This window comes from Hippoglossus stenolepis, chromosome 1 (assembly GCF_022539355.2).
Source record: "Hippoglossus stenolepis isolate QCI-W04-F060 chromosome 1, HSTE1.2, whole genome shotgun sequence".
Lineage (NCBI taxonomy): Eukaryota > Metazoa > Chordata > Actinopteri > Pleuronectiformes > Pleuronectidae > Hippoglossus > Hippoglossus stenolepis.
Genome location: NC_061483.1, coordinates 3,366,466 through 3,434,833, shown reverse-complemented (window position 1 = coordinate 3,434,833; position 68,368 = coordinate 3,366,466). Strand labels below are relative to the sequence as shown.

Sequence of the window (68,368 nt, the reverse complement as noted above, 5' to 3'; positions counted from 1 at the left end):
CCTCAGAAACATGACTCCTCTTCCTCTCTCTGTGAAGACATTTCCTGATAAGTCACATGTCACAGTCACAGGTTGTCATTACTTCTGTCAAGGAGGTTTTGTTTTCACCCAGTATGTTTGTGTGTTGGTTGGTTTGTTCGTTAGTGGGATTATAAAACACCACTGAACAGATTACCAGTAAACTTGGTGGAAGGATGTGTCCTATGAACCAGATCGGGGGAGTGTGTGGAATTTGGTGCAGATCCAAATAAAAATGAGTCTCTAGAGAATTTCTAAGTGGTTTCATAAGGAGCGTGTTGGTTCTTGGTGGAGGTCTGAGCTCTTTGAGTGATTCTGAGAGATTAGTCACCAACTTCAATGAAGCTGTGTCCTAATGCAGGGGCCACACTAGAGGAAACTAAATCCTCTTCAGAGCAGGTCACAGTAGAAACAGTCTCTTACTCTGTGTGTGAGGGTCCAGGTTCATTACTGAAGAGTGGAGGATGTTCCATGGACTTGTCACTCTTCAGGGACTCACAGCTGGACCCTGGAGACTCTGCTCTCAGTCTGTGGTCCTGACCTCTGCAAACACAAACATGTTTTTATTCAGAACACATCAGTCACTGGTTCATTCTCTGAGGATTCAGTTTGGAGGTTCACGTGTTTGTAGCAGGTCTCTTACTTTGTGTGTGAGGGTCCAGGTTCATTTCTGAATTTTAGAGGAGGATCCATGGACTGGTCACTCTTCAGAGACACACAGCTGAACCCTGGAGACTCTGCTCTGTCCTCCTCTTCCTCCTCATAACCACTCATCTTCAGTCTGAGAGGAAAAACACTGTAAGCGCAAAGGAATCAGGACAAACAAGTCTATCAAGAAACACACCCAAAAAAACAAGGAAGGACACACACACACACACACACACACACACACACACACACACACACACACACACACACACACTCAGGTGACTGTAACGTATGACTCTGAAAACACGTTCTGTTATTAAACACTTGATGAACAGATGTGATGAAGATCAAATGTGAAACTGTGAGTTAACTCTCTTAATTAGTCCTTTGAAGGCTCTTTGTTCCACAGCTGCTGTTCACATCTGTCTCTGGGGATCCGATCACATGAAACTACGTCTGTCACCAGGTGTGAACTGACAAACTTAGAGTGGTGTGATCAGCAGACGGATGTTAACAGCAGGTGTGAGAGTGTGACAGTAAAACTTTCATAAAGTTGTGTTCACACTCACCTGCTCACTTTTCTTCCTTCTGCTCATCCCAGTGAAAATGGAGTCTGACACTTCCCTGTTCTCAGGCTCCTCCTCTCTCTCTTTACAGTAGATATGAGAGTTGCTCACAGACCATTTAAAGCTCCAGTGTGTAAGACTCAGGTGAAAGGATCCATCTTTGGAAATTAAATATAAAATAATCCTAGTGATGTTTCCACTACTGTGTTTCATCTAAATTGTATGAATCACAGTTTTCTTTAGTCTAGAATGGGAAGATCTGTATCACGTTATAACGTGAAACTCAGCACGTTGTCCTGTGGAGTGGAGCTTCCTGAAACAGCCGCTCACAGGAGGAAACAGTGCATTTGTTGGGGACTATTTCCAGCGGCGGATGGAGCTCTATGGCACAAACACATGAGATGTGTCAGGCTGTGGATGCACACACAATATATTCATATCAACAAGAAGAAAAATATAAAATATCACCAGACTTATTCTTTTAAACGTCTTCTCCTGATAATCAGACTGAGAGAGTTTGAGTTTTGGGCTGTGAATCATCGATTAAAGTCCGTCCTTCCTCTTCTGGTTATAATACTGAAGGATTCACACTTCCTTCTTTTCTCATCTAACAGCTTTGACTTCTCTTTCTTCTACTTCCCAGCCTATGTGTATATTACTGAATATAAGGTAGTGGTCACTTCCAATTGTTGAGTCTTCCCATACTTCCCACTCACATGTCCATGCCACTTCACTTGGTATCAGTGTCAAATCCAGTGCTGAAGTGTTACCTGTGTGTACATCTATCCTTGTCCCTCTCCCGTCGTTAATACATATTAAATTACTATCATCCAATTGTTGTTCTAGTATCTCCCCATGTGTGTCCGTCTTTCTCCCCCCCCACAATGTGCTATGTGAATTAAAATCCCCACAGCAAAAGATATGATTCCTGATCTGTACTTGTATCTGCTTGAGTTTATTGATTCCTAATTTCCTGCATGAGTTATAGTGATTTATGATGTTAACTGATGTTGTGCAATAATGCATTAAACGTGATACCATAAAATGGTGTGCTTTTTGGCATTCAATAAATTTGGTTATCAAAATAAAATATTGAATATTAATATTAAAAATGTTAATATTAAATAATAATTTGAATTGATTAAAGTTACCTCGGGGCACCACCCTTCAAAGGAAGGGAAAAGATAGCCAATTTATTGATTACGTCTCATAAAAGTACTAACTACAAATTTGGAACTCTGATCAACAATTAAATTAATAACTACAACCAAAATTACCATATAGATAGTTAGCTAAGCTGAAGGATATAGAGTTCTTGACAGTGTAGAGGTTGGCAAAATTTACTTATGCAACATTAATGAAAAAACATGATGTGCTGTTCGTCGTCCAGTGAAGTCGTTTTGCTGGTTGTGGTTCTGCTGTGCGATGCAGCTCTTATGCTGAGTTGTTGGGCAGGACCTTTCGTCGCTGCCTCTTGGAAGGTTTTAGCAGTCTCCGGTCAGGCCTGCTTGAAGGTTGGTAGAGCTTGGATTGGGAGGAGGTTTCCTTTGTGAGGTGAGCTACGAGCTGCACCTCTCCTCCATAAAAGAGTGAGCTGGACAGCCACCCTTCTCCTCTGAGAGAGTTCGTGGAAAGAGATGAGTCGAAAAGAGACAGAAGAGAGGGGGGACATGGCTTATATTGGCCCAGTGACCTCACGGGTCACAGGGCCCAGAGTGACCAATAGTGGTTGAAACTTGTGTCCCCGGTCGGTTTTCACACCTCTGTGTGACGTGAGTTCTGGAGGCTCTGGTTTTCTCCAGAACAAAGGACATGCGGCCTTAGGCTTTTGACTACACATGTAGGCTGAACTGTAGTTCGCAAATACCATGTCCCAACACTGTCCTTCTTTTGTCCATATTTCTAACACAATATATTCTTCTTCTTCTCCTTCTTTCCCCTTACTGACATCTCTGAATGGAATACCCCCTATCACACATAACCACAGTATAATTGACGATTCTATAGTCCACATTTGGTTTCAACCATGTTTCTTGCACACAAACCAAGGGGCCTCACACAAACACACACACACACACACACACACACACACACACACACACTTACTTCAATACCTGCTGTCTGTTCAGCCGTTGTTTGGCCACCAGGGGACAGGAGAACAAACTGTCAATGAATATAATAATAGTAATAATAGTAATAACCAGGGATAACATCATCTATATTGCACAGCATCCTGTTATCTAATAAACATACGAAAACCTGTTTTAGTTTTTCAAAAGGAAATATTTATTGAAAATGCAAATGTACATTTGTATAATACAAATCCTCTTTAACTTTAAAATATCCAGTGTTTGATATGAACAAACACAGAAAGAAGTTTGGTCCACAGAGAAACATGCATCTATAACGCTCCACCGTGCTCTCCCTGTGTTTTCTGTCATCGATAATTGAACCAAATCAAAGTTTGGTTTGTTTCTTCTCCGCTTGGACCAAATGTTTCCACAATTTAAAAACAGCTTTGCACTATCGAACTCCAATAAATAAATAAAGTGCTCCACATACTGCTGAACATATGAAGTTTCTCCCATTCAAACGGTTTTCTTCCCTTATAATTAAAACGATTTCTCATTTCCTCTCAGCTCATTCTTCCTCTTTGAATAAATCAGAAACATGTTTCCTGATTCAAACGACTGAGTTCAGTCGTCTCCATCATTTAACTGCAAATTAACTATTTCTATGATATAATATGAACGTGCCTGAATCCTTTAGAGTCCTCGGCTACTGCGGCTAGTTTTAAATGCCACGTTAAATTTAGTTTCACCTTGCTGATGTTTGGTATCTTTCTTATTTCAGAAAATATTTTTTTCAATATATTAGACCCAAAAAACACACAAGACAAATCAGGTAAAGACTCCAGAGGTTTTAAATGACTTCAAAACAGATTTAGAAAAGTATTGATCTGCAGTCATGTTGTCGTGAACAGAAACAATCTGCTGAGTTTGTTTGTGTTCAGAATATGTGAGTGAATAAAAGAGTGGAGGAGGTGGAGGAGCGTGAGTGTGTCTGCAGACACTGAGTCAAAGGACAGAGCAGCAGCAGATCCACTGATGATGCTGTGTCACATCCACAGGAACACACAGGGAGGATGGTGGACTGGACTCTGTGTGACAGCTGATCTCAGAGCAGCTCACCTCCTCTGATTCCTCTGGAGCTCTGTCTCCACTCTGCCTCCCAGCAACAAGGCCCAGTCAGAGCCGCTCTACACACAAGCTGCTGCTGCTTCAGCCTCTGGATCCTCAGGACACAGCTCAGCCTGCGTCCACACACACTGTCCTCTTCACACTCACCTTCACTGAGACCACCCCCAACTGTTGAGAGAAGAAGACATCAGTGTTACAGAGACTCACTTCATCAGCTGTGAGTCAGTGATGCAGCACATCCAGTAGAAAGAGCAGCAGGGACTTCAGTCCTGTTCAGAGGTGGAGCAGCTTCCTCTCTGCTTCATGTTCACGTGTTGGAATGAACACGCTAAGAGCTAAGTGTGTTTCCTCTGCATGTCAAAGTGCAGAGTGGACACCTGAGAGGTGGATTTACTGCTGTTACAGGTGAAGACATGTTTCACTGTGTGAGCACGTGCACATAAAAGGGGCGGGGTTTACTGCGTATGACCAATCACAGACATGGACAGTTTGACTGACAGCAGAGCCTCATATTTCACAACGAGGATCAAACTGTTCTGTAATAAAAATCAAAGGAGAAAAATATATTACGTGACCACGATATAATAATGTGTGAACGAGATAAATAACTCGAGGCCACGAGATCTGAATCTGTTGTTTACTAACAAGACGAGTGGAAGAGAAGAAGTTTCTTGATGAGAAACGTTTGAATCCCAGGATGTGGCCTCGATAATGAGCTTTAGTTTGACACACACTGTCTCACTGTCTCTGACGACAAACACTGTCTCACTGACTCTGAGGACACACACTGTCTCTGAGAAACACACTGACTCTGAGGACACACACTGACTCTGAGGACACACACTGACTCACTGTCTCCGAGGACACACACTGACTCTGAGGACACACACTGTCTCACTGACTCTGAGGACACACACTGACTCTGAGGACACACACTGTCTCTGAGGACACACACTGACTCTGAGGACACACACTGACTCACTGACTCTGAGGACACACACTGACTCTGAGGACACACACTGTCTCTGAGAAACACACTGTCTCTGAGGACACATACTGACTCTGAGGACACACACTGTCTCTGAGGACACACACTGACTCTGAGGACACACACTGACTCTGAGGACACACACTGTCTCACTGTCTCTGAGGACACACACTGTCTCTGAGGACACACACTGTCTCTGAGGACACACACTGACTCTGAGGACACACACTGTCTCACTGACTCTGAGGACACACACTGACTCTGAGGACACACACTGTCTCACTGACTCTGAGGACACTCACTGACTTTGAGGACACACACTGACTCTGAGGACACACACTGACTCTGAGGACACACACTGTCTCTGAGGACACACACTGACTCTGAGGACACACACTGACTCTGAGGACACACACTGACTCTGAGGACACACACTGTGTCTGAGGACACACACTGTGGTGGAAACTTCTAACATTACTACTCAATAAAAACACATGGACCTATTTTCAGGAAGCTGACTGAGTGCATCTGGTGTTTTGGTGACAGGATGAGTCTGGAGAGATTGAGATGTTCTGGGTGAGTTAGAGATCAACTGAACCAACCAGACGTTGATTTAAACTTCCCTTATCCGTCCCTTTAAGGAGAGTGTGCACCACACAACAGTGTAGAGTCACTGTGGTCAGTGGGCGGAGCTTTTATACGGGTTGATCTCAACTAACCTGGAGCAGGTTAGCCGTTCATCAGAAGTTACCATGGTGATTTACCTCGTTAAGAAGTGAACGAGCTTCGTAGGACTGAAAAAACTAAACCTGAAGTTAACCTGATAACCACAAATCCTGCTTGGTAGCACAGACCCTGGATCTGTACTGTGATACTGACTGTGTTTAGTAAAATACTGATGAAAGCAGCGTGGACTGACTCCAACCATCTACTGACCTCAGAGTCTCCAGTCGACAGCCTGAACTCTGCTTTAGATCAAGCAGCTCCTTCACTCCTGAGTCCTGCAGATTGTTGTACCTCAGATCCAGTTCTCTCAGATGAGAGGGTTTGACCTCAGAGCTGAAGCCAGAGAAGAACAGCTGATCTCTGACAGAATGCAGCTCCTCAACCTGAATAAATAATAACAATAATAAACTTTATTGATACACTGCTTTTAAAAACAGAGTTTACAAAGTGCTTTGACAGCAAAGCAAGAAAAGTAAATAAAAACTTGAACCCATAAAAGCAGTAAAATGACAATAGAGATAAATGAACAAGTAAATAAAAGGTGAAAATGATAAAAACACAGTAAAAACACAACATCACATAAAAGCAAGTCTATAAAAATGGGTTTTAAGAAGTGATTTAAAAGAAGTCACTGACTCTGCCTTATCTCCTCAGGGGGCCGTTCCAAAGCCGAGGGGCCCTGATGGTAAAAGCACGGTCACGGTTTAGTTTTCAACCTGGACTTTGGAACAGCAGGATCCACCTGAGGATCTAAGGCTGCGTGCAGGAACATACAGGCTCAATAATTCTGTGATGTAGTTTGGGGCCAGATGCTTTAAAAGTGATCAGTAAAATCTTCAATTCTAAAACAGACAGGGAGCCAATGGAGAGAAGCGAGGATCAGGAGATGTCATGTTGGTGTTTAATACCAGTGAGAAGCTGCTGCGTTCTGAACTGGTTGGAAACTAATTGTTGTTTTTCTTTACCCTAAAATGAGACATTTATATTTAACTACATTATATTTACATACTTTATTTTTACATCAGGAGCAGGTCCTCTCTACAGAGGAAGCCATGTTTTTACAGTAGCCAAGACTGGACAAACTAAACCTTTTGAGTTTCTATGACAACTGAAGCTTCCACATCTTCTCTTCCATGTTTGGAAGGTGGGGCGCAGGGATGTTCAGCTGCAACATGACACTTCACCACTAGATGTCACCACATTGAACCTTTAACAATAAACCATGATGTCTGACCTCAGAGTCTCCAGTCGACATGTTGGACTCTGTAGAAAACCACACAGCTCCTTCACTCCTGAGTCCTGCAGGTTGTTGTTTAGACTCAGATCCAGTTCTCTGAGATGAGAGGGTTTGACCTCAGAGCTGAAGCCAGAGAAGAACAGCTGATCTCTGACAGTCTGCCGGACTTCAACCTGGATAAATAATAAAACTTAACTGTGAATTAAACTGAGTTCATGTGTAAAAATAACAGACACATATTCATATCAGCACAGACTCATAACATGGAAGATAAATATGAAATCAGACATGGTGGACTTAAAACGAGTCCTGATTCAGTAAAAATAGATTATTTGGACCCGGTCTCTGTCCTGCAGATCAGTTTAGGAAATCCAGAACTAAACTCAGTGTTTTAACAAGTAGCTGAATATTTAAAATGTCACAGATTAATTAATTAATGGATTCAAGTTATGTATGAATTATGTTTAATTAGAATTAAATGGGATAAATTGGGTATAAATGCTGTATTATAGATATGAGATCTACAAAGGTCAGTCAGTGAACTGACCTCAGAGTCTCCAGTCGACAGGTTGGACTCTGTAGAAAACCACACAGCTCCTTCACTCCTGAGTCCTGCAGGTTGTTGTCAGTCAGATCCAGTTCTCTCAGATGAGAGGGGTTTGACCTCAGAGCTGAAGCCAGAGAAGAACAGCTGATCTCTGACAGACTGCAGTCCTCCAACCTGAATAAATTATAACAATAATAAACTTTATTGATATAGTACTTTTTAAAAACAGAGTTTACAAAGTGCTTTGACAGCAAAACAAGAAAAGTAAATAAAGACTTGAACCCAAAAAGCAGTAAAATGACAATAGAGATAAATGAACAAGTAAATAAAATTTGAAAATGATAAAAACACAGTAAAAACACAACATCACATAAAAGCAAGTCTATAAAAATGGGTTTAAGAAGTGATTTAAAAGAAGTCACTGACTCTGCCTTATCTCCTCAGGGGGCCGTTCCAAGCCGAGGGCCCTGATGGTAAAGCATGGTCACGGTTTAGTTTTCAACCTGGACTTTGGAACAGCAGGATCCACCTGAGGATCTAAGGCTCGTGCAGGAACATACGGGCTCAATAATTATGTGATGTAGTTTGGGGCCAGATGCTTTAAAAGTGATCAGTAAAATCTTAAAATCAATTCTAAAACGGACAGGGAGCCAATGGAGAGAAGCGAGGATCAGGGAGATGTGATGTTGCCGTTTAATACCAGTGAGACATTTATATTTAACTACATTATATTTGAATAGTCTATATTTACATCAGGAGCAGGTCCTCTCTACGGAGGAAGCCATGTTTTTCACAGTAGCCCAGACTGGACAAACTAAACCTTATGACTTACAATGACAACTGAAGCTACCACAGGTTGTCTTTCATGTTTGGAAGGGGGTTGTTCAGCTGCAACGTGACACCGCTAGATGTCACTAGATTCTACACACTGAACCTTTAAAATAAAGGTAAACCAATAAAACATGATGTCTGACCTCAGAGTCTCCAGTCGACAGGTTGGACTCTGTAGAAAACCACACAGCTCCTTCACTCCTGAGTCCTGCAGCTTGTTGTTACTCAGATCCAGTTCTCTCAGATGAGAGGGGTTTGACCTCAGAGCTGAAGCCAGAGAAGAACAGCTGATCTCTGACAGAATGCAGCTCTTCAACCTGGATAAAGTATAAAACTTAACTGTCAATTAAACTGAGTTCATGTGTGAAAATAACATACAAATATTCATGTGAGCACAGACTCATAACATGGAAGATAAATATGAAATCAGACATGTTGGACTAAAAACGAGTCCTGATTCAGTAAAAATATATTATTTGGACCCGGTCTCTGTCCTGCAGATCAGTTTAGGAAATCCAGAACTAAACTCAGTGTTTTAACAAGTAGCTGAATATTTAAAATGTCACAGATTAATTAATGAATGGATTCAAGTTATGTATGAAGAGGAATTATGTTAAATTAGAATTAAATGATATAAATTGGGTATAAATACTGTATTATAGATATGAGATCTACAAACGTCAGTCAGTGAACTGACCTCAGAGTCTCCAGTTGACAGGTTGGACTCTGTAGAAAACCACACAGCTCCTTCACTCCTGAGTCCTGCAGGTTGTTATTTCTACTCAGATCCAGTTCTCTCAGATGAGAGGGGTTTGACCTCAGAGCTGAAGCCAGAGAAGAACAGCTGATCTCTGACAGACTGCAGTCCTCCAACCTGAATAAATAACAATAATAAACTTTATTGATATAGTACTTTTGAAAACAGAGTTTACAAAGTGCTTTGACAGCAAAGCAAGAAAAGTAAATAAAAACTTGAACCCATAAAAGCAGTAAAATGACAATAGAGATAACTGAACAAGTAAATAAAAGGTGAAAATGATAAAAACAGTAAAAACACAACATCACATAAAAGCAAGTCTATAAAAATGTGTTTTAGGAAGTGATTTATAAGAAGTCACTGACTCCGCCTTATCTCCTCAGGGGGCCGTTCCAAAGCCGAGGGGCCCTGATGGTAAAAGCACGGTCACGGTTTAGTTTTCAACCTGGACTTTGGAACAGCAGGATCCACCTGAGGATCTAAGGCTGCGTGCAGGAACATACGGGCTCAATAATTCTGTGATGTAGTTTGGGGCCGGATGCTTTAAAAGTGATCAGTAAAATCTTAAAATCAATTCTAAAACGGACAGGGAGCCAATGGAGAGAAGCGAGGATCAGGGAGATGTGATGTTGCTGTTTAATACCAGTGAGAATCTGCTGAGTTCTGAACTGGTTGGAGGCAGGAGAGTGACTTTTGGCTTATTCCAGAGAGGATGGTCGTCCTGTGTCAGATTCTCTATGGGAGCTTCCTCCTCACTCCTGACCTGCGCTCACTTTCCACTTTAACAATAAACATCAGCACTGATCGTCATCAGGACACGTACAGGACTGACGTTCACTTTGTGTTGGTTTGATTCTCTTGAGTTTATGAGACATATGTTTAAACCTGCGACACAACACGTGACGTGGCGCACACAGTCAGGACATCAGGGTTAAAGTGACGGAACCATCTGGAGTCATGACATCATCCATTAATAACTAAATACATGTGATTATCAGTTTGTGTGTGAAGACGGACAGAGACGAGCAGACAGACACACACATTCACACACGCTCCCAGCAGACAGAAGTTCCTCCTGCAGATTACGGCGTAACGCAGTGTTTGAACTTCTTTGTTGCAGAAAAGCGACGCCCGTTGATCCAGGAACATAAATATGAATTCAGCAGGTTTTTATAAAGATCAGTTCTAAGTGTGAGTGATTAGAAAACATCAGAGGAGCAGAGTCACTTGTTGACCAGTGGCGTAATGCGCCTCATAATAACAATTATGTTAATTAATGAATTAATATTATTATTAATTGATTTTCAGCATTGTGGTTTGTATGAAACGTTATAAGTAAAGTGCAGTGGCACAGGATGATTGTATGAGCAAGTAAATATCTGTTTTTAACATTTGCACATAAGAAAAACACTGTACATAAACACAAATGTGCAAAAAAGTTATTTTCTGGATATTTAAATTATATCGTGATTTATAGCAATATCGACTGATATGAAAAACATTTAAATGATATATTTTTTTTCCATATCGCCCAGCCCTACTCCAGTGTGTAAGATTCAGGTGAAAGGATCTATAGTTAGAAACTGAATATAAAATAATAGAGATGTTTTTACTATTTTCATCTAAATTGTACAAATTGTTGTTTTCTTTACTTTATAATGAGACATTTATATTTAAATACTTTATATTTAACTACATTATATTTAAATACTTTATATTTACATCAGGCGGGTCCTCTCTACAGAGGCAGCCATGTTTTTACAGTAGCCCAGACTGGACAAACTAAACTTTTGAGTTTCTATGACAACTGAAGCTACCACAGGTTCTCATTTGTGTTTGGAAGGGTGGGGTGAGGTGAGGGTGTTCAGCTGCAACATGACAATTCACCACTAGATGTCACTAGATTCTACACACTGAAACTTTAACAATAAAACATGATGTCTGACCTCAGAGTCTCCAGTCGACAGGTTGGACTCTGTAGAAAACCACACAGCTCCTTCACTGCTGAGTCCTGCAGGTCGTTGTAGCTCAGATCCAGTTCTCTCAGATGAGAGGGGTTTGACCTCAGAGCTGAAGCCAGAGAAGAACAGCTGATCTCTGACAGACTGCAGAGACTCAACCTGAATAAAGGATAAAACTTAACTGTAAATTAAACTGAGTTCATGTGTGAAAATAACAGACAAATATTCATGTCAGCACAGACTCATAACATGGAAGATAAATATGAAATCAGACATGTTGGACTAAAAACGAGTCCTGATTCAGTAAAAATAGATTATTTGGACCCGGTCTCTGTCCTGCAGATCAGTTTAGGAAATCCAGAACTAAACTCAGATGTGTTTTAACAAGTAGCTGAATATTTAAAATGTCACAGATTAATTAATGAATGGATTCAAGTTATGTATGAAGAGGAATTATGTTAAATTAGAATTAAATGAGATCAATTGGGTATAAATGCTGTTTTATAGATATGAGATCTACAAAAGTCAGTCAGTGAACTGACCTCAGAGTCTCCAGTCGACAGGTTGGACTCTGTAGAAAACCACACAGCTCCTTCACTCCTGAGTCCTGCAGCTTGTTGTTACTCAGATCCAGTTCTCTCAGATGAGAGGGGTTTGACCTCAGAGCTGAAGCCAGAGAAGAACAGCTGATCTCTGACAGACTGCAGTACTTCAACCTGGAAAAGAAATATGAATATTTGAATGTGTCCTCCTGTTGTTGTGGATCGTCATCATGTCAACACAGACTCTCAACATGCTGCTGACCTCAGTCCAGTCTGTGACCTGAAGATAAATATCAGATCAGACATGTTGGACCATTGTTTCATTCATCTCCTTCTTCTCTGCGTGTTTGGTCACTGAGCAGGTTTGTGTAATTAAACACTGTTTAAAGTAGGGATGGCTCCTGACAGTCACTTCCTGTTTGTTTCTATACTTATCAACTGTCCACGTGTTTCAATAAGAATGTGTCTTATTTTGAAAACCTGAGGAGGACGAGTGCTCGGCCTCAGTCCACATGTTATTTACTGACACTTTCTTAGTGATCAGGAGCAGGTGAGTGCAGGTGAATGGAGTTGATGAGGTGGACGTGACTGACAGGCTGGGTGAGTGACAGATGACTGAGGGACAGTGAGCAGAGCAGAACTGAGACAATTTAAATAAATAATGACCGAATAAGAAAGAAAGTTTGAAAAGTGAAGAAGGATTTAAGGACCTCAGAGTCTCCAGTTGACAGTTTGGACTCTCCAGTCCAGAACACAGCAGCTTCACTCCTGAATCCTGCAGCTCGTTGAAGCTCAGATCCAGTTCTCTCAGATGTGAGGGGTCTGACTTCAGAGCTGAGGCCACAACTTTACAGTGAGTCTCTGAGAGTTCACAACCACCGAGTCTGTAATTAAAGAAAATATCTGTTAGAATAAAATCAGAAAACACAACATTCATACAAAACGTGATCATGTGACCCTCACCCTGGTAAATCCCCTTTTTGTCTCATGAACATGTTAAAAACTCCTCAAGAGAATCCTTTCAGATTTGGTTCAAGCGTTCATTTAGACTGACAGAGGAACTTATTAGATTCAGGTGGTCAAAGGTCAAAGGTCACACAACATGTTTCTGGCCTCTTGAACATGATGTCTCAAGTCTGTCTTTAGGGGATTTCTTCACATTGTGACCAGTTGGACTCAAAGATAAACTGATTAGATTTCAGTGGTCAAGGTCAAAGGTTACAGTGACCTCATATTATTGTGAATGCAACATGTCAGGAGCCTGGAGGGCGGACACTGCACTGGTTGGCGTTACAAACGCAGGGTGGTAATTCTAGTTTGACCAGAAAGAAGAATAAACGATATTTCCAGTTCTGCTTCTTCAGTTTAAAGGAACAGTCAGTGATTCTCATCCTAAACACAGAGAAGCTGTGATTTATCTGATTAATCACCGTTTCTAAATGACTGAAAAATCCCTTTTTCTCTGTATATTGTTGTGGGAACAGAAAGATAAATGACAGAAGGTGGATATATACATTTAACATTGTTTTTGTTGATAAATGATAGTTAGATTGAAAAATAAAATAAAATCAAACTAAAACATACCACACCACAATTAAATGTGTCTTTCTCTTTGCTTTGCCTCTGAGCAAACATAGGATGATGTTATTTAGAACATTAAATATCTTTATAAAACTCAAAGAACCTTTATCCTAAACAATCGGGGCTTCTCAGCCTTTGCTCTATTTTGTTTTTGCAAATATAGGATGGTTGAATAAAACTTTTTCTTTTCTTTTTAAATCAAACAAACAACCAAACCTTTACACAATTAAATGTGAATGTGAAATCTGAATCTGAGCCCATCTGCAGAAGCAGTGTTGAGCCAGTTCACACTTAAAAAGAACGAGTTCCAAGTTCAGTTCATGCAGATGAAAATGAACTAGTTCACGTTCACAGTTAATTTTTATTGGGATGATTCAAGTGACAAACGTCCGGTCATGTGTTTGGTTCTAAATCGATGGAGTCGGATCATGTCTGCGTGTCGCTCATTTTAACACTGAGTCCTGACTGTGAGCGTCTCGTGTTGTACTGAGCACAACATGTTGACGAGTCATTTTCATGATGTTTAAATGCAGCCTCATAAACTGTGGAATCAAACCAACACTAAGTGACTTCATGTGCTGATCAGGTCCTGATAACTAGTGATGAGTGTTTATTAGTTCCAGTGAGAGCAGAGTGGAGGAGGACACAGAAACTCCAGCTCGGTACAAACCAGCTGCAGCTTCTGCTCTGATCATGAAGCAGCTGATCACTGAGCAGCTGAGACCAGAGAAACTCTGTGTTTCACTTCTACAAAGTCACTGAGCGGCTGCTTCACGTGAACGAGCTCTGATCTCACTGTGTGTGTCGGTCTGAGCGAGTGAGTGGGGGTGAGTGGTTCATGGAGCAGATCATTCTGCGCATGCGTTAATACGTTAAAATAATTACACATGTTAATTCCACAAATTAATCATCCGCGTTAACTACGTTAATTTTGACAGCCCTTATATATATATAAATAAATATACAGCAAACTCCAGCACAGTGATCACTTGGATTTCACTCTCCACATCTGATCTAGTTGCTCTTATATGTAAATGAGAACAATGAGAATGTATATATACAAACCAAATGTATACATATATTTATGTATACATACGTATAAATACACACACACACACACACACACACACACACACACACACACACACACACACACACACACACACACACACACACACACACACACACACACACACAGACAGACAGACAGACAGACAGACAGACAGACAGACACCACACCACACCACACACACACACACACACACACACACTCCAGCCAGTAGCCACTTCTTCCTAGCGGTCTCAGGGCCTGGAGCCAATCTCAGCTGACACTGAATTTCAGTCTCCAATCAACCTAACTCCGATCTACATGTCTTTGGGTTTGTGGAGGAAGCTGGAGAACCCAGAGAAAACCCTGCAGACACCAGGAGAACATCCTCCTCACAGAAAGGCTGCACTAACAGTGTTGACCACTGCAACACCATGCTGCCCAAAACAATGAGAACCATTTAACACTGAGTGTATTTGAAGAACGACTCATCTCCACTGATTGAACATGTTATTGATCATGTCTGGACTCACAGAGCCTTCCTGCAGTTCCTCACAGCTGGGATCAGTCTCCGTCGACCCTGGTCTGATGTGTTGAACTTCTCCAGGTTCAACTCATCCAGAACCTCCTCTGACATCTGCAGCATGTAGGCCAGAGCTGAGCAGTGGATCTCAGAGAGTTCCTCCTTCAATCTGTTCTTTGACGTCAGGAACTGTTGCATCTGCTGATGAACTGAGTTGTCGTTCATCTCAGTCAGACAGTGGAAGATGTTGATGCTTCTGTCAGGAGAAATGTCATCACTCTCCATCTCCTTCAGGTTGTTGATGACTCTCTGGATGATCTTTGGATTGTTCCCTGTCCGACCCAGCAGGCCTCCTAAGACTCTCTGGATGATCTTTGGATTGTTCCCTGTCCGACCCAGCAGGCCTCCTAAGACTCTCTGGATGATATTTGGATTGTTCCCTGTCCGACCCAGCAGGCTTCCTAAGACTCTCTGGTTGGACTTCAGACTGAGGCCATGAAGGAAGCGAACAAACAGGTCCAGATGACCATTTTTACTGGTGAAGGATTTCTCCATGGTTCTCTTCAGGAGGTCATCCAGGAAAAGGTACTGTCTGTGTTCCCATATGTTCCCAAGAAGTTGTTGAGTTCTTCTGTGTTCCTCTTGGTGTAACAGTGGAACATGTAGACTGCAGCCAGAAACTCCTGAACGCTCAGATGAACAAAGCAGTAGACTGATTTCTGGAAGATCACACACTCTCTTCTGAAGATCTCAGTACAAACTCCTGAGTACACAGAGGCCTCTGTGACATTAAGACCACACCGCTCCAGGTCTTCTTGGTAGAACATGATGTTTCCTTCCTCCAGATGTTTAAGTGCCAGCCTCCCCAGCTTCAGTAGAACGTCCCTGTCAGCCTCCGTCAGCTGCTGTGGAGTCGTCTCATGTCCCTCACCGTACTTGTTGTTCTTCCTCTTTGTCTGAACCAGCAGGAAGTGTGAGTACAGGTCAGTCAGGGTCTTGGGCAGCTCTCCTCTCTGGTCTGTGGTCAACATGTGCTCCAGAACTGTAGCACTGATGCAGCAGAAGACTGGGATTTGACACATGATGTGGAGGCTCCTGGACGTCTTGATGTGTGAGATGATTCTGCTGCAGAACTCTTCATCACTGAATCTCCTCCTGAAGTACTCCTCCTTCTGGGCGTCAGTGAAGCCTCGTACTTCTGTGACCCTGTCAACACATGTAGGAGGGATCTGATTGGCCGCCGCAGGTCTGGAGGTTATCCAGACGAGAGCCGAGGGAAGCAGATTCCCCTGGATGAGGTTTGTCAGCAGCACGTTGACTGATGACCTCTGTGTGACATCAGACACAAGCTCCCTGTGGTTGAAGTCCAGAGAAAGTCTGCTTTCATCCAGGCCGTCAAAGATGAACAAAGGTTTACAGACAGCGAGCGTCTCTGCCGTGAGCTTCTGTAACGCTGGATGGAAAACACGGAGCAGCGTGAGAAGACTGTGCTGCTGGTCTTTCACCAGGTTCAGCTCCCTGAACGAAAGCACAGTCAGCAGACCCACATCTTGGTTTTCTAAACCCTCTGCCCAGTCCAGAGTGAACTTCTGCACCGAGAAGGTTTTTCCAACGCCAGCGACGCCGTTGGTCAGGACGACTCTGATGCTGCTCTGCTGGTCAGTTAAGGCTTTAAAGATGTCGTGGCACTTGATGGGAGTGTCGTGGAGGCTCTTCATCTTGGAAGCCGTCTCAAGCTGCCTCACCTCATGTTGAGTATTAACCTCTTCACTCTGTCCCTCTGTGATGTAGAGCTCAGTGTAGATCCTGTTGAGGAGGGTTCTACTTCCTGTTTCATCAGTTCCTTCAGTCACATGTTCACATCTCCTCCTCAGACTGAGCTTATGTTCATCTAAAAGCTCCTGCATACCACGATCTGCTGAAAGACAAGAAACAATGTCAGAGACAGAGAATCTGAGAATCTGCTGATTGATTTCATCAGATCCAGAAAAACTACAGAAAATAAAAGCTTTTTAACTTTGTGCTTTTATAACGATGTTAAATGTTGATGCTGTATGAAGGAACAAAATAAAACAACATGTGCTGATGTCAGAAGTGAAGACATCAGCAGACACATGTACAGTGCTGCTCTGACCGGCTGTCTGAGCTCCAGCTCCTGTTCTGGATCTTTGTCCACACTGGGGACAGGTGGAGTCTCCTGAAGAGTCAGACTGGTCCCAGTATGAGGTGATGCACTGTCTGCAGAACCAGTGTCCACAGCTGGTGGAGACTGGATCCTTCAGGACGTCCTGACACGAAGCACAGCAGGACGACTGCTCCTCCTCAGAAACATGACTCCTCTTCCTCTCCCTGTGAAGACATTTCCTGATAAGTCACATGTCCCAGTCACAGGTTGTCATTACTTCTGTCAAGGAGGTTTTGTTTTCACCCAGTATGTTCGTGTGTTGGTTGGTTTGTTCGTTAGTGGGATTATAAAACACCACTGAACAGATTACCAGTAAACTTGGTGGAAGGATGTGGTTTTATTCAGAACACATCATTCACTGGTTCATTCTCTGAGGATTCAGTTTGTAGGTTCACATGTTTGTAGCAGGTCTCTTACTTTGTGTGTGAGGGTCCAGGTTCATTACTGCAAAACAGAGGCTGTTCCATGGACCGGTCACTCTTCAGAGACACACAGCTGAACCCTGGAGACTCTGCTCTGTCCTCCTCTTCCTCCTGAGAGGAAAAACACTGTAAGCGCAAAGGAATCAGGACAAACCAGTCCGTTCAAAAATACCAAGCAAGAAGACACACACACACACACACACACACACACACACACACACACACACACACACACACACACACACACACACACACACACACACACACACACCAGCTAAGGTGACTGTAACGTATGATTCTGAAAACACGTTCTGTTATTAAACACTTGATGAACAGAAGTGATGAAGATAAAATGTGAAACTGTGAGTTAACTCTGTTAATTAGTCCTTTGAAGGCTCTTTGTTCCACAGCTGCTGTTCACATCTGTCTCTGGGGATCCGATCACATGAAACTACGTCTGTCACCAGGTGTGAACTGACAAACTTAGAGTCGTGTGATCAGCAGACGGATGTTAACAGCAGGTGTGAGAGTGTGACAGTAAAACTTTCAGAAAGTTGTGTTCACACTCACCTGCTCACTTTTCTTCCTTCTGCTCATCCCAGTGAAAATGGAGTCTGACACCTCCCTGTTCTCAGGCTCCTCCTCTCTCTCTTTACAGTAGATATGAGAGTTGCTCACAGACCATTTAAAGCTGCAGTGTGTAAGACTCAGGTGAAAGGATCCATCTTTGGAAATTAAATATAAAATAATCCTAGTGATGTTTCCACTAGTGTGTTTGATCTAAATTGTATGAATCACAGTTTTCTTGACTCTAGAATGGGAAGATCTGTATCACGTTATAACGTGAAACTCAGCACGTTGTCCTGTGGAGTGGAGCTTCCTGAAACAGCCGCTCACAGGAGGAAACAATGCATTTGTTGGGGACTATTTCCAGCGGCGGATGGAGCTCTATGGCACAAACACATGAGATGTGTCAGGCTGTGGATGCACACACAATATATTCATATCAACAAGAAGAAAAATATAAAATATCACCAGACTTATTCTTTTAAACGTCTTCTCCTGATAATCAGACTGAGAGAGTTTGAGTTTTGGGCTGTGAATCATCGATTAAAGTCCGTCCTTCCTCTTCTGGTTATAATACTGAAGGATTCACGCTTCCTTCTTTTCTCATCTAACAGCTTTGACTTCTCTTTCTTCTACTTCCCAGCCTATGTGTATATTACTGAATATAAGGTAGTGGTCACATCCAATTGTTGAGTCTTCCCATACTTCCCACTCACATGTCCATGCCACCTCACTTGATACCAGTGTCAAATCCAGTGCTGAAGTGTTACCTGTGTGTACATCTATCCTTGTCCCTCTCCCGTCGTTAATACATATTAAATTACTATCCTCCAATTGTTGTTCTATTATCTCCCCATGTGTGTCCGTCTTTCTCCCCCCCCACAATGTGCTATGTGAATTAAAATCCCCACAGCAAAAGATTTGATTCCTAATCTGTCCTTGTATCTGCTTGAGTTTATTGATTCCTAGTTTCCTGCATGAGTTATAGTGATTTATGATGTAAACTGATGTTGTGCAATAATGCATTAAACGTGATACCATAAAATGGTGTGCCTTTCGGCATTCATAAATTTGGTTATCAAAATAAAATATTGAATATTAATATAAAAAATCAGTGTGCTTTCAAAATGGTGGCTGGCCAAAGAGATAACACCCTTCCCCCACCTATTGGAATGTTTACGACCTGTAGAGATAATGAGGTGAAGAGTTATGCGTGTGTCTGTGTGTGTGCCAAATTAGAGGAAGTTACTAGATTGGATGCAACGAAAGACTGTGAAGAGCATAACAGACTAACATTACTTTCTCAATAACTTGTACCCAAAATATCACAACACCACAAATCAAACTTATAAACCTCACACAGAATCGAATAAACAGTCTTGCTTAGCCTCGTATAATTATTAAGCCCAGTTGTGTTACCTGTCCGCGGAAAGGGGAAAAAGGAAGTTGCTGTGCAGTTTGAAGTTTTGTGTCGTCTTGCTGGTTTCTGTTGAGCTGTGTAGCTCAGTTGCTGGCTGAAGTTTTTACTGCAGGACATCGCATCGCTGCTAGGACGTTGGTAGAGCTTGGAGGGCGAGGAGGTTTCCTTGGTGAGATGAGCTGGAAGCTGCACCTTTGTGCTCCTCTCGAAGAGTTGGATGGGAAGAGAAGATGTGAGCTGGAGAAGAGGCTCGACAGCCTTCTCTCCATTGAGGGAGTGTAGGAAGAGGGCAGAAGAGACAGAAGAGGGAGAGAACAGGCCTTATATTGGCCCGGTGACCTCACAGGTCATGGGGTCCAGAGTGACCAATGGGAGTTGAAACCTGTGTCCCTGGGGGGGTTTTCACACCTCTGTGTGATGTTGATGGCCCCTGGGAGACTGAGTCTTGGAGGAACATGCGGCTTCAGGCTTTGACTGAACATGTAGGCCGAAGTGTGGTTTCACGAAGAACCATGGCCAAACATAGATGTTAAATAAATATTATATACTTAGAGGGAGAGAAAGCGGTTAAACCTAACACAAACTTAAACCTAATCTAAACATGAACCTTATCGTAACCCAACCCTAGACTTAAACTAACCTAAACCTAAACCTGGCCTAAACTAAACCTGAAACTACTTTGTCATGAACGTCTTGTGAAAGAGCAGCGGATTATATCAGATTATTCTTCCTTCTGCTCCTTTTCAGTCAAGATCTGAGAATTTGTATTTAAATCAAACTTTTCTTCATAAGTATAAAGTATATCCCATAAATATGTTTGGTGGAATTTGAACGGATCATTTGGACGACGTGTCCTTCACACTTTGTGTTTTGTCTGTGTCACCATGACAACAGCCTCGTGCACAGCTCCATGCAGAGATGATGGTCTCACTCTGGTGCAGAGGAAGTGGACTGGACCTCACAGCTTCAACATCTGCTGGACAGATGTTAGAGCAGCGTGTTCATGAACATGGCGTCACAGTCACATGTTACACTGACACACGTGTGTTGATGATCATAACAAAGTCACATGATGACCTCTCCATACAGTGAGAACTTGAGCCTGTCAGGAACTGACTCTGTCAAACATTTCTTATCCTGAAGTCACAAAGAACTGAGACGGGCTTGAAAATAAACTCAGTGAAATCATCATGTTGAGACAAGTGTCTCCACAAAATAACACAAACTGTTCAACACAACAGACCCAAAATGTCCACTGTCTTCAGGACATCATCTCTCAGACACTTTCTGTCACTTGTCTCTGCTGTGAACCTCCCATCATCAATTATTTCCCAGCATGCTGCTGTTCCCAGAGGCCTGCTACAGTCTCCCCCTTGTGGTTGTTCTGAGTTGGTGGTCGAGAACATACAAACAGATTTACATTGTTTTTGAACAATTCACAAACTGGACAAACGAAGAATCTTCATCTACGTTTGTAGAAAACGTCCTTGGGTCAGTTTTCTATTAAATATGGTAAAATATTAATGAAAGTTTCCTCAGAGACTTAAAAATGCTCTGCTCTTCATCGACTCTTCTTCATTCTGTAAATATGACATTCACTTTTCTTCTGGTTGTTTCCAAACATGTCAAACTGGTGATTTTGTTCATGTACCTGCAGCAAGGAGGTGATGTTTTCACCTGTTTGTTTGCAAGATGAAAGAAAACCAGAGTCATGATTCCAGTGAAGTCGGTGGAAGGATGTTTATTGAGCATTAAAGCAGAGACAAGTAGAAACAACAGAACTTTTCTCTCGGAGATGTTTTTCTTCTCGTTACATCTGGTTTGTCACAGAGGAAATGATCCATGTGTTTGACTCATAGACTGAATATAAAGGCGTTGACTGGGATGTTCTGCTGTTATACTACAACGCCACCTGTGGGTCAAAAAGTAGAAAAGCAACCACCGCTCTGCACCTGATGCAGAAATGAAAACGTCCCATTTTTAAGTCCAGAGTTTTGATCTTTTGTGTCAAAGACAAAACTCGGATTTTGAACTCAAAGTGATTTAAATGTGTTTAACTTTGTGTGGAACTAAATCAATTTGTGACGTGAATCCAGGAACTTTAAGATCATAAACAGATACACAGAATGTGGTTATACACACATGGAGACATACTGAGGGACAAAGGTGGAAAATAATAAAGACAACGTTAAATACACAGAGGGTTTATATATTCTGTTGGTGTTGTGTCATTTCAATAAACACATTCTTCATGTGAATAAACACAATCGGTAGCGAGGGGCAAGACTTTGGGGCTGCGCGGTGGTTGGCACTGTCGCCTCACAGCCTGAAGGTTCCTGGTTTGAATCCCGGTTCAGATGGGCTCTTCCTGTGTGGAGTCTGCATGTTCTCCCCGTGTTTTCTCCAGGTGTTCCGGCTTCATCTCACAAACACATGCAGATCAGGGGTTGGGTAAATTGGAGACTCTACATTGAGCGTAGGTGTGAACAGAAACAATCTGCTGAGTGTGTTTGTGTTCAGAATATGTGAGTGAATAAAAGAGTGGAGGAGGTGGAGGAGCGTGAGTGTGTCTGCAGACACTGAGTCAAAGGACAGAGCAGCAGCAGATCCACTGATGATGCTGTGTCACATCCACAGGAACACACAGGGAGGATGGTGGACTGGACACTGTGTGACAGCTGATCTCAGAGCAGCTCACCTCCTCTGATTCCTCTGGAGCTCTGTCTCCACTCTGCCTCCCAGCAACAAGGCCCAGTCAGAGCCGCTCTACACACAAGCTGCTGCTGCTTCAGCCTCTGGATCCTCAGGACACAGCTCAGCCTGCGTCCACACACACTGTCCTCTTCACACTCACCTTCACAAAGACCACCTCCATCTGTTGAGAGAAGAAGACATCAGTGTTTCCAGAGACTCACTTCATCAGCTGTGAGTCAGTGATGCAGCACATCCAGTAGAAAGAGCAGCAGGGACTTCAGTCCTGTTCAGAGGTGGAGCAGCTTCCTCTCTGCTTCATGTTCACGTGTTGGAATGAACACGCTAAGAGCTAAGTGTGTTTCCTCTGCATGTCAAAGTGCAGAGTGGACACCTGAGAGGTGGATTTACTGCTGTTACAGGTGAAGACATGTTTCACTGTGTGAGCACGTGCACATAAAAGGGGCGGGGTTTACTGTGTATGACCAATCACAGACATGGACAGTTTGACTGACAGCAGAGCCTCATATTTCACAACGAGGATCAAACTGATCTATAATAAAAATCAAAGGAGAAAAATATATTACGTGACCACGATATAATAATGTTTGAACGAGATAAATAACTCAGGGCCACGAGATCTGAATCTGTTGTTTACTAACAAGACGAGTGGAAGAGAAGAAGATTCTTGATGAGAAACGTTTGAATCCCAGGATGTGGCCTCGATAATGAGCTTTAGTTTGACACACACTGTCTCACTGTCTCTGAGGACACACACTGACTCTGAGGACAACTGTCTCTGAGGACACACACTGTCTATGAGGACACACTGACTCTGAGGACACACACTGTGGTGGAAACCTCTGACATCACTACTCAATAGAAACACATGGACCTATCTTCAGGAAGCTGACTGAGTGCATCTGGTGTTTTGGTGACAGGATGAGTCTGGAGAGATTGAGATGTTCTGGGTGAGTTAGAGATCAACTGAACCAACCAGACGTTGATTTAAACTTCCCTTATCCGTCCCTTTAAGGAGAGTGTGCACCACACAACAGTGGAGAGTCACTGTGGTCAGTGGGCGGAGCTTTTATACGGGTTGATCTCCAACTTAACCTGGAGCAGGTTAGCCGTTCATCAGAAGTTACCATGGTGATTTACCTCGTTAAGAAGTGAACGAGCTTCGTAGGACTGAAAAAACTAAACCTGAAGTTAACCTGATAACCACAAATCCTGCTTGGTAGCACAGACCCTGGATCTGTGATACTGACTGTGTTTAGTAAAATACTGATGAAAGCAGCGTGGACTTACAACCATCTACTGACCTCACAGTCTCCAGTCGACAGCCTGAACTCTGCTTTAGATCAAGCAGCTCCTTCACTCCTGAGTCCTGCAAGTTGTTTCTAGTCAGATCCAGTTCTCTCAGATGAGAGGGGTTTGACCTCAGAGCTGAAGCCAGAGAAGAACAGCTGATCTCTGACAGACTGCAGCTCTCCAACCTGAATAAAGGATAAAACTTAAATGTAAATTAAACTGAGTTCATGTGTGAAAATAACATACAAATATTCATGTGAGCACAGACTCATAACATGGAAGATAAATATGAAATCAGACATGTTGGACTTAAAACGAGTCCTGATTCAGTAAAAATAGATTATTTGGACCCGGTCTCTGTCCTGCAGATCAGTTTAGGAAATCCAGAACTAAACTCAGATGTGTTTTAACAAGTAGCTGAATATTTAAAATGTCACAGATTAATTAATGAATGGATTCAAGTTATGTATGAAGAGGAATTATGTTAAATTAGAATTAAATGAGATAAATTGGGTATAAATACTGTATTAGAGATATGAGATCTACAAACGTCAGTCAGTGAACTGACCTCAGAGTCTCCAGTTGACAGGTTGGACTCTGTAGAAAACCACACAGCTCCTTCACTCCTGAGTCCTGCAGGTTGTTATTTCTACTCAGATCCAGTTCTCTCAGATGAGAGGGGTTTGACCTCAGAGCTGAAGCCAGAGAAGAACAGCTGATCTCTGACAGACTGCAGCTCTCCAACCTGAATAAATAACAATAATAAGCTTTATTGATATAGTACTTTTTAAAAACAGACTTTACAAAGTGCTTTGACAGCAAAGCAAGAGAAGTAAAAAAAAACTTGAACCCATAAAAGCAGTAAAATGACAATAGAGATAAATGAACAAGTAAATAAAAGGTGAAAATGATGTAAAACACAGTAAAAAGACAACATCACATAAAAGCAAGTCTATAAAAATGGGTTTTAAGAATTGATTTAAAAGAAGTCACTGACTCTGCCTTATCTCCTCAGGGGGCCGTTCCAAAGCCGAGGGGCCCTGATGGTAAAAGCACGGTAACGGTTTAGTTTTCAACCTGGACTTTGGAACAGCAGGATCCACCTGAGGATCTAAGGCTGCGTGCAGCAACATACGGGCTCAATAATTCTGTGATGTAGTTTGGGGCCAGATGCTTTAAAAGTGATCAGTATAATCTTTAAATCAATTCTAAAATGGACAGGGAGCCAATGGAGAGAGGCGAGGATCAGGGAGATGTTGCCGTTTAATACCAGTGAGAAGCTGCTGCGTTCTGAACTGGTTGGAGGCAGGAGAGTGACTTTTGGCTTATTTCAGAGAGGAGGGAGTTACAGTCGTCCAGTCTAGAGAAGACTTGTATAAAGTATAAAGGATTAAACTTCACTGTAAATTAAACTGAGTCCATGTGTGAAAATAAAGGACTTTGACTAAACTTCACTGTCTCTGTTTTCAGACCTGCATTGAAGTCTGAGTCAAGTTGTTCTGGACATTTTCTGGAACTTTTCCTTTCTGCCTCCTAATAAAGTTTTTGGGTGAGTCCATGTGAGAATAGAGCAGGTGAATGTACAGAGGATTCACAGAGAGCGAGTGGACGTGTTGATGACACAAACACGTGACGGACGTGAAACTGGAAGAACACAAATATCTCAGGATGAAGAAGAGGAGCCGTACACGTAGAAGACGAAGACGTCAACTTGGAAACACGAGGAGATTCCAGAGCTTTTAGTGATGAGGGCCGACGCCGGTGTGAATGAGCTGTAAACAACAACACTGATCTTTCCACAGCAGGATTTATACGTCATGTCCGGCCTCCTGCTGCTCCACCCGTTCTTCATATGTGAAAGTCAAACTCCAGAAAATGTCCAGACACTATTTTACAAAGTTCATGACTGAAAACAGCTTGAAAGTCCTCGTGTCCTCGGGGTTCAGTTGTTTGTAATATGTAACTTCACCACTAGATGTCTCTAAATATCTTGCTGGACATGTTCAGGAGTCGTACACGTGAACAAGTGGACTACATTCACATGTACGACACCTGGAGACGTCACTAAATCCCTCACAGTGAACCTGTAACTTAACATAACTTAACGTAACTATGGTTATCATGGAGATATGTGTTTTGGCTCCGCCCCTCGTCTGAATGTTCCCACATGTTCCTGTTGCTGTGAATGAGTCGGACCCGGACAATCTCCTGCTGCTGCTTCAGCTCCAGAAAATGTCCGACCCACTTTTCTGACCATGTTCCGCAGTTGATGTGTGAAGAGGGCGAGCAGTTCTATGATCATGTTCTCTTGAAGTGGCGATGATCTGAGCAGCAGTTTGACCAGTTGAAAGTGGTGCAGGGAGCCTGAGGAACACGTGTGTACAGGGCGGGACAGAGATCTAGTGGTGAAAAGATAAAGGCATGGACGACCCCGTGTAAGTCCTGAAACCAGAGGAAGGGTTTCATGTTTCTAGGACCGCCTTTTTCCACTTGCGTAATATCTCCAAAATCAGACATGTCCTTTCTCAAAAGGATGCAGAAAAACTAGTCCACGCCTTTGTTACATCCAGACTTGATTATTGTAATTCCATATTATCAGGCTCCAGCAGTAAGTCGTTAAAGACTCTGCAGCTTGTCCAAAATGCCGCAGCATGTGTCCTGACAAGAACCAAGAAAAGAGAGCACATTTCTCCAGTATTAGCTTCGCTACACTGGCTTCCGGTTAAATCTAGAATAGAATTTAAAATTCTCCTCCTCACCTTCAAGGCCCTTAATAATATGGCACCATTATATCTTAAAGAACTGTTAGTACCTTATCAACCCACTAGAGCACTGCGCTCCCAGAATTCAGGCTTACTTGTTGTCCCTAAAGTCTCTAATAGTAGAGTAGGAGCCAGAGCTTTCAGCTATCAAGCTCCTCTCCTGTGGAATCATCTCCCACTTTCAATTCGGGAGGCAGACACCATCTGTACATTTAAGAGTAGGCTTAAAACCTTCCTTTTTGATAAAGCTTATAGTTAGAGCTGGTACAGGCCTGTCTTGGACTTGATCTTAGTTATGCTGCTATAGGTCTAGAAGGTCGGGGGACACATGACACACGGAGCTTCTCTTTCCAGCTTCTCCTTCCTCTTCTCAATCGTTATCACATCAAAGTAATTCATATCCCATCAATACATGTTACTGACTTGACTTCTTCCCCGGAGTCCCTTTGCCTTATCGTCCGCAGATCCAGGGCCGCAGCTGTGGCCACATCATGGATTAGGATCTGTGGATCACGTATCAGAGGTCGTAATGGTGGATCCAGTATGGCGGATTCTGCATCGTGCTGGCTGATCATGATAATAAAGGCGGATCCTTTATCGTGTTGGCATCAGATACTGGTAGTGGACCACGACCGAGGTGGCAGCTGATGATGGATCCTAATGGCGGCAGTGGACAATAACTGTGGACTATAGTGGCATCCGATTTTGATGGTGGATCATGATCTTGCTGGCTGCTGACCATAGACTATGATTGCAGCAGGACTGCTCGATACATAATATTTCTCCTCAGACACTTGACCATTAATGACATTAATCCACCAATTCACTGACCTTCAGTTATGCTTCAAAATGTTTACCCTTATCAATGCTGCTAAAACCTTTATCTTGGTGATGTTCTCCTTTACACTTGACATCTATTGCACTTCTGTCCGTCCTGGGAGAGGGATCCCTCACATGTGGCTCTCTCTGAGGTTTCTACCTTCTTTACCTGTTAAAAGGTTTTTTTTAGTAGTTTTTCCTTACTCTTGTTGAGGGTTAAGGACAGAGGATGTCACACCTTATTAAAGCCCTATGAGACAAATTGTGATTTGTGAATATGGGCTATACAAATAAAATTTGATTGATTGATTGATTGATGTTTGAAATGAGCCCAGAACACGAACGCAGCACGCTGTCATGTGGTCAGTCCACAAGTCCTGGTTAGCTACCACAGAAACATTACATGTACACATTGTCCAGCATTGGATTGTTTCTCTGTCAGTAAAACTTCAGTCACATTGAGCCTGACTCTGTCCTCAGAGCTCATTCTACAAACATCTCTCAGCTCAGTATCAGTGTTCACTGATAGGAACACATGTTCTGCACTTTGACCTTCAAGCTCCAGTTTAGGGCTGGGCAATACAACAATATCGATAATTATCGCGATATAACTTTTCCTCGCTAGAAATTTAAGACACATCGATAGAATTCATCCCGTCCATGTTTTGACAGACAACACGAACCAATCATGTGTCTGGAATAGAGTCATACCCACATCAGGTTAGGTTGACGCACACAGCACAGAGCGGAGGAGCAGCTGCAGCACATGTGTTAATGTTTGGACTCCTGCAGTGAGGAGGACGACTCTGCATCGATGCAGTGACACAACATAATCATGTGTTCAGCTACGTTCATAGTTTCAGTGGGTTTCCACCGCTGAATAATTATAACACTGCTGCATCAGGACCAGGACAGACGCTCATTAAAAGTCTGGTCGTCCTGTGTCAGATTCTCTGTGGGAGCTTCCTCCTCACTCCTGACCTGCGCTCACTTTACACTTTAACAATAAACATCAGCACTGATCGTCATCAGGACACGTACAGAACTGACGTTCACTTTGTGTTGGTTTGATTCTCTAGAGTTTATGAGACACATGTTTAAACCTGCGACACAACACGTGACGTGACGCACACAGTCAGGACATCAGGGTTAAAGTGACAGAACCATCTGGAGTCATGACATCATCCATTAATAACTAAATACATGTGATTATCAGTTTGTGTGTGAAGACGGACAGAGACGAGCAGACAGACACTCACACACATTCACACACGCTCCCGCAGACAGAAGTTCCTCCTGCAGATTACGACGTAACGCAGTGTTTGAACTTCTTTGTTGCAGAAGAAGCGACGCCCCGTTGATCCAGGAACATAAATATGAATTCAGCAGGTTTTTATAAAGATCAGTTCTAAGTGTGAGTGATTAGAAAACATCAGAGGAGCAGAGTCACTTGTTGACCAGTGGCGTAATACGCCTCATAATAACAATAAAGTTTAATTTAATTTAGTTAATGAATTAATATATTACATTATATACACATTTTCAGCGTAGTGGTTTGTATGAAACGTTATACGTAAAGTGCAGTGGCACAGGATGATTGTACGAGCAAGTAAATATCTGTTTTTAACATTTGCACATAAGAAAAACACTGTACATTAACACAAATGTGCAAAAAAGTTATTTTCTGGTTATTTAAATTATATCGTGATATAAAGCGATATCGACTGATATGAAATTTTTTTAAATGATACGATTTTTTTTCCATATCACCCAGCCCTACTCCCGTGTGTAAGATTCAGGTGAAAGGATCTATAGTTAGAAACTGAATATAAAATAATAGAGATGTTTTTAGTAGTTTCATCTAAACTGTACAAATTGTTGTTTTCTTTACTGAATAATGAGACATTTATGTTTAAATACTTAAAATTTAACTACATTATATTTACATATTTTATATTTACATCAGGAGCGGGTCCTCTGTACAGAGGCAGCCATGTTTTTTACAGTAGCCCAAAATGGACGAACTAAACCTTTTGCATTTCTATGACAACTGAAGATACCACAGGTTCTATTTCATGTTTGGAAGGGGAGGGTGAGGTGAGGGGTGTTCAGCTGCAACATGACACTTCACCACTTGATGTCACTAAATTCTACACACTGAATCTTTAACAATAAAACATGATGTCTGACCTCAGAGTCTCCAGTCGACAGGTTGGACTCTGTAGAAAACCACACAGCTCCTTCACTCCTGAGTCCTGCAGGTCGTTGTTACTCAGATCCAGTTCTCTCAGATGAGAGGGGTTTGACCTCAGAGCTGAAGCCAGAGAAGAACAGCTGATCTCTGACAGACTGCAGCTCTTCAACCTGAATAAAGAATAAAACTTGACTGTAAATTAAACTGAGCTCATGTGTGAAAATAATACACAAATATTCATGTCAGCACAGACTCATAACATGGAAGATAAATATGAAATCAGACATGTTGGACTAAAATCTAGTCCTGATTCAGTAAAAATAGATTATTTGGACCCGGTCTCTGTCCTGCAGATCAGTTTAGGAAATCCAGTACTAAACTCAGATGTGTTTTAACAAGTAGCTGAATATTTAAAATGTCACAGATTAATTAATGAATGGAATCAAGTTATGTATGAAGAGGAATTATGTTAAATTAGAATTAAATGAGATCAATTGGGTATAAATGCTGTATTATAGATATGAGATCTACAAAAGTCAGTCAGTGAACTGACCTCAGAGTCTCCAGTCGACAGGTTGGACTCTGTAGAAAACCACACAGCTCCTTCACTCCTGAGTCCTGCAGGTCGTTGTTACTCAGATCCAGTTCTCTCAGATGAGAGGGGTTTGACCTCAGAGCTGAAGCCAGAGAAGAACAGCTGATCTCTGACAGACTGCAGTCCCACAACCTGAATAAATAATAATAATAATAAACTTCATTGATATAGTACTTTTTAAAAACAGAGTTTACAAAGTGCTTTGACAGCAAAGCAAGAAAAGTAAATAAAAACTTGGATCCATAAAAGCAGTAAAATGACAATAGAGATAAATGAACAAGTAAATAAAAGGTGAAACTGATAAAAACACAGTAAATACACAACATCACATAAAAGCAAGTCTATAAAAATGGGTTTTAAGAATTGATTTAAAAGAAGTCACTGACTCTGCCTTATCTCCTCAGGGGGCCGTTCCAAAGCCGAGGGGCCCTGATGGTAAAAGCGATCACGGTTTAGTTTCCAACCTGGACTTTGGAACAGCAGGATCCATCTGAGGATCTAAGGCTGCGTGCAGGAACATACAGGCTCAATAATTCTGTGATGTAGTTTGGGGCCAGATGCTTTAAAAGTGATCAGTAAAATCTTAAAATCAATTCTAAAACGGACAGGGAGCCAATGGAGAGAAGCGAGGATCAGGGAGATGTGATGTTGCCGTTTAATACCAGTGAGAAGCTGCTGCGTTCTGAACTGGTTGGAGGCAGGAGAGTGACTTTTGGCTTCTTCCAGAGAGGAGAGAGTTACAGTCATCCATTTTAGAGAAGACTAGTATAAAGTATAAAGGATTAAACTTCACTGTAAATTAAACTGAGCCCATGTGTGAAAATAAAGGACTTTGACTAAACTTCACTGTCTCTGTTTTCAGACCTGCATTGAAGTCTGAGTCAAGTTGTTCTGGACATTTTCTGGAACTTTTCCTTTCTGCCTCCTAATAAAGTTTCTGAGTGAGTCCATGTGAGAATAGAGCAGGTGAATGTCCAGAGGATTCACAGAGAGCGAGTGGACGTGTTGATGACACAAACACGTGACGGACGTGAAACTGGAAGAACACAAATATCTCAGGATGAAGAAGAGGAGCCAAACACGTAGAAGACGAAGACGTCAACTTCGAAACACGAGGAGATTCCAGAGCTTTTGGTGATGAGGGCCGACGCCGGTGTGGATGAGCTGTAAACAACAACACTGATCTTTCCACAGCAGAATTTATTCGTCATGTCCGGCCTCCTGCTGCTCCACCCGTTCTTCATATGTGAAAGTCAAACTCCAGAAAATGTCCAGACACTATTTTACAGAGTTCATGACTGAAAACAGCTTGAAAGTCCTCGTGTCCTAGGGGTTCAGTTGTTTGTAATATGTAACTTCACCACTAGATGTCTCTAAATATCTTGCTGGACATACATGTGTCGTACATGTGAACAAGTGGACTACGTTCACATGTACGACACCTGGAGACGTCAATAAATCCTTCACAGTGAACCTGTAACTTAACATAACTTAACGTAACCATGGTTATCATGGAGATATGTGTTTTGGCTCCACCCCTCGTCTGAATGTTCCCACATGTTCCTGTTGCTGTGAACGAGTCGGACCCGGACAATCTCCTGCTGCTGATTCAGCTCCAGAAAATGTCCGACCCACTTTTCTGACCATGTTCCACAGTTGATGTGTGAAGAGGGCGAGCAGTTCTATGATCATGTTTTCTTGAAGTGGCGATGATCTGAGCAGCAGTTTGACCAGTTGAAAGTGGTGCAGGGAGCCTGAGTAACACGTGTGTACAGGGCGGTACAGAGATCTAGTGGTGAAAAGATAAAGGCATGGACGACCCCGTGTAAGTCCTGAAACCAGAGGAAGGGTTTCATGTTTGAAATGAGCCCAGAACACGAACGCAGCACGCTGTCATGTGGTCAGTCCACAGGACCACCGGGACAAGTCCTGGTTAGCTTCCACAGAAACATTACATGTACATATTGTCCAGCATTGATTGTTTCTCTGTCAGTAAAACTTCAGTCACATTGAGCCTGACTCGGTCCTCAGCGCTCATTCTACAAACATCTCTCAGCTCAGTTATAACAGATATCAGATATAACTTTTCCTCGATAGAAATTCAAGACACTTCGATAGAATTCATCCCGTCAATGTTTTGACAGACAACACAAACCAATCATGTGTCTGGAATAGAGTCATACCCACATCAGGTTAGGTTGACGCACACAGCACAGAGCGGAGAGGAGCTGCAGCAGCACATGTGTTAATGTTGGGGCTCCTGCAGTGAGGAGGACGACTCTGCATCGATGCAGTGACACAACGTAATCATGTGTTCAGCTACGTTCATAGTTTCAGTGGGTTTCCACCGCTGAATAATTATAACACCGCTGCGTCAGGACCAGGACAGACGCTCATTAAACGTCTGGTCGTCCTGTGTCAGATTCTCTGTGGGAGCTTCCTCCTCACTCCTGACCTGCGCTCACTTTAAACTTTAACAATAAACATCAGCACTGATCGTCATCAGGACACGTACAGGACTGACGTTCACTTTGTGTTGGTTTGATTCTCTAGAGTTTATGAGACACATGTTTAAACCTGCGACACAACACGTGACGTGACGCACACAGTCAGGACATCAGGGTTAAAGTGACGGAACCATCTGGAGTCATGACATCATCCATTAATAACTAAATACATGTGATTATCAGTTTGTGTGTGAAGACGGACAGAGACGAGCAGACAGACACTAACACACATTCACACACACTCCCGCAGACAGAAGTTCCTCCTGCAGATTACGACGTAACGCAGTGTTTGAACTTCTTTGTTGCAGAAGAAGCGACGCCCCGTTTATCCAGGAACATAAATATGAATTCAGCAGGTTTTTATAAAGATCAGTTCTAAGTGTGAGTGATTAGAAAACATCAGAGGAGCAGAGTCACTTGTTGACCAGTGGCGTAATGCGCCTCATAATAAAAATTATGTTAATTAATGAATTAATATATTACATTATATACACATTTTCACCGTAGTGGTTTGTATGAAACGTTATAAGTAAAGTGCAGTGGCACAGGATGATTGTACGAGCAAGTAAAAATCTGTTTTTAACATTTGCACATAAGAAAAACACTAAATTGTACAAATTGTTGTTTTCTTTACTTTATAAAGAGACATTTATGTTTAAATACTTTATATTTAACTACATTATATTTACATACTTTATATTTACTTCAGGAGCGGGTCCTCTCTACAGAGGCAGACATGTTTTTTACCGTAGCCCAGACTGGACAGACTAAACCTTTTGAGTTTCTATGACAACTGAAGCTACCACAGGTTCTCTTTCATGTTTGGAAGAGGAGGGTGAGGTGAGGGGTGTTCAGCTGCAACATGACACTTCACCACGAGATGTCACTAAATTCTACACACTGAACCTTTAACAATAAAACATGATGTCTGACCTCAGAGTCTCCAGTCGACAGGTTGGACTCTGTAGAAAACCACACAGCTCCTTCACTCCTGAGTCCTGCAGGTCATTGTTACTCAGATCCAGTTCTCTCAGATGAGAGGGGTTTGACCTCAGAGCTGAAGCCAGAGAAGAACAGCTGATCTTTGACAGACTGCAGAGATTCAACCTGGATAAAGAAATATTAATATTTGAATGTGTCCACCTGTTGTTGTGGATCGTCATCATGTCAACACAGACTCTCAACATGCTGCTGACCTCAGTCCAGTCTGTGACCTGAAGATAAACATCAGATCAGACATGTTGGACCATTGTTTCATTCATCTCCTTCTTCTCTGTGTGTTTGGTCACTGAGCAGGTTTGTGTAATTAAACACTGTTTAAAGTAGGGATGGCTCCTGTCAGTCACTTCCTGTTTGTTTCTATACTTATCAACTGTCCAACGTGTTTCAATAAGAATGTGTCTTATTTTGAAAACCTGAGGAGGACGAGTGCTCGGCCTCAGTCCACATGTTATTTACTGACACTTTCTTAGTGATCAGGAGCAGGTGAGTGCAGGTGAATGGAGCTGATGAGGTGGACGTGACTGACAGGCTGGGTGAGGGACAGATGACTGAGGGACAGTGAGCAGAGCAGAACTGAGACAATTTAAATAAATAATGACTGAAAAAGAAAGAAAGTTGGAAAAGTGAAGAAGGATTTAAGGACCTCAGAGTCTCCAGTTGACAGTTTGGATTCTCCAGTCCAGAACACAGCAGCTTCACTCCTGAATCCTGCAGGGAGTTTCCTCTCAGATTCAGTTCTCTCAGATGTGAGGGGTCTGACTTCAGAGCTGAGGCCACGACTTCACAGTGAGTCTCTGAGAGTCGACAACCATCAAGTCTGTGATTGAAGAAAATATCTATTAGAATAAAATCAGAAAACACAACTTTCATACAAAATGTGATCATGTGACCCTCACCCTGGTAAATCCCCTTTTTGCCCCATGAACATGTTAAAAACTCCTCAAGAGAATTCTTTCAGATTTGGTACAAGCGTTCACTTAGACTGAGAGAGGAACTCATTAGATTCAAGTGGTCAAAGGTCAAAGGTCAAGGTCACACACATGATGTCTCAAGTCTGTCTTTCGGGGATTTCTTCACATTTTGACCAGTTGGACTCAAAGATAAACTGATTAGATTTCAGTGGTCAAAGGTCAAAGGTTACAGTGACCTCATATTATTGTGAAAACAACATGTCAGGAACCTGGAGGGACTGACACTGCACTGGTTGGTGGTGGCGTACAAACGCAGGGTGGTAATTCTAGTTTGACCAGAAAGAAGAATAAACGATATTTCCATTTCTGCTTCTTCAGTTTAAAGGAACAGTCAGTGATTCTCATCCTAAACACAGAGAAGCTGTTATTAATCTGATTAATCACCGTTTCTAAATGACTGAAAAATCCCCTTTATCTCTGTATATTGTTGTGGGAACAGAAAGATAAATGACAGAAGGTGGATATATACATTTAACATTAGTTTTGTTATTGTTGACAACTCCAAATGATAGTTATTAAGATTGAAAAATATAATAAAATCAAACTAAAACATACCACACCATAATTAAATGTGGCTGTCTCTTTGCTTTGCCTCTGAGCAAACATAGGATGATGTTATTTCGAACTTTTTTACTTTTTTTATCAAACTAAAAGAACCTTTATCTTAAACAATCGGGGCTTCTTAGCCTTTGCTTTTTTTTATTAAAACTTTTTTCTTTTCTTTTTTAAATCAAACAAACAACCAAACCTTTACACAATTAAATGTGAATGTGAAATCTGAATCTGAGCCCATCTGCAGAAGCAGTGTTGAGCCAGTTCACACTTAAAAAGAACGAGTTCCAAGTTTAGTTCATGCAGATGAAAATGAACTAGTTCACGTTCACAGTTCATTTTTTATTGGGATGATTCAGGTGACAAACGTCTGGTCATGTGTTTGGTTCTGAATCGATGGAGTCGGATCATGTCTGCGTGTCGCTCATTTTAACACTGAGTCCTGACTGTGAGCGTCTCGTGTTGTACTGAGCACAACATGTTGACGAGTCATTTTCATGATGTTTAAATGGTTCATGGAACGGCTCATTCTGCGCATGCGTTCATGCGTTAAAATAATGAACACGTTAATTCCACAAATTAATCATCCCGCGTTAATGCGTTAATTTTGACAGCCCTTATATATAAATAAATAAATATACGGCAAACTCCAGCACAGTGATCACTTGGATTTCACTCCACATCTGATTGAGTTGCTCTTATATGTAAATGAGAACAATGAGAATGTATATATACAAACCAAATGTATACATATATTTAAGTATACATACGTATAAATACATACACACACACTCCAGCCAGTAGCCACTTATACTTTAGCGTTCTCAGGGGCCTGGAGCCAATCTCAGCTGACACTGTTTTTCAGTCTCCAATCAACCTAACTCCGATCTACATGTCTGTTATTGATCATGTCTGGACTCACAGAGCCTTCCTGCAGTTCCTCACAGCTGGGATCAGTCTCCGTCGACCCTGGTCTGATGTGTTGAACTTCTCCAGGTCCAACTCATCCAGAACCTCCTCTGACATCTGCAGCATGTAGGCCAGAGCTGAGCAGTGGATCTCAGAGAGTTCCTCCTTCGATCTGTTCTCTGACGTCAGGAACTGTTGCATCTGCTGATGAACTGAGTGGTCGTTCATCTCAGTCAGACAGTGGAAGATGTTGATGCTTCTGTCAGGAGAAATGTCACCACTCTCCATCTCCTTCAGGTTGTTGATGACTCTCTGGATGATCTTTGGATTGTTCACTGTTCGACCCAGCAGGACTCCTAAGACTCTCTGGATGATCTTTGGATTGTTCCCTGTCCGACCCAGCAGGCCTCCTAAGACTCTCTGGTTGGACTCCAGACTGAGGCCATGAAGGAAGCGAACAAACAGGTCCAGATGACCATTTGTACTGGTGAGGGATTTCTCCATGGTTCTCTTCAGGAGGTCATCCAGGGAGAAGGTACTGTCTGTGTTCCCATATGTTCCCAAGAAGTTGTTGAGTTCTTCTGTGTTCCTCTTGGTGTAACAGTGGAACATGTAGACTGCAGCCAGAAACTCCTGAACGCTCAGATGAACAAAGCAGTAGACTGATTTCTGGAAGATCACACACTCTCTTCTGAAGATCTCAGTACAAACTCCTGAGTACACTGAGGCCTCTGTGACATTAAGACCACACCGCTCCAGGTCTTCTTGGTAGAACATGATGTTTCCTTCCTCCAGATGTTTAAGCGCCAGCCTCCCCAGCTTCAGTAGAACGTCCCTGTCAGCCTCCGTCAGCTGCTGTGGAGTTGTCTCATGTCCCTCACCGTACTTGTTGTTCTTCCTGTTTGTCTGAACCAGCAGGAAGTGTGAGTACAGGTCAGTCAGGGTCTTGGGCAGCTCTCCTCTCTGGTCTGTGGTCATCATGTGCTCCAGAACTGTAGCACTGATCCAGCAGAAGACTGGGATTTGACACATGATGTGGAGACTCCTGGACGTCTTGATGTGTGAGATGATTCTGCTGCACAGCTCTTCATCACTGAATCTCCTCCTGAAGTACTCCTCCTTCTGGGCGTCCGTGAAGCCTCGTACTTCTGTGACCCTGTCAACACATGCAGGAGGGATCTGATTGGCCGCCGCAGGTCTGGAGGTTATCCAGACGAGAGCCGAGGGAAGCAGATTCCCCTGGATGAGGTTTGTCAGCAGCTTGTTGACTGATGACCTCTGTGTGACATCAGACACAAGCTTCTTGTGGTTGAAGTCCAGAGAAGGTCTGCTTTCATCCAGGCCATCAAAGATGAACAAAGGTTTACAGACAGCGAGCGTCTCTGCCGTGAGCTTCTGTAATGCTGGATGGAAAACACGGAGCAGCGTGAGAAGACTGTGCTGCTGGTCCTTCACCAGGTTCAGCTCCCTGAACGAAAGCACAGTCAGCAGACCCACATCTTGGTTTTCTAAACCCTCTGCCCAGTCCAGAGTGAACTTCTGCACCGAGAAGGTTTTTCCAACGCCAGCGACGCCGTTGGTCAGGACGACTCTGATGCTGCTCTGCTGGTCAGTTGAGGCTTTAAAGATGTCGTGGCACTTGATGGGAGTGTCGTGGAGGCTCTTCATCTTGGAAGCCGTCTCAAGCTGCCTCACCTCATGTTGAGTATTAACCTCTTCACTCTGTCCCTCTGTGATGTAGAGCTCAGTGTAGATCCTGTTGAGGAGGGTTCTACTTCCTGTTTCATCAGTTCCTTCAGTCACATGTTCACATCTCCTCCTCAGACTGAGCTTATGTTCATCTAAAACCTCCTGCAGACCACGATCTGCTGAAAGACAAGAAACAATGTCAGAGACAGAGAATCTGAGAATCTGCTGATTGTTTTCATCAGATCCAGTATTGGGACCTGGTTTTTGTGAGACAACACTTCGGTATCACATGTTCAGTCAAAAGCCTGAAGCCGCATGTTCCTCCAGGACTCAGTCTCCCAGGGGCCATCAAAAACCAGAGCAAGGAACTCAGTCTTCAGCATCAACGTCACAAAGAGGTGTGAAACCCCCCCCAGGGACACAGGTTTCAACTCCCATTGGTCACTCTGGACCCCATGACCTGTGAGGTCACCGGGCCAATATAAGGCCTGTTCTCTCCCTCTTCTGTCTCTTCTGCTCTCTTTCTACACTCCCTCAATGGAGAGAAGGCTGTCGAGCCTCTTCTCCAGCTCACATCTTCTCTTTCCATCCAACTCTTCGAGAGGAGCACAAAGGTGCAGCTTCCAGCTCATCTCACCAAGGAAACCTCTTCGCACTCCAAGCTCTACCAACCCTTCAAGCAGCGACTCGATGTCCTGCTTGCAAACTTCAGCCAGCAACTGAGCTGCACAGCTCAACAGAATCACTAAGGCGGGAGCCACAACCAGCTAGAAGACTTCACAGAACTTCGAACTGCACAGCAACTTCCTTTTTCCCCTTTCCACGGACGGGTAACACAACTGGGCTTAATAAATATACTAGGCTAAGCAAGACTGTTTATTCGATTCTGTATGATGTTTCTTAGTTTGATTTGTGTTGTGATATTGTGGTTACAAGTTGTTGAGAAAGTTAATGCTAGTTATGCTCTTCAGTCCTTCCTTGCATACATCTAGCAACCTTCTCTAATTTGCTACACACACAGACACACGCATAACTCTTCACCTCATTATCTCTACAGGTCGTAAACATTCCAATAGGGGGGGAGGGTGTTATATTCAATTGGCCAGCCGCCATTTTGAAAGCACGCTGACTCACACAGACACACACACACATACCTATCTTTGTTTAGCAATTAGACCGTTGTGTTTTTATACTTTATTATATTCATAATAAATGTTTTTCTTTCACAAATGTTTTTTCATTAATGTTGCATAAGTGAATTTTGCCAACCTCTACACTGTCAAGAACTCTATATCCTTCAACTTAGCTAACTATCTATATGGTAATTTTGGTTATAGTTATTAATTTAATTGTTAATCAGAGTTCCAAATTTGTAGTTAGAACCTTTATGAGACTTAATCAATAAATTGGCTATCTTTTCCCTTCCTTTGAAGGGTGGTGCCCCGAGGTAACTTTAATCAATTAAAGTTATTATTTAATATTAATAATAAAATATTAATATTTAATATTTAATTTTGATAACCAAATTTATTGAATGCCGAAAGGCACACCATTTTATGGTATCACGTTTAATGCATTATGGCACAACACCAGAAAAACTACAGAAAATAAAAGCTTTTTAACTTTGTGCTTTTATAACGATGTTAAATGTTGATGCTGTATGAAGGAACAAAATAAAACAACATGTGCTGATGTCAGAAGTGAAGACATCAGCAGACACATGTACAGTGCTGCTCTGACCGGCTGTCTGAGCTCCAGCTCCTGTTCTGGATCTTTGTCCACACTGGGGACAGGAGGAGTCTCCTGAAGAACCAGACTGGTCCCAGTATGTGGTGATGCACTGTCTGCAGAACCAGTGTCCACAGCTGGTGGAGACTGGATCCTTCAGGACGTCCTGACACGAAGCACAGCAGGACGACTGCTCCTCCTCAGAAACATGACTCCTCTTCCTCTCCCTGTGAAGACATTTCCTGATAACTCACATGTCCCAGTCACAGGTTGTCACATGTTCAGAGGACTGATGTTTATGAGTGTGTGGAATTTGGTGCAGATCCAAATAAAAATGAGTCTCTAGTGAATTTCAAAGTGGTTTCATAAGGAGCGTGTTGGTTCTTGGTGGAGGTCTGAGCTCTTTGAGTGATTCTGAGAGATTAGTCACCAACTTCAATGAAGCTGTGTCCTAATGCAGGGGCCACACTAGAGGAAACTAAATCCTCTTCAGAGCAGGTCACAGTAGAAACAGTCTCTTACTCTGTGTGTGAGGGTCCAGGTTCATTTCTGAATTTTAGAGGAGGATCCATGGACCAGTCACTCTTCAGAGACACACAGCTGGACCCTGGAGACTCTGCTCTCAGTCTGTGGTCCTGACCTCTGCAAACACAAACATGTTTTTATTCAGAACACATCATTCACTGGTTCATTCTCTGAGGATTCAGTTTGGAGGTTCACGTGTTTGTAGCAGGTCTCTTACTTTGTGTTTGAGGGTCCAGGTTCATTACTGAAGAGTAGAGGATGTTCCATGGACCAGTCACTCTTCAGAGACACACAGCTGAACACTGGAGACTCTGCTCTGTCCTCCACTTCCTCCTCATAACCACTCATCTTCAGTCTGAGTGGAAAAACACTGTGAGCTCAAACACACACAATGAAGCCAGGTACATAAACTCAGTGTTTCTTCAAATATAACAGAGTCAACCCTCCTACACTGTTTCCCTGTTGTCACGGTAACCTGAAACAGTTGTAGGTTTAATGTGTTGGACTCTGCCGATCACAGCGTTGAGTCAAACTGTTGATTGACTGACAGAAGTTCATCCTGAATCTTCTTCTCTCTAAAGTCCACGTGTAGAAAACTGACTCAGAGTCTGTGACAGTAAAATAATATGAATGAATAATATTAATGTTGCTGAACACTCACCAGCCTCAGACTTCACGTTTCCTCCCTCTGCTCGTTACAGTTAAAACAAAGTCTGAACACTTTCACTGGCTGCTCCTCCTCTCTGCATTTACTGGCAATCACGTGACTCTGTGTGTGTGTGTGTGTGTGTGTGTGTGTGTGTGTGTGTGTGTGTGTGTGTGTGTGTGTGTGTGAGTCACGTCCCGTGTTGTGTCGCAAGTTTAAACATGTGTCTCATAAACTGTAGAGAATCAAACCAACACAAAGTGAACCTCAGTCCTGTCCGTGTCCTGATAACTTGTGATCCGTGTTTCTGTTAAAGTGTAAAGTGAGCGCAGGTCCGAGGAGGAAACAGACTCGGACAGAGACTCGGACACAGACCGGACCTTTAATGTTCGTCTGTCCTGAAGCAGCGGTGTTAGAATTATTCTGCGGTGGAAACCTCTGACACTGTGAACGCATTGGAAAACACGAGTCATTGAGTTCAGTCTCTTCATCGATGCAGAGTCCACATCGTGATGCATCTAAGAATCGAGACCTTTCCACACCTCTAGTGTGGAACGTGGAGAAACTGAACCCTGTCAGGGCCCTGGGCCTGTACCACCTAATGGACGGGCCGGCTGTGGGGGGGCAGTGTGACAGTAAAACCTTCAGAAAGTTGTGTTCACACTCACCTGCTCACTTTTCTTCCTTCTGCTCATCCCAGTGAAAATGGAGTCTGACACGTCCCTGTTCTCATGCTCCTCCTCCGTGTTGAACCAGTTCACTCTTGAAAACAACCAGTTCAAAGTCCAGTTCAAACACATGAAAATGAACTGGTTCACGTTCACACTTATTTTCGGATCATTGTCCTGACTGTGAGCGTCTCCTGTTACTGATCCAGGATCAAGACCTGTTGTCTATTCAGCCGATGTTTGGCCGCCAGGGGCAGCAGAACAACCTGACAATGAGTATAATAATAATAATAATAATAATAATAATAATAATAATAATAATAATAATAATAATAATAACCAGGGATAACATCATCTATATTGCACAGCATCCTGTTATCTAATAAACAGACGAAAACCTGTTTTACTTTTTCAAAAGGAAATATTTATTGAAAATGCAAATGTACATTTGTATAATACAAATCCTCTTTAACTTTAAAATATCCAGTGTTTGATATGAACAAAGAAGAAAGAAGTTTGGTCCACAGAGAAACATGCATCTATAACGCTCCACCGTGCTCTCCCTGTGTTTTCTGTCATCGATAATTGAACCAAATCCAAGTTTGGTTTGTTTCTTCTCCGCTTGGACCAAATGTTTCCACCAAATAAAAACAGCTTTGCTCTGTCGAACTCCAATAAATAAATAAAGTGCTCCACATACTGCTGGATTCAAATCAGTTCATTCACCTGACTCCCTCTGATTATCTAAAAGATGTGTGTAATCAGTACATTTACAATTTATTGTCTTAATAAGAGGGAAATCTCAAAGTGTTTGATGTTGCAAAACATTTTCAAACATTAGGAAATTTAGTTATTTAAAAAAACCAGGCACAATGGGAGGAGATGTGGAGAGTGTGCAGGCTGACAGGGAGGTGGCGCTACAGCAGTTTGAACAGTAACTTTGAACCATGGACTGTAAAATAAAGATGGATGACGTCTCAACTTCCTCCTGTTGATCAAAAATGAAGCCAAAATATCTCTGGTCCCAACTACTAACATGGAGGAGGCAAGATTTATGAATTATACTGCAGCCAGCCAGCAAGGGGCGATCAAGATCATTTGGCTTCACTTTTGAGGAGCAGCCATGTCGTCCATCTTTAAATACAGATGATGGTTTAATTGTTGTAAAAAATGTATCTTGCAGCATCAAAACTTTTCACGGCTGAAATCAAAACTATAAATATAAATGACAAATAAAGTCGTCACGTGTCGACTGCTGCAGATGAAGCTGCAGTTCGACCTCCCTGCCAGCAGAGGCACCAGAACATCGTACTTTGTGTGTGTGTGTGTGTTCAGGACCACTGGCAGGAGCAGTCGGTGGGCTCCTGGATGCTGTAGCTGACCCAGGTTGCGTTGCCGCTGCAGTAGAGCTGCACCGAGCGCCGCTGCAGCCCCGTCTCCCGGCAGCAAGCGAGCGTTTCCAATTGTGTAAATCCAATTAGTTGCTAGTGTTAACTCGAGATTCATATTTAAAATGTAAAATTTGTCTACATGCAAACACAAAGTTCAATACATGTACAAACAATTAAATTAAATTGATTTGTTTTGATTTAAATGGACGGTTCTTTTAAGGAAATTCTTACTTCACATACAATTAGCACCAATAACTACATTTCTTCTGCCAGGAAATGTACTGGGAAATTACAAAACTGTAAAACGGTCAGTGCTGAGGCCGTCGATCATGCACAAGCTGAGAAGCTTTAATGGATGGACGACGAGTTGGATGACGGAGAAAGTTTGAAAGTTAAAAATAAAAGCAACTCGGGAGGAAACTTCTCAGAGAAAAGAAAAATGAAATGTTGAGCAGCATCATGCTTTTATGTACTTACAATCTGCAAGAAAATCAATAAATCAATTCACTTTTTTCAGCAGTTAAGATGTTTGTATATCATCTATATCAAGTTTCAGCAAAACAATTGTGAAACAGGAACAAACACCAAACATTGAACATTTTTATTTGATGTTTAAAATTTGATGCTCGAAATCTTTATTAAGAAAATATTGATTTAAAAGTCCTGAGTCATGTTTTAGAATCAACTCAATAAAATGTGAGGATTTCCCTGAAAACACACACACATCATCAACAAGTTTGCTGATGTTCGGTATCTTTTTTTTCAGAAAATACATCTTTCAACCCTTTTGGACCCAAAAAACACACAAGACAAATCACGTATCGAGGTTTTAAATGACTTCACTACAGATGATAAATACATTTTAAACAGTAAAAAAACACCTTCTCTTCATTTAGCTTCCCTCAGACCAAGCAGCTCAATAGACTCTCTGCATTCTGCGTCCGTCCAACCAGCTGTTTAGTTTCCTGGTGTGTTCTGAGCACCACGAGGTCACTGGTGCGTCTGCAGTTGTCATTTACGTGCTTTGAGTTCCCGTCGTTTCTGCTGATAATCCAGCATCGAAGCCTCCGTGCGAGCAGCTGTCACACACAGTCCAGTTTCCTGTGTGTGTCTGTGGGCCCATGAACAAGCGTCTGTGACATTCAGGCGTCTCCGGGGCCGTGATGAAGGGTCAGAGGGCCTCCGCTCTGTCACAGGTTATTTTGGGAGGATGCTCTCACTGCACCGGTGGACTGTGGTGATGGTGGGATGGAGGATATATAAACCAGCCGGGCGTGTTCACTGCCACAGGACTGAAGCGTTCGGACTTTGATTCAAGGTAAGATCTCATTTCCAGAGTTTGTGTGTTATTATCACGAGGCTGATGTTTAAATGTGATGAGGTTATTTTGTTGATTTCAGTTTGTGTAGGTGGAATTAAATCAACTTCATCAGACTCTTTTCCTTTCTGACGTGAACATCAACATCAGGACTCAGCTCCACATGAGATATTATTAATATTCAGAAGTTTGCGGCGGCGTTTCGTTGTCAGACAGTTTGACTTCTGTGTGTGTGATGTGTCAGTGAAGCCTCTATTCCTGGAACATCACATACCAGTGCTGTGAGGTGCTGGGCAGCGTCTGATATGAGAGGGAGCTGGAACAACAGAGAGAAGAACCAGCAGGATTCCTTTTGACTGAAGCTGAAATTAAACCAGTCAAAGAATTAAGTGAGATGAAAAATAAGAAATATTACAATTGATGGAGGAAGGAAATCTGAGGAACACTGTGTAGATACAGGATGTTAACCGCCAGAGAACCTTAATCAGGTGACTGTAAATGAGTTAGTTTATTAAAATATGTTAATGTGTCTCTATTGGGTTTAAATGTTCAAGAAAAGGATAAATAATTTGTCTAAAATAGGAAACAGACACGAGAAAGTACAGATGATTTATGTTTTTAACATTTGTCTCTATTCATAAGGCAGAGTTCATATTGTGAGGTTATCTCTCACATATTATCTGGGACCTAATTTAAAGCAGGAAAAGAATTGTTGTAACCTCCCAATAATCAAGCTGTGACACTGCATGAAAAATATAAACCAAAATAAAGTGTTTCATCGACTTGATTCAATTTAATTTGCAGCACAAACAAGGTAAAAAACCTTTTTCACTAAAGTTTTATTGCAGCTACTTTGGCTTAATGTCATCTGACGTATAGATATTGATCATTTCTAAGGTAAATCAAATGATAATTAATAATTTAAAAATCATTCAGAGTAGTCGACGATGTCATTTGAGCTCAAATCTAAATATCACAGGTTGATTATTTGTTTAAAAAGAGAAATTTATTATTAAATTGTTTTGTTTTGTCTTGATGAACTCTTGAGCTTAATGGGGATGGGGTTCCTCTCTCATCTTCATTTTATATCCTTGAATATTTGAACAGTTTTAAGTTATCAGCAGAATAATTAGTTTATTAATTAAATCAGTTTATTAGGAATTAATTGGAAAACTAATTGGAGATAGTTTGGATTATGGAATTGTCAAACACCTCCTGGTTCTGCGTCTCAGCTGAGAAGCTAAAAATAAACTGTTTCTCTGTTTTATAACATTATGAATTGAGTGATTTATTTATATGAGGAATATTTAAGATGTCACTTTACATCACAGGAGATTATAAACATATAATTTTGTAATGTTTCTAATGTTATTATTTGAGTCAATGGGAATAATTGATGGCTGCAGCCCAACATTAGATCCTGGAAATGGATTTAGAGTTTGTGATCAATAGATTGATTGAATTCTGTTTTTATCTTTTCACTCTAAGATGCCAAACTGGGGAGGAGGAGCCAAGTGTGCGGCCTGTGAGAAGTCGGTGTATCATGCAGAGGAGATCCAGTGTAATGGGAGGAGCTTCCATAAAACCTGCTTCATCTGCAGTGAGTTCACCTCCTCTTCTTCGTCTCTCTGGTGTCATGGTGGATCAGCAGAAACAAAGAGCTTCTTCCAGCCTTTTTCATTTCCTCCTCTTGGAATTGTTGCATTTTCTTTTCCCCGTTTCTTATTTGAGTTCTTGTCAGATTTTTCATTTCTTTCTTGCCTCCTTCATCTTTTTCATTCTCCGTCCATCTATCCCCTCTTTCTTGCAACTTTCCAATCTGTTGTGCTTCTTTCTCCTCATTTCTTCTTTTCCTTTCTCTCCTTCTTCTCTTCAGTAACTCCTCTTCCTCTTCATCGTTCTGTTCTCTCAGCGGTTATTCACATTCACTGCATAAAAAGCCTCTTTTCTCACCTTCCAGTCGTTTTACAGTAAAAACTGTTCTCTGAGTTTCTCCTCCTCTTCCTCTGTGGCCTGAATTTCAGTTGTGTTGTTGTTGTGTTACAGTCAAAATGTGTTAGGCCACAATCAGCCTCTCTTCGGTCTGATCCGAGGCCTCGGACAGCGGCCATGTTGTTTAGGTTTTCTGTTCCCTGCCGTCTGTCATGAGCTGGAGCTCTGAGGCCTCATCCATCTGCCGAGAGTTCATCTTTTCTCCAACACTCTCCTCTCGTCCCACAAATAGAAACATGTGAACACGTGTAAATGCCACCGTTGACTGATAAACCCAGCGAGGTGCAGGAGCTTTATTTAAACCCCATCGCTCCTCCATGACAGAGTCTGAACGGTAACAGGTTCAAGTGTGTGTGCTTTGGTTTGTTGTGTCTGTTTCGCACAGTGAGCTGCAGAAAAGGGCTGGACAGCACCACGATGGCAGCGCACGAGTCCGAGATCTACTGCAAGTCCTGCTACGGCAAGAAATATGGGCCCAAAGGCTACGGATACGGGCAGGGAGCCGGAGCTCTGAGCTCGGATCCTCCCGGACAGAACGTGGACCTGCGGCCTCACGAGTAACAACAACTATATTAATGCAGATCACACATGTGCATTTCAACACGCTCAGAGGCTCTTTACATGACACAATACACACGTCACAAAAACACAGAACAAACAAATAAGACGCACCAAGGGTCAGTTCATCCAAATCACCGAGGAACAAGGCACATTGTTATTGAGGCTTTGAGAAATCCATCTGGGAAATGTCCTTCCAAAGGTTCTTTGGTGATTTGAGTGAACTTTGAGAAAGTCTCGTGTTTGTTTTTTTTAGATCTAAACCCAAACCCGCCGCAACAAACTCAAACCCCAGTAAATGTCAGCAGAAGTTCGGCGGGTCGGACCGCTGCTCTCGCTGCTCTCGCTGCTCTAAAGCCGTGTACGCAGCGGAGAAGGTGATGGGAGCAGGAAAGGTGAGGACGGTGTTTGTCACTTAAATCTTTTATTCACGCGAGTTTTGTTTATGGAAATTTCTATTTGTGTCCACCTCTAATTTAAAGTTGGCACCTTTTGCTGTTTCTGACTGGAGCCATTAGTGCTAAATAATATTAATCAAGTCATTTAGTGTAATCTAATACTGTAAAATTCACAATATTGTCAAATAACTATCTTCACTGTGTGTGTGTGTGTAGCCCTGGCATAAAACCTGTTTTCGCTGTGCACTGTGCGGTAAAAGCCTCGAGTCGACCACAGTGACCGACAAGGATGGAGAGCTGTACTGTAAAGGTACACACACACACACACACACACACACACACACACACACACACACACACACACACACACACACACACACACACACACACACACACACACACACACACACACACACGTCTCCATGACATCACATTGATTTCCTGACGAATTACTCGGCCTTCACCATATTTATTTGCCATTACACTAAACTTAACACTAATGATAAACTTTAAAATACGCTTTCACCTTAAAATTCAATAATTTACGTTTTGTGTACTTGATTTTCGTCCCAATAAGGAACACAAGTCCCCATAATGTGACTGTTTAAACAGATTTGGGGCCCCACAACATGAGTGATACCTGGACCAAACACACAAACGCACACACACACACACACACAACTGAAAATCCAACCTGCAGAGTCCGTCTCTAACAGCATTGTTTCCTTTTCATCTCTTCAGTTTGCTACGCTAAAAACTTTGGCCCGAAAGGCTTCGGTCTGGGGAACGAGGCCATGCTGGAGGAACGACAGTGAACGTGTGTTCCTCTGATTTGTGACAAGGAGACGCTCTTACTGGACATTTAAGCTTCTGTGTAACTGGGAAACATGATCTTCCTTTGACAGCAGAACAACTGGATGAATGTCAGAGGATGATGCTTGATTCCAACATAAACATGTTTTGAATATTTTAAAATGCATCTTTCTCAATCACAAATAAAGGGAAACATATAAATAAACGTCTTTCATCTCACTTACTACTTTCAAAAATAATAATCATTATAAATATTGTCACAATATCGTCTGTATCTCTAAAATTAGAAAATCATTGTTTGTAATACGACTGCAAAACGACTCCTGACCCCGTTTATAAGTCAATGAGTTTCCACCAGTTACCTCCAGCTGTGAAAAGGCAATTAACAGAGCCTCATCTTGTCAAAGTTAATTATTTATAACCTTATTCACATTCATACATAATTCAGTGCAATATTTAATTAGAATAATTGAGGCAACAAGTGATTAACAGGGGGAATGTGGAGCGTCTGTCCCCAACAATAAAGTGTGAGCAGCCGAGCAGAGCAGCACTAGATTACACGTGTAACTAGAATTAGAGCCGTTGTCTCGTTTTATTAAATTAGAGCTGATAAAACACCGGAGTCAGAACTCGTTTCATTTCATTCTTTGGGTCTGAATCAGTTTGGATGAAAAGCATCGAACCGTGACAGTGAAACGCCTTCTTCTCTTTTTTCACACACGCTGTGACCTAATCGAACCTGATTGAACACGACTTCCTGTGGCGATTCACGATTTGATATCTCAACCGGGCGACGTGACACCATGAACAAACGACAACTACCGCCCTGAAGTTGTGTGCGTCCACCAGCCGGTGCAGTATCAACCGGTTCAAACTTGAAGAAATTCCCTAAAGGCAGATTTGAGAAATGTTCAAGAGGCCAAAATCCTGTTGTGTGAACCTTGATCATTCAAATCTAAATCAATCAATCTGAGTCCGAGTGATCACATGTGGCAAAGTTAAAAGGATTCTCTCAAAGTGTTCTTATGATAACACGTTCACGAGGCGAAGTTTTCTGAGGCCATCGTGACCTTTGACTTCAAAATTCAAATCAGGTCGTCCTTGAGTCCAAGTGAACGTTCGTACCAACTGTAAAGAAACGTCCTCAAAGCGTTCCTGAGACGCTGAGTTCACAAGGATAACATGTTCTTGAAGGTAACAGCGAACTGTCGCGTCCGACCACCTTCATCTAATCCGGTTGTCCGTCAGTCTAGATGAACGTTTGTTCCAAATTTGAGGAAATTACCTTAAAGAACATTAGATATTAATATAGTTTACAAGATTGGGACTAACAGACAAACTGAAAACAAAATGTCTCCAGTCACACGTGCAGACAACAAAGTATAAAAATAGCTGCAAGAGACAATCGACAGAAAAATAATCAACAAATATGATCATCGATAAATCGTCAAGTCATTTTTAAAACAAGAAATTCCACCAATTAGGCAGTTTTCCTTTATATTTCTGTTTCATGTCAGAAATATATTTGTATATTTGGTCAAACTAAATATTTAAAAACGCCACCTTGAAAAAATTATGACTAATCTGTTAATGGAGAAACCAATATAATAATTTCTTCCCTTTCTGAAATCAACACACATCTTGCTCGTGTGTTTCTGTTATTTTGTTCACCTTCATATTTCACAGCCTGTGAGTCCACATGAGAAGCGACAGGCACAACATGTCTTTATTGAAGTGATATAGTGGTCATTCATTATTAAACACATGCAACTCTTACAAAATTCAGAAACCGTTTACACGTACAAAGAGTTTTTTTTTTCTTTCCTCAGGACAGATGATAAAAAATAGGCTCAACGTGTTTATAAAAAAAAATCTTCCATTACAATTGAGGCCTTTAAAGGTTCAGTTCACCCAAATGAAAATGTCACGTACACTGGTCGGGTATAAGGCAGCAGCAGTCTGTACAAAGAGCAACTGAATCCCTATCTGCGTGTCGCTTCTACCATCGCGCCCCCTCTCTCCACACATAAAAAAATAAATAAATAGAATCTGTGCTTTTTTTTGGTCCATAACCACTGTAGACGTTTGACCTTTGATCCTGAGCGAGTGGCGGCGGGGAGGTCAGACCATGTCGGCCTGTCCGAACACGTGCTGCTCGCGGTTGGGAGGGAACTGCTGCGTCCAGTCCACGACGGCCGGTTTGAAGAGGCCGCAGCAACGCAGCTGGAAAAAGGAGGCGAGGTTCCGCACCACGCCCAAACTGCAGGAGGTCGAGAGGAGAAGATTCAGGAGCGGAGTCAAACACATGAATAATAATACTTCGTTGTAAAGCAGCGTGGAATCATGGGAGTGGTCGACTTCCCCACCACGATGGATGAGAATCCAGCTGACGCGACTCCCACATATATCATGTTCACAGATTAGATCACGTATCGAACTCTTATTCACGTAACGCAGGAAACAGGAATTTATCGTGATCCATTACGAGAGGATATGACAGTGAAAAGGTGACAGAACGAAACGTCCTGTTACCTTCAATAAAAGTGTGGATTTGTGGGAAATATGTTTGGATAACGTAAGTGCACAAGTCAACAAACATAGGTGTCGACATTTTTACGAATTATATATCGAAAATGAAGCCGTACTAGTTCTGATGCATTTGTTTTAATGTGATAAACTTTCCCTCTGTTTAAAAACCAGTAGAGTAGACATGTGATCCACACCTCATCAGTTAAAAATCTGTTGCTCTTTATTATTTGTCACCTAACTCCCCGTCAGGATCCTGTAGAAAGATGACTCTGATTTTCCAGTGATCTGATTGGTCGGTAGCTCGGCTGTTGATAGGTTCTGATCTGAACTTTAACCTTTTCCAGAGCCGGTCAGCAGTTCAGAGTTAGTTACCACGTTACCTCGGTAACCACACGTCCTCGTACAGAACTGTGACGTTACAGAGCTGCACTGAAACTCACTTGTATGGATTCTGTCTCAGGGAGACCGACTGCCGCAGCTTCATCTGGTGATTCGTCAGATTCGTCCGCTCGCTTGTGGTCAGTCCGAGAAAGGCAATCTGCTCCCACACAAACAGAAACATCAGTCACCGCAGGAGCAGAGGAGACACTTGAGTAAACACAGCCAGATCATCGGAATATAAACAGACACTCAGGTTGAGTCTGGTACCTGGTAGAGCTGCAGTAGCAGGATCAAGCTGGACCAGCATGTGTGGTAGAAGGCCAGCAGGAAGATGCTGAGCACCCAGGGAGAGCAGCTGACCAGGGCGGAGACCACGCCCCACAGGCCCTGCTCCTCGTAATGCAGCACACAGTGAGTCGACCAGTCTGAAATAACAAACACAGAACGGAGGATGAGTCTCTCCAGAGCCGACGCAAAACTGTGTCAGACGCGGCGATCACACCGTACGTCGAGTCACTCACACACGAGAGAACCGTAGAACATCCAGGCTCCCATGAGCACCAGGGAGAACAGGAAGAGGATGAAGTAGTGATGGTTCCTCGCACCTGCAAAAGAAGACGTGGAACGTGACAGGTCGTCTTCAACTTACTGCAAAGTCTTCGAGGTTGGAAACAGATGCTCCAACTCTAATATGAACACAGGTTATTCATGAAGTGCAGACATGCTTGTTTCTATTGTCTACATTTCTTGAATAGATATGTAGATGTAAAAGAAAATTACTTTGTTCGACAGGATAAAAAAAAAAAAACACTCCTCCTGAGAAGTCTTGTTTGTTAATGAACCCAAATTAGTAGAATAATTATTATTATTTAAAATCTGACAGACATCATCTAAATCTGCTGGAAAGTTGGACTTCTGGAAAAATAACTAATTATTTTAATTATTAAGGAGTTAAAATTGTGGGTTTTGGGGCATTTTTGAATTATTTTCACATGAACTAAAGAACTCAAATACAAAGCTACTGTATAATCTGATTATTCTGCAGCTCTAGAATGAAACGTATCAGAGGAATGTTGCATACACTGCATGCACATTGTCATACCAGCCTATACACACTATATTTTATATTTGTTCCACCACTGGTTCGTAATATGAATTTTAACTAAATAAAATATCTTTAAATTAGTATTTTGGCGCCGTTACTGTATTGTAGAGCTGTGTGTAAAGCTGTAAAGTTTTTACGATCCTCTGCACCTCCTACGACAAATCAGCTGGAAATACTCTCCCAAGTAATATTCCCACAAAGCTTGGTTTAAAATTAAGTTTTTGAGTTATAATGTAAATATCTTCAGATTGTTCCATGGAAGTGTTTTCATGATGCCGGTACCGATGCAGCTGTTGGTCCAGACGGAGTGGTGGTCCTGCTTCGCCACGCAGGCGTCACACGTGTAGCAGTGCTGCGCTCTCGCTGGTTTCTTTATCTGCGAACAAAGCAGAGTTAAACACTCAGTGACACAATGTTGTAGAAAAGGTAAAGTATTAGTGTTCAGAGCTTCACCATGCAGGAGGTGCAGAGTATCCTGGGGTCCAGACAGCCGGCTTCAGCCAACACCAACACATTCTGACAACACACCGGAAAAAAAAAACTTAGCTCAGCTTTGCAGAGAACATTCACATGTAAGACATCCTTCAAATATCCATCCCACCATTTTCTTCTCCTCCTCGGTTGCCTTGACGAAGCCAGGGTCCGTCCTGCAGGTGCGGAGGTAGTAGTAGAGCAGAGCAGTGGCGTTCAGGGTGAACAGAACCTGAACTGTGGTGCTGGGTCCATGTGGGGTTCAGTGTTAAGAAACTCTTTGCCCATTCGTTTGATCAAAAGGCTCAAATATTAAACAGGAATTCAGAATCAAGAAGATGCATCTGCCAAGTTTAAAGTGATCAAACCCTGATTTGCAGAGACACAAGTAGGAATAATGTTTTCTTCAAATACAGGATATCTGGCAGGAACCAGAGGAACCAGGTGACGAGCATCCAGAAAACAGAGGCCATGAGAGATGCAGCCGGGAGGAGAGACTGAAAGGACGGACTCGAGAAATTCCTGTTAAGACACAAATATTAATTTATCATAAAATGAAATAAACACACAGTGTAAATTACTTTTTAATTTAGAAGAGTCAGGCAAGTTAATTTTAAAACTCCAACTGCTACGTTTATGCCTGATGTCCACACTAGTCCGGCTAAAACGGAGAACTTTGGAAAAAAAAACGCTGCTACACCTGTTTTAGTTTGAAAACCATACTCCGGAGTATAGATGTAGCCCCAGTATAGAACCGTGTCCTCACCTTGAGACCAGGTTGATCACACCTATCACACAGACCAGCAGGACCCCTTTGAGCAACCAGGAGTCTGAGTTCATATCAACTATTGCGCCCACACACCCGAACATGGCCGTGCAGAGCAGAAACTGCAGAATCGCCTGAAAAACGTGCAGAGAGGAGGATTTTAGAGGCAGAGACAATGTTTTAAATCTGTAAATTTGAGCTGGTGGGTGAGTGTGAGCTCCTCGGTGTCTGTGTACCCTGTATCTGTTGACAATCCGCAGGCAGCGCGAGTTGGAGCGGATCCTCTCCTGCTTGACGTGGTTGAGCATGTGAATGAGCAGCGGGCTGTGCACCTGGTGCGCCAAATCAATGGGCGTGTGACCCTGAAGAAGACGCAGTCACAACATGAAGACGGGCATCAATAACGGGATTCCAATTGTAAAATAACTAGTGTTTAAGAAACAGTGCTCCCACTGCAAGTAGCTGAAACCAAAGTGTAGCTCTGTTAACGCCTCACGTTTAATCTGTGTCACAGTCTCCACCTACAACATTTAGAAGTAATATCATCTCAGTGCCGTTCAGCCACTAACTGCTAATCAAAGATTCCCCAAAGACATGTTTTTTTCTATAGTATTACTCCCTCTTTGAAAGATCCGGCCTTTTGGAATACATTTATATTCATTAATTTCAAATGTTCAACAACAAGATGTCTCACTTGAAAGTTTCCTCATTGCACTAATTTAAGTTTTTTCTTAATTCTGGTATGAATGTTGTGCCGCTCACATTGATATTATCTGCGTCCACACTGGCGCCAGCGTCCAGCAGTAGGTGGGCAGCGTCTACGTTTCCTGCGAGCACGGCGCAGTGCAGCGGAGTGTTCCTGTTCACCTTGTCCACGGCGCTCACCGAAGCGTTATTCTTGATGAGGAAGTTAGTGGGTTCCGGCCTGGGACAGAACAACAACGAGATTTAGACTCAACGCACGAAAAGAAAAAAAGTCTCTTTTTTTAGGAAGTTTGATTAAATTGTTGATATAAACTGGAAAGTTATTATTAAATACTGGAACCTTGTTTTTCTAAATGTGAATACAAAATTACTGGGAGTGGGAAAAAACGCAACAACTGAACAAGAAGAAATCAAACAATATAACTCAGGAGAAGCAAAATGAGCTGAACAAATAAATCACAGACATGGTCTCATTTAGAGTAAAAATAAATAATATTCAGCCACTTATACAATTACTAAACACCAGAGGGGTTTAAAGTATATATATCTGTATCTGTGAAGGAGCAGCGGACTTACCCAATAATCTTCTGAGCTGCTAACATCAGCGGCGTCTGTCCGTTGCAGTCCGGCCCATCGACTTCCTGGAGATCAAGAGGCAAAGATAGATTTACATCCAGGAAAATAAAAGGAAGAGAAAAGATAAAAGTGTCCTGAGGGCGCCGACCTGTCCTTTAGCCATTAGATAAGCAGCTATAGCCATGTGCTGGAAGAGGATGGCGAGGTGCAGAGCGCGGTAACCTTCTCCGTCGGCGATGGAGGGATCTGCTCCGTATCTCATCAGCTGGATCACCATGGGGAGGTGGCCCTGCCTGTTCACAGAGGGGGGGGGTTAACAAATAAAACAACTTGTAATATTTGACAAATGATTGTTGATCCCAGTGTTTTGTTTCTCTGCTGATTAATAAAAACCTGTGTCTAAATTTGAATGAATACGATGTAACTGGTCCAATCACCTGATGGCCCAGTGAAGAGGAGAGGAGTTCAGGTCCCCCCCGAGCTGGTCCACTATCGCCCCATTAGAAATGAAATACCTGTGAGAAAACCAAAGAGCAGATAAAGAGAGGACGTCGCTGGATGTTTTTAAAAGAGCTGTGTATTATAAACACAAAGCACGATGATGCGGCGGATTCTTCTGATGGTGAAAATTAAAAATACCCTGAGCTGGTTTCTTAATGTGATGTTTAACTGACCCCAGCAACACTGAGCTATTTATGGTTTACCTTACTTTAAATGATTCTAATTTAAAGTCATGTTAAACTTAAGGACAGAAAATATCACGTTTACCCGAGAATAACATTTACAGTTCCAATATTTTGCCTAATTTCACTTAAATTAAGGAATAAAATCCAAAGACTGATTTTAAATATGAGCCTGTGAATAATCTCCTGAATCAGAAACACTAACACAGCTCTCGAGTAACCTTTACCCAGTGAAGTGTGGAGGAGAATGACTGAGGTACTGATTGACATGTCAGGTGAGGTAGTAACCTGCAGTGGACTCTTTAAACAACAGGTTTCAGACAGAAATGATATTCCCACGTCTTACTTGACCAGCTCGGAGCGGTTGTTGATGGCCGCCCAGTGCAGCAGAGTCACGTTCTCTTTGTCCGGCTGCCTGACGTCGTATCCTGCCTCCACCAGCTCCTTGCAGCGCTCCAGGATACCGAACCTCAGAGGATCACACAGAGGAGAAGACTTTTACAAAACACACCGATAGCTAGACTGTCACCCAGTGGGGCTCGAACCTCCGCCACGGCCCAACAGTCAAACTAAATTGTACACATTCGCATGAACCAGTCCTCTAACCAGTCTGCGCCTGATTGTTTTCATCAAGATCCATGAATTATTCCCTGGAAAAACAATTTAAAACGCTCGATCTCACATAGTTTTAGCAACTAATCCTGGATCTGTCCCCTTGTCTGATTCTGAGCTGAAATTAAACGAGTCCTTTCTTGGCTCGTGTCTCAACCTTCAGCCAAGTTTGTTTGAAATACATTCTGCATGAACCAGCTGACAAACAAACAATGAACAGGGGTGAAAACACAACCTCCTGGGTGGAGGTTGTCATAGCTTCCAGACAAAGGTTTGAATGTGCACACAGCTGCGAAATCATAATTAAAAACACAACAAGAAGATCTAATACAGAGCATTAAATAAAATGATTTTTTAAAATATATTTTCAATGAGACAAAATAATAAGTTGTCAACTCTGCCCGAAAGTGGAAAAGCAGGTTCAGTCTATTTGAAAGATATTTCCAGACATAGGTTTAAGGGAGTGGCTCCACACATTCTTTTCTTTTTCGTACAACAAGCAGTGACCTTTGCTCTTCTGCAACTCAGCTGCCTGATCGGTTAGAGAAAGTAGCCGAGCAGCAACTCCTGTGGTTTGTGAAGCCTTTACCTGATGAATTTCAATCTGATCAAAAAAATGAATCATCCCCTTCTGACTGCCAAGTAAACACATAGTTCTACGTTCCTGCAGTTCAGTTGTAAAACTCCTGCACAAACGCACTGATCAAATATCTGTCCGTGTCAGAGACAAGGTGTGTGTTGACCTCTTTGCTACATTTTGAACATATTTGAATCTGAGATCTTCCTGAAAATTGTCTGTTGTCATTCTGTTTTACTTTTGTGAAAACACGGTGAGGACTCAGGCAGTGAACATCTGGAAAAACATCTGAGTAAAAGAAAAATAAATGTATAGGTTTTATAGGAGCAACTGCAAACCTATAGGAAAGAAATGTGCTGGATGAAGCAGTTGCCAAACTTAAATGTAATAGAGCAATATGTAATAATGTAATTACATATGAAAGGAAGAGGCGGTGATGTTACTGAATATAAAAATCATTAAAACATCATTAATCATCACCCGTTGTGGTTTGCTCCATCCTCTCAGTCCGGAAAACAAAAAGGTGATTTGATGTCACACCTGTGTACAAGTAATACTTTCTCTGACTGTTGACATGAAACGGAAAAGACCGATCCTCCATGATCCACCACTCACTGTGTTGCCTTCACGATGTCCCAGCTGGCGCTGTCGTCCATGTGCGAGCGTTTCTTCGGCTGCTGAGTGAGGTCCATCGTCTGATCTGCGCTCTTGCCAAACGGCCCTTGAAAAGCCGGCGCAAAGGGATGAGGCATGCTGCCGAACGCCGCCGCTCTCGGCCCGTGGCTGTGAGAGTGACCCGCATGTCCGTGGTGACAGCCGTCACGCATGTGGCCGTGATCCTGGCACAATAACACACAAGGGAAACACACAGGTTTGGTCCAGAAGGGTTCATGTGGAAACATCATCCTGGCAGATTACAGTAGTATGACTCGTTAGGCTCAGTCACACAGAACACACAAACACACAGAACACACCTACACACAAGAACACACAAAACACACATACACTTTTGGATTTTTGGACATGTCGCTCAGTCCTACGTCAATCAATCTAATTTACATTGTAAAGCCCTTATTCACAAACCACAATTTGTCTCACAGATCTTAACACGGTGCCACTTCCTCTGATCTTAACCCGCAATGAGAAACAACAAAACGTAGAAACCACAGAGTCGCGTGTGAGGATCCCTCTCCCAGGACGGACAGAAGTGCAACAGATGCTGTAACTGTATTTGTACATAAACAAAAATGCCTTATTATTATTATTACTACTATCATTAATATCTTTAATTTGACTAGAGAAAGTCGCTCTGTCCTCCGTCTCACCAGGAAACACGATGTGGTGAAACACAAAGAGGAAATTGACACCAACTCTGGTAAATTTCCAGTTGATCTGGTAGACTCAGTATATTTGAATATATCAGTATTTGTATATAATCATAAATCATATATTGAGTATACTTTTGCACTGGGGGGGGGTTCTGTAGGTTTATTTGTATCCCTACAGTAAAGTCACATGTTCTAAACATTTCTTCTCTACTACACTTCTGATATTTTCCCCAGTTCATTCTTTCATGTAAACCCGTAATATTTATACTTTTTCTACAATTAAATTCTGTATTTTTTATTTTTTATCTTTTTACAAGTTGAATGAGCTTTTTGTGTTGCGAGGTGCTTTGATCTTCTTTCACATCAAAGTGTTCTGGAGGATGATAGAATAAAAAATAATTCAAAGTCATCATTAGTTCAACTAAACTTCCGTCTGTCCTCCTTCTGCAGCTCAACGGGGAAACTGAAACCTAACATATATTTGAATATATGAGTAGTACATCAGTATTTTGGGGGGGGGGGGTTCTGTAGGTTTTTAGTTATCACTAGAGTAAAACCAGGAAGTCATCAGATCCACGTGAGAACCTCAGACTAAATCCTTTAATGGAGGAAACGATGAAACAGTTAAATCATCATCATGACGAATCTCCCCAGGACCTGGACGCTGAGTACTTGGCTAGTTAGCTAGTTAGCTAGTTGCCCAGGACTGAGTTAACACGAGTCAGGCGTTAGTTAGTTGTCGCCTGGTTGACCACAGGTAACTAGCAGCACGTTAGCAACGCCCACTTCCGCCAGGGACGAGCTGACAGCTGGTTCGACTCCGCAGGTTAATTCCGCGTTTGGGCAATTTACCGTCGAGATTAACCGCGAGTTAGCTGGTTAATGCTAACGAGGGAGTGAACCCGGGTTTGAACGCAGCGTCTGACCCGGGTTAACTAGTTGGCCCCGCTAACCAGACGGCAGCAGCAGCTAGTAAATAAGAGGAGACTCACGGTGCTGCTCTCGGTCCAGTCCATCTTCGTGAGGGGGAACCGAAAACAAACGTTCCTGATGCTACACGGGCCACAATCAACGTGCAACTTCCGCTGCTCGCTTTTCAAAACAAATGCTACTAATACTAATACAATAACTAATACCACTACTACTACTACTACTACTACGACTACCAATAATAATAATAATAACAATAATAATAATTATAATTCAAGATTCAAGATTCAAGAGTTTAATGTCAAATGCACAACAATTACATTAAGCAGTCGCTGGCAAAATATTGAATAAAATAATATAAAATAGAATATCAAAAGTTTAAAATAGAAAATAAATTATATATATCTAAATATATATATACACCTAAAGAAAAAAAAACAAAACAAAAAACAATGGTGCAATTATGTGCAATAGTGCAAATGACAACGATAACAGTACTACTACTATTACTACCACCAATAATAATAACTAGAAAATCCCTCCTAGAAATTTTTAATGTGAGAGAGAGAGAGAATGGATACAGCCAAAAGTTTAGCTCTGATAGATTTCATAGTGACATGTCTGCGTAGCTAACAAGATTTCCTACGCTTTGATGTAAAAATCATGTTTGACAACCTCCATTTGTGGCTTTGATTTTCTCACTTGTTCCTTTGATGAATGCTCCCATTTACTCCCATTCAATTTTTTCCCGCTGTTTTTCGCAATGTACGAGCGAACCGTTTGACGAAAGTCTTAGAAAAGTCAAAGCATTAATTTCGTTACTGCACATATAATAACAATAATTATTATTATAATAACAATAACCATAACAATAACAACGACTACTACTGCTACTACCAATAACAATAACAATACAACTACTAAAACTACTACTAATAATAATAATATGAACATGAAACACATTAAACTCACACAGTATAAATCTGAGTATTTGGTCCCAAAATATTCCAAAATGCCTTTAATGACAAATGGATAAGAGCAAGATGAATGCCACTGGTTTCCAAATGAGATTTCATGTGGTGTCATGTTGTGATTTAGTTCTATACAAGTAAATTTAAACTGAATGTTTTCTTATTTCTTTGCATTTCCCTGATTGCTGTAGAATTCTTTATTTATCCAGTGTACCTACTGTTTTTTTGTTACATTAAAACCTGTATAGTTTTACGTTGAAGCCTTAAGTGTTAAACAGGAAATGTTCTTTCTGGTCATTTTCGTTACCTTGACTCATTTCACTTCCTCCTCTTCCTTCAGATCCCTCTGTGATTGGACAGTTTGGTTTTCCTCCCGCCCACAGGCCCCGCTCCGGCTCCTGAGTTCATCAACAGAGAACAACTGTTCTAAAGCATCAGTGTAGAAAAACAACACGTGTCAGGATGGAAACAACACATGAATATTTAATAAAGAAAACGAGGCCTCTCAAGCTTCTAATGAATTCAGACATGTTGGATTTTAAACCGGGAAAAGCTGCTTTTGTGCTGCAGAAATGTTTCCTCTCACATTTCCAACCACCTGAGTCTGATGAGTTGAATCTAAAACTTAACACATTAGAGTTAACTTCACATTTATGTTTAAGTTTATTCATTTAAAAAAGGACAATGCACATCAATTAGCAGGTCTTAAAAACATGAATAACACAGAGACACATGACAAAACACACTGAAGCACATGCACATACATGAAAAATTAATAAATCTGTGACAAAACTGTATGAAAAGATAAACAAAAGCAAATAGGACATGTTCAAATATCAGAAACTGAAATTCCCTGCACCTGAGATCCACACTGAGACTCGGGGGACTGTTCCCTAAATTGCTGCTGTTACTAAATGAGCAGATAATTGATAAAAGTTTTCTGAGCACGGAAACCTGAGCCTGGAACACATCGACGGATGAAACTTCAACATCAAAACAGTATGAAAAGTAGAAAACTAGATATAATACCGGAAATAGGTTAATTTATGTCTCGAATAAACAGAATAAAAGATGATTTTATTTGAATATTCTCGCTCCTGGAGAAATGAAATGATATTCGCTGAATCTGCAAGTGAAACCTGGGTTATTTTCCAAAAAGAAAATCAAAATGCTTGCGTAACACTTGACTCAGGTGTGAAAACGAGATGAGATGGGAGATAGTAGACGGAGACGCTCTTTATCTCGCCTGATGTGTAAAGCAAACCCTACATGACGTATTCAGGTCTGAGAGAAATGTTGAAAAACAGGCAAAGCAACAACTGTTGAAAAGTCAGCGAGGTCGTCTGAGCTCCAGTTCAGAGCCGAGAAGCTGAAACTGTGAAGGGAACACAAACGTTATTCTTGGTTATGAAGACGCCTCTGAACCAAATAAAAACCTGATCGTGATTTCATCAGGTGCCATCTTCTTAAACTCGAAAAACAATCCACATAACTGGCATACTCAACGTTACACAGCCATAATAGACCAGAATATTCAACTCGGCATCGAAACATATACCATCAGTAAAATGTTGGAGCTTTTAGCAGCAAACTTAAATAAAAAAAAGAGAGTTTTATTCCAACCCACGTCTTTTTTAGATCAGTTCAGATAAAAAGTCTGTAAACTGCAAAGGAGAGTTAACACAGAAAACATATTTACGGTCAAATTCCAATTCCCATAATATTCAGTTCAATTAAATAAACCCTTAAATCTTGACTCTCCACCAAATCTCCAAATAATAATCAGGCTGATACAGAAATAGAGGGAGCTTGCACTTCCAGGTAAGAAGCAGTAGATGGCCCCACCACTCAACTCGTGATCAGAGGGATCTGCGTCCTCCTCCTGAAAACGAGTTCATCTGTTGTCCATGTGCAGGACTTTCTTTCTCTATACAGATTTTTAATCATGTGCAAATTATTAATTATAACAAATGAATGATGTCAGACGTGTGTCACCGTCCAGTTTAAACCTCAATAACCTGCATGTCTGTCGCAAACTTCTGCCTCAAAGGAAACGTGTAGAACGAGTGATAAAGTCGGAGAAATGCAAACAGGTAACATTACACATTAAAAGAGTTTTCTGAGCATTGAATGAAGGAGCATAAATAACACAGCTACAAGTATTCACGTCTGAGAAATGACAAATACAAACTGTAGCTTGAAGCTTGATGAATTTATATTTCCTCGTGTAAAGTCTTGACAAAGAAGTAAATGTAATCAGATAAACTAAATCAAGTTGTTCTGCCTGTTAATAGTTTTCTGTGTTTTTTTTGTATTACATGTATTTTTAGTTGGAATAAACTTCAGACTTTGACACTTAGAAAATGTTTTCCAGTCACTCTGATTATTCCTATTTTTCATCTCAATTTATATTCTTACCTCACGTTTAAAATATATATTTTTATATATATTTTCCATCCACGTGTTCCCTCATGTCATGCATTTGTCGTGTATCTTTTCTCTTTATCTTGAAGCACATTGAGTCTGTGCTCGTCCCATGAAATGTTTTGTATAAACAAACGTCTCAGAAAATGTTTGATTTAATTTTCAAATTAAAATAAGTTTGATTTCTATTGATTTAATTCAGTAGAATAACAAAGTAGAATACATGAAATTCATGCAAACACATGCAGCTTGGGCACATGAGCGTAGTCTGAGTGCACGAGCCAAATCTGTGCTGGCGAAGCCCGAACAGAAGTAATTGAGCTGTCGGGAGGAAGTCATAACAGCGAAGAGGACTAAAGGTCAAGATCACTCTGGTTTGAATGGGACGTGGAGAGCTGAAGCACACATGAAGAGGACTTACAGTGTTTTTATGAAAGGAAGAGGAGGATTGCACATTGTCACCCACGTGTTGAACTGTTGATTTTAAAGCAGGTGATTGAGGAAGCGAGGCCGTCCAATGAAAACAAGAGGACGTGTGTTTCTGACGCTGGTAATTCTGCGGCAGACGGACTTTGGTCTCATTAAAGTCTTTGTGGAAACGTAAAACAATGCCGATGATGTGTGGAAATCTCGTAACTTCTATCTGAGGTATTGAAGTACAACTCGCTGGGCTCTGGAAAACTTCTCCAAATAAAAATGAACGAGACGAGACGAGAGGAAACGTTTTCTTTGGTCCTGAACAGCAGAGTTTTTCTGATCATCTCATGGTCGAGTCTTAAAAACAAGAGGAGATCATGCTTTTACTTTTAAGAATCCACATTGACATTTGCAGAATATTTTATAACGTGAAATTGAAAATGCTTTCATGATTATCTTTCCTTTTCATCCACCTCACTTCTCAAAATCCCAGTTTCATGGAGGATTTTCTTGTCATGTTTCTTGTTTCATTCAGCTTTTCTTTATATTTTAGCATCTGTATTGTGTGATACAGTTCAGAAGCACCACGTAACGCTGGTTTTGAAAGGCTCTAGTGTTGATATTATTATTATTATATTAGTTTAGAGTTGAGGTAAGGTCATCACAGGCTATATGAATATCAATATATTGTACTCTTACTTTATTTTCTGTATTTAAACACATTTGTTGAAATAAACAAAACAATGGTTTCCCCTTCAATCTAATTTCAATATTGGAGTTAAAACAAATCTTCACCAAAAACAACAATCGATGTAAATCAACTTTTAACCAACAGGCCCATAAAGTTGCTGCCTGTGAAAGTCGTCTTCAGATCTGCCTCATTAAAAAAAACGTGGTCCGTCCACTTTTCCTTTGCCGTCACACCCGAGTTGGGAAACAGGGGAGAAATAAGCTGAGACACAACAACAGCTGATGCAGCAGTTTGTCCAGAGCGAACACAGAGAAACATCAACATCGCGTTGGAAGTAAAGTGGATTTTATCGGAGGTTTGTCTCGGCTGCAGCTGGAAATGAGGCCGTTGAGAGAAGTCGTGATTTGATTCAACTTTAAAATGAAAAATGTTGAGTATTGCAGCTTTAGGAAGACAAACGTCCCAACGGACGGATCAGTGTTGCTGGAGAACTCATCCTGAACACGACACCAGGCCGCCTCATCAAAACCAGAATGAATAAGTGAGTAATATGCTGAGCAACCTGCTGCGTTCCCAGCATGCTTTGCTCTGACTCTCCTGAGGTGCTTGCAGATATGAAAGTGAGACGACCTGAGCTCAGGAAGTTAATTATGGTAATAAAGTGTGTGGCTGCCGGTGGGACTCCGACTGTTGGATCCTCTGCGGGTTCCTTCTTTAAACAACAGAGGAGGAGGAGGAGGAGGAGGAGGAGGAGGAGGAGGAGGAGGAGATCATGTGATTCAGGTAATATGAGGAGAAGAAGGTGGAAGACTGAACGTCAGAGAAATCCTCAAAACTTTGCTGAACCTAAACGATGCAGGTTAGATTCCGTGAGATGAGTCACTGAGGTTTATCTGTTCTTATCTGATCGTAAAGGGGAAAATCGATAGAAGCTAAAATAATTTTTCTTTGTAAATAAACATATTTAAAGCAGAAGATGTCTGAGATAAAACGTGTGTCTCAGTGCTGCCCCCACAGGTCAACTTATTAACTCCCAGTGACAAACTGGCCTAAACTTTACTGACAGACTCACATTGCTTATTAAGCTTTGTTTTGTAATCAAATAAAAATGAATACGAGTTTATAAAAGAATTAAGTCTTTTAATCAGGAGTTTTATATAATAAATACACCGCAGCTAAGATGATTTCTCCTCTGTCTGTTGGTTGGTCCTTGGTGGACCTATGTCCCTTCGGTTAGAGTCGGGGAAAGATTATACTTTTGGTGAAATGCGAATAAAACAAAGACAAAGACAATGACGACAGAGGAGGCCGCCCTTCATCTGCCACAACTCTTCATCACTTCAGAGTCTCTGTCATCCTGTAAATACACAAACTAAATATAACAACTACAGCCGCTTCCCTGGATAATCAAACTAATATGGTAAAATCAAACCACACCCCAATAAAATGAAGCGTGTACTCTCGTCTGTCCCTCTCTTGTCGCCGCCCCTCGCTGTCACTCCCCTCGCTGTCACTCCCCCCCTCCGGGAGTTCAACGGCAGGGTCACGGTCTGCATTTGAACCAGAGGACCGGTGGTATTCAGGGTTAAAGGTCGACCCCGAACGCCGCCGCCTATAACAGCGAGGGTCACAAACTCAAACACCGCTTGACCTCTTTACTGCTCTGCATGGTAATACTATTAGAGGGCTGGCGGGGGCTGGGGGAGTGTGATGTTTGAAATGAGTCTGTTTTTAAAAGACACTTACAGACACACGCGGGAGTAAATCAGTGTGAATATTGACAGTTATGTCTGTGTGGAATGAAAGATTTAAGAGGCTGGGAAATCAAGACACTTAAGGCCGCCGCCGTACACGTCGGTCAGAGTTCAGGGTAGAGGAGAGGGTTGTGTTGTCGCCTCGCTCTCGGAGTTCAGGGACGGAGTCGAGCAGCAGCATCAAACGACGGACGCACCGGGAGCGGACGGGTCAGGGAGCCGACAGGCAACAGAGGCTCAGACAAAGAATGTGGCAGTTAACTCAGAATCGCCGCAGCATGTTAGCAGAGGTTAACGCGGTGCAACAGATAAAAGAGCAGTGCATTATGTAATCCTGTTTAACGGGCGGCTGATCCTCACGCTGGTGCAGAGGCACACGTCACAGCCGAAGTCCACCAGGAGAACATGTAAGATAAAACGTGTGCGGAGAAAACAATCCCACCACCAGGAGGTGATCAGCCGACACAAGCAGAATATATACCACGAACTGACAAAACTGAGTCACTGAGGGCAGCTGGAGCTCGGGTCGTCCACTAACCACAAGGTCGTGGTTCGATCCTCGGCTCCTCCGGTCCACATGCCGAAGTGTCCTTGGGCAAGACACTGAACCCTGATGGCTGCACAGGCAGTGTGTGAATGATGGGTGGTGGGTGCAGTGGGAATAAGACTTGTACTGTGAAGCAGTTTGAGTCGCTGATAAGACGACAAACGCAAATATAAAACTACATAATCGAAGTCTCTTGACCTTATTGTGAAAGAGACTTTACTCTAATTATGATGTTTACATGAGTTGTTAATAGAATTTTATTTGACGTTTACATGTTACAGAGAATTGTCTAATCACGACTCACGTCAACATTATGTGCTACGTCTCGTTGCCACTCGTGTGTTGTCGAGCAGTTGGTAAATGCTGCATGTGATTCAGACGTGAATGTGACGAAGGTCAGAATTCTCCATGTGTCTCCATCTGATCACTGCTCATTCTGAGTAATACCTTCATCAGGTTAAGTTTATAAGAAGTTGTGAAAATGTCTTATTCAGACTATTGTCTTCTCAACCAATAACAGCCTTGTGTGGATTTTCCAAAATATAACACTGGGATACAGAATAAGACATTATTTAGATTAATATTATATTAGCTGCTTTTAGTTTCCATTCATATTTCTGTTTACGTTACAGAACAAAGTCTGATTAGGACTCAGGTTAGTTTTAAAATGTCTAAGTTAATACATTTCTTGTCTTTTCATTCTACTAATGAAGAAACTATTTAGTTTGTCTCTCTCTCTTCCTCAAAGCTAATTTAATCTAAAAGTTGAAGTGATGGTGTGTTCTGGTGTTTTTTGGTCTGCGCTGGTGGAGGTTGAGGTCTTACTCTAAATTATATTTCTGATATATATTCTGATACTTTCAGAACTTTTTGTTACTTTACTGACTTTTTGGGAAGACCGAAAAATCTACATTGCAAACATGCAATCGCCCAAACAGATTTAGTTTTTATGTCTGACTCAGCTCAGAGCTTCTTTGCTTCTTTTCATGAATATCTGTGATTACATTTTGGATTTAATAAAGGAAATCAATGGACAATAATGACGTTAATATTATATTACCTATTACTGTGTTCAGTCGATGTGAGCGTGTGAGTTTGTGTTTGCTTGTGCTCCTGAGGGCAGGTTTTCATGGTTTCTGTAGCGGTGCCAGAGCTGGACAGGCGGGTGAGGAGTTGAGAGGGGAAGGGGGTGCAGGGGGGAGCCAGAGAGAGAGAGAGAGAGAGAGAGAGAGAGAGAGAGAGAGAGAGAGAGAGAGAGGCGGACGTCCAAACAACAAAGGGCAGCGGGGGTGATAATCCCACCTAATGCCCCCTGTCTGCAGTGGCTCTCTGGTAAGTGGCAGATTGAGTGCACTCATGCAAAAGGTTACTTGGGTGATCGAGGCTCCTCTCGGGGGCGGAGGGCGGCCCGGGCTGCCGATTCTTCAGCCAGCCGCCGCCGCCGCCGCCGCCGCCGCCGCCGTGGGCCGAACGTTTGCTCCAGAGCAGCAGCCGCGGCATTTTTCTGCAGCTGATTCAGCAGAGCTGGTCCTGCCGTGTCGCTGGGGGTCATGTATTATGTAACAGGCCCTGTGCTGTCTGGACAGTAAACACTCGCAGACTGGGACCCACTCAGACACGACTCCGGGGTCAGGCAGGGACGACGGGGGCAGAAATATTGATTCGCCTTCTCTTTCACTTCCATTTACCTCCAGTCATCCTCCTCTCAAAAAGGAGAATTTACCCATAAATGTTTTACCATTACTTGTGGGGTTGATTATTTTTTTCTGAAAGACTTTTAATCTACTTGTTGAAATCCCGATAACCATCAATGAATAAAGTTGTCCAGAAAAAGAAGGAAAAGACATGTTTGCAGGACTGTAATCGTTTCATTCTATAAAGAAATATAAAGATATAAATATAAAGAATACACTTCAGTCGTCGGGCGCCCTCCACGGCGGGCATGAAGGTTTCAGCTCGCCAGTCCCCAGCCTCTCTCTGATCTTCTGACCTCGGGCAAATGTCCCAGTTGGAGAAAAAAAGAAACACAAGTAAATAATAACAACAACTTGTAACGTGGTCTTTACGTGTCGACGCCAGTTCAAAGGGGGTAAAGATGCTCAGGCGTGGTTTCTTACGTTTGTGGATTTTGAGACTAAATAGACGCCAAAACGTTCCACAGCAATTTTTTATAACATCAAATAACTAATCGAAACTAAACTTATCAGAAACATGAAGACTCCGCAATAAAAGTTCAATGTGTTGGCCCATGTCCCGTCTGTTAACATGGAGGAGTCGGGGTTTAAATAAATACATTAAATCCCTGTGTTGATAAACAGCTCAAACCTGAAGGACGGGAACTTACTGGGTAAAGTGGTGACTGACGTTAGCCACAGATGAACTTCACAGGTAACCACGTGTCACCACATGAAGCTGTTGTCATGGCGCCGGCTCACTGTCACAACTGCTTTAATAGAAAACGAGAACGTAAATTCTCTGTGGCGCGGCCGACTCTGTGTGAGGTGAGCTTAACTCGAGGCGTTTAAACGCCCACTGCGAGATAAAGGAATTTCGTAGCTCGGGGATCTGAGCGAAGGTTTGGCAACCGTCTTCACTGGACGGCGTTCAAGTTGTGTTTAATCTGCTCGTGTGAACTCTGTCGCTGTGGCCATCTGCTCGCAGCCACAAACGCAGCGCGCCGATGCAGCTCAGTGATTTATTCAGATTCCTCACATGAAAACCAACGATTTCACAAGTGCCCGTTTTCCGTCTTCGTGGGATTCGCTCGCCCACAAAAACATGGAGGCTCTGGTTTGGCAACTCAAAGAGAACTCGGCCGACGCTTTTCATCTCAGCTTTAAACGTAATGAATTTAAATATAAGACCCTTCATCTTTCTTCTGTGCGTTACATGAGTGTTCACAGCGTCAGGGAATATGTTTGCGTCTATTTCAACATCTCCTTATTCTAAATCTTTACACTTTACATCCTCGTGTAGTCATCCTGAGCCACTGAACTTCACTCAAGTACATTTCTACACAAAAATATATGTTTTTCATTCTCTTGTCTACCTCTGAATTTCCCCGGTGTGGGATTGATCTTGTCTTACCTTAT

General features: G+C 42.1%; 3 protein-coding genes and 2 long non-coding RNA genes across 6 annotated transcripts in view; 1 reads left to right on the top strand and 4 right to left on the bottom strand.

Moving 5' to 3' along the window:
• The window catches only part of LOC124851309, a 1,903-nt gene extending 30 nt beyond the window's left edge, over positions 1-1,873 (bottom strand). Inside the window, exons 1-4 of one of the 2 annotated variants that reach the window (XR_007032355.1) lie at positions 1,236-1,873; positions 662-814; positions 442-561; positions 1-29 (exon numbers count right to left, since the gene is read on the bottom strand). The exon at positions 1-29 is cut by the window's left edge and continues 30 nt beyond it. This is a non-coding gene — a long non-coding RNA (uncharacterized LOC124851309). The remainder of the gene's footprint in view (positions 30-441; positions 562-661; positions 815-1,235) is intronic. The other variant, XR_007032354.1, reaches the window with a different exon arrangement.
• A 7,039-nt stretch (positions 1,874-8,912) lies between these two features.
• LOC124854968 (NACHT, LRR and PYD domains-containing protein 12-like) lies at positions 8,913-37,154 on the bottom strand (the record flags this gene model as incomplete). Its single annotated transcript, XM_047343899.1, has 12 exons — positions 8,913-9,078; positions 11,465-11,638; positions 12,022-12,195; positions 12,732-12,905; positions 23,784-23,957; positions 24,341-24,517; positions 29,544-29,717; positions 30,101-30,274; positions 33,583-33,756; positions 34,295-34,468; positions 36,097-36,458; positions 36,501-37,154. Coding segments are annotated over 12 exons (2,751 nt in total), but the record flags the coding sequence as incomplete, so codon positions are not given.
• LOC118103951 lies at positions 17,470-18,661 on the bottom strand. Its single transcript, XR_004694993.2, has 3 exons — positions 18,351-18,661; positions 17,776-17,906; positions 17,470-17,522 (listed from the first exon to the last, which is right to left on the bottom strand). It is a non-coding gene; the product is annotated as an uncharacterized LOC118103951 (long non-coding RNA).
• Positions 37,155-43,939: 6,785 nt separating the features above from the next.
• LOC118110878 (cysteine and glycine-rich protein 3-like) lies at positions 43,940-48,018 on the top strand. Its single transcript, XM_047337883.1, has 6 exons — positions 43,940-44,048; positions 45,537-45,648; positions 46,426-46,597; positions 46,855-46,993; positions 47,213-47,306; positions 47,738-48,018. The coding sequence occupies exons 2-6, from the start codon at positions 45,537-45,539 to the stop codon at positions 47,809-47,811; spliced, it is 591 nt and encodes a 196-aa protein (XP_047193839.1). The 5' UTR covers positions 43,940-44,048; the 3' UTR covers positions 47,812-48,018.
• Positions 48,019-49,509: 1,491 nt separating this feature from the next.
• On the bottom strand, positions 49,510-58,616 carry LOC118113356 (putative palmitoyltransferase ZDHHC13). Its single transcript, XM_035163025.1, has 17 exons — positions 58,535-58,616; positions 56,830-57,053; positions 55,372-55,494; positions 54,780-54,857; positions 54,491-54,635; positions 54,343-54,407; positions 53,824-53,986; positions 53,298-53,423; positions 53,062-53,195; positions 52,717-52,817; positions 52,426-52,550; positions 52,278-52,340; positions 52,107-52,200; positions 51,241-51,324; positions 50,987-51,144; positions 50,779-50,876; positions 49,510-50,069 (listed from the first exon to the last, which is right to left on the bottom strand). The coding sequence occupies exons 1-17, from the start codon at positions 58,556-58,558 to the stop codon at positions 49,931-49,933; spliced, it is 1,944 nt and encodes a 647-aa protein (XP_035018916.1). The 5' UTR covers positions 58,559-58,616; the 3' UTR covers positions 49,510-49,930.
• Positions 58,617-68,368: the final 9,752 nt, after the last annotated feature.

What these genes read in the sequence shown, in the direction of transcription:
- LOC118113356 (XM_035163025.1), bottom strand. Translation starts at nt 58,558, where the DNA reads ATGGACTGGACCGAGAGCAGCACC. An exon ending in TGGACGCAGATAATATCAAT is followed by an intron (nt 53,424 to 53,823) that starts GTGAGCGGCACA and finishes CGTCTTCTTCAG; the next exon opens with GGTCACACGCCCATTGATTT. An exon ending in GGATTGTCAACAGATACAGG is followed by an intron (nt 53,196 to 53,297) that starts GTACACAGACAC and finishes CACGTTTTTCAG; the next exon opens with GCGATTCTGCAGTTTCTGCT.
- LOC118110878 (XM_047337883.1), top strand. Translation starts at nt 45,537, where the DNA reads ATGCCAAACTGGGGAGGAGGAGCCAAGTGTGCGGCCTGTGAGAAGTCG. An exon ending in AGGTGATGGGAGCAGGAAAG is followed by an intron (nt 46,994 to 47,212) that starts GTGAGGACGGTG and finishes GTGTGTGTGTAG; the next exon opens with CCCTGGCATAAAACCTGTTT. An exon ending in TGGAGAGCTGTACTGTAAAG is followed by an intron (nt 47,307 to 47,737) that starts GTACACACACAC and finishes TCATCTCTTCAG; the next exon opens with TTTGCTACGCTAAAAACTTT.